The sequence below is a fragment of the Podarcis raffonei genome, chromosome 8 (genome assembly GCF_027172205.1).
Source record: "Podarcis raffonei isolate rPodRaf1 chromosome 8, rPodRaf1.pri, whole genome shotgun sequence".
Lineage (NCBI taxonomy): Eukaryota > Metazoa > Chordata > Lepidosauria > Squamata > Lacertidae > Podarcis > Podarcis raffonei.
Window position 1 is genome coordinate 36011006 of NC_070609.1, and position 57469 is coordinate 36068474.

General features: G+C 46.8%; 2 protein-coding genes across 7 annotated transcripts; one reads left to right on the forward strand and one right to left on the reverse strand.

Annotated features, from left to right (window-relative positions):
* The first annotated feature begins 552 nt into the window (after nt 1–552).
* On the forward strand, nt 553–38236 carry ADGRG1 (adhesion G protein-coupled receptor G1). Of its 6 annotated transcripts, none has more exons than XM_053399228.1 (15): nt 553–1124; nt 13064–13287; nt 20882–21069; nt 22260–22712; nt 24574–24712; nt 26646–26793; nt 27329–27472; nt 29595–29720; nt 30736–30781; nt 31464–31567; nt 31668–31786; nt 32453–32721; nt 34129–34237; nt 35185–35444; nt 37132–38236. In XM_053399228.1, exons 3-15 carry the CDS (start codon nt 21030–21032, stop codon nt 37248–37250), a joined length of 2076 nt encoding a protein of 691 aa, XP_053255203.1. In that variant the 5' UTR covers nt 553–1124; nt 13064–13287; nt 20882–21029; the 3' UTR covers nt 37251–38236. The 6 variants fall into 6 exon arrangements, with proteins under 6 accessions (XP_053255203.1, XP_053255205.1, XP_053255207.1 ...); XM_053399230.1 differs by having other exon boundaries at nt 13179–13287; XM_053399227.1 differs by lacking the exon at nt 553–1124 and adding an exon at nt 1132–1253.
* A 4036-nt stretch (nt 38237–42272) lies between these two features.
* On the reverse strand, nt 42273–53629 carry LOC128419002 (uromodulin-like). The gene is made up of 9 exons (XM_053399233.1): nt 53511–53629; nt 50542–50613; nt 49765–49935; nt 48465–48670; nt 47992–48152; nt 46729–46974; nt 45692–45851; nt 42749–42884; nt 42273–42424 (listed from the first exon to the last, which is right to left on the reverse strand). Exons 2-9 carry the CDS (start codon nt 50609–50611, stop codon nt 42333–42335), a joined length of 1242 nt encoding a protein of 413 aa, XP_053255208.1. The 5' UTR covers nt 50612–50613; nt 53511–53629; the 3' UTR covers nt 42273–42332.
* Nucleotides 53630–57469: the final 3840 nt, after the last annotated feature.

A 57469-nucleotide genomic window follows, 5' to 3' on the forward strand; every position in this document is an offset into this window, starting at 1 on the left:
AAACAAGTCATTAGTTGTTGTTTTTTAAAAAATTCCCTCACACAATTCATTAAATATGTGTGTTCTCTGAAAGTGGGTCATTCCCCTGCTTTGCTTAACCCCTTCTCCCTCTGTCTTTTCTTCACTGTAGAAATTAAAATTGTAAACTCTTTGGGACAGGGACCTGCCAGTTTGGGGTGAGGTTGTTTATGAAACTTTGCAAAGTGCTTTGTTCACTGATTGAGCAAGGAATGCATTAAACGTACCAGCCAGCCAAGGCTGTTCTCTTGGGCAGATCTTGCAGAAAGAAACCCCTTGACTGAACCTCATCCCTGTTGTGCGACGGGGAGGGAAATGCACTCTGCACATGCTTTGGGAGCATGGATCTATTCTCATTTAATGCACAGGGCCGTTGTCAGTCTGCACTGAACATGCCTTGCGTTGGCTGAGCATCGACCATGAATTTATTCCCACTAGATGCGTCGGAGGGCGGAGAACGCAGCGCACCCTGCACTGGTTCCAAAGCAATTCACATTTATTCTTACATTTAAGGAGTCGGGGGGCTGACAGAGCCAGCATCCGGGGGTCATTTTAGATCCTGTAATCTTACGGGGAAAGGGAGTGGGGGCTCTTCCCTTCCTCCGGCACTTGAGGGCCTCCTCTCTCAATCTCCTTTCGCGAAGCTCCCAAACCCTGCTGGCCCCACTGCACTCTGCACATGCTCGGCATTCGGCGCTCTCCTTTCGCAAGTCTGAAAAAGCCCGATCAGTGACGAGCGAACACGTGCGGGGATCGAGTGCCCCAGGAGGGGGAAACAGCCACCCAGACGCCGCCGCTGCCACCTCCGCGGCCGCCGACGAGTCATCCTTTCCCCAGCAGCGAGGGACCTTGTTCCACTCCCTGCAGACGAGAAGAAGCGCGTAAGAGGAAAGTCCAGCCCCGGGACGCGCGGAGCAGGAGCAGCAGCAGCCCTAGCGCAAGGAGACGCGCCAGAGCAGGTGGGCCGCGGCTGCTGGAGACGCCTCTTTCTCTCTCCGAAGGGGCGGGCAGGCGGGCGGCTTCCCCACGCCGAAGAGCGCCGCGCCCAGAGTCTCCTCCGCCTCCTCCGTGCACCCTTTGCGAGGCGCGTCGCAGGCGGGCAGCAGGTGAGCCGGGTGAAGGAGGCGCGCGCTTGACGTCGGGGATTGGCTGTGTGCGCGCTTACTCGCTGGGGTTCTGCGCTCGCCTTCTGTCAGGCTTAGGATCGGGCTGCCCGGTGCGTCTGTTTCAGTGGGGTAAGTGCGCGCGAGCCCCTGTTTACAGGACGCTAATTGCGTGCAGTTAATTATTCTCAAACTCCCCCCCTCTTTAAATGGAAATGGCAATGGCGGAGCAAACCGAGCAGGGGAGGGGGGGGGTTGGCGTGCTTGGTTCGCCCCCACCCCCCACGCCGCCGCTGTGCTTTGCAGCCGAAGAGAAGCCTTCAAATCCCGGTGGAAACGGAGAAAGGGGGGTGGGTGGCATGTTGAATTTCTCTCCAGGTCACACCCACCTTGCCCTTGCCTGTGCTTGCATAAGAAAAGCCGTTCAGTTTAATTGCACGCAGCCGTGTAATGATTAAGCCGTGCCCAAGTCTGTTTTGATCTCAGAGCACCTTTCGCCACGCGAAACCTGGGGAATTGTTCTCTAGGAGGCTGCGCTATGCTTATTGTCTTGGGTTCCGTCGGGTTTGTTCCCCAAATCAGCGTGGATTAGGATTGCAGCCTCATCACTGCGACCGTAAAGTCTCTGGGATTTGGGTTGATTTTAATTTCTGGTTTACCTTCGGTTAAGGGTGGCAGGCATCTTGGAATGTCGTGGGCAGGATCCAACCAAAGTAGGGCTTTGAAAGCCTCTTTTGGGAATTGAAGAGGTGTGGGTGTTTTAAACGTTGAAGTCCTAGGCATGCTTTAGTTCATAGAATTATATAGAGTTGGAAAGGGACCCCCAAAGGACATCTAGTCCAACCCGCTGCAATGCAGGAATCACAGCTCAAGAAGCCCTGACAGATGGCCAGCCAACCTTGGAAAATGTCCAGTGAAGGAGAGTTCACCTTTTGAGGGAGTCTGTTTTGCTGTCAAACAGCTCTTACCACCAGACAGTTCTTCCCATTGTTGGGAGTCTGCCACACTGAATACTCTGGGGATTATTGCAGAGTGAAAATGCATAGGATTATGGTGCATTTCTCGCCCTTCAAAAAGAAATGTTGTTTCAAAATGTTTAAATACTTGGGGTGGACCATGTACTTATCAGTATTCACAAGCCAGACAACGAATGCAAACTGGTTTCCATAGCTACACTAGGGAAGGACCAATCACCTTGTGATGTGGTGGTCAGAACAGGAACTCATTCATGCCTCAGCCTAAAGACTGTAAGTAGCCTCATGGCCAATTTCATTGTGAAATCTGTAGTCTATTTTTATATTTTAGTGGGTATGTTAGGGACTTTATTTTCTTCGTTTTATACAGTTGCGGCATCTCCTGTTTTGTACCGTTCTAATCCTTTGTAAACTGCTTTGGGTCTTTTTGACGACAGCAGCAGCAAATTAATCGGGATTCAAACAAATAGTAGTAACTTAAGACAGCCCTCAAGGTGGAGCAGGGTGAAATTCTAAATTGATAAGTAAAATAAATGGGGACGGGAACCTGAATAGGATTATTCAGTCCTATGGAGGTAGTTGCTTCAATTTCAGCTCAGAACTGCTCTTTGTTTGGGTGTGTGAGAAGCCAGTCATGGCATTATGAAGCAGGGAGACGAAAGGACCCCCTCGGACCCCCCCTCAATGTGCACACTTTCTCTCCTCAGTTAATTAATGCAAAATTCATGTGTGTGTCCCCCCCCCAACTCCAATTTTCAATTCTTAATCACTAGCACAGCATACAATCCCCACTGGGCTCATAACCTGCATTGTGCAGCTGAGGTTCGGGCGTTCTCCGCCAAAGCGTCGGCAATTGTTCATACGGTGCCGGGAAATGAGCTAAAGAGAGATATTTGACTGTTTTACTTTTGCGCTGGGGAAAGTGACTGATGATATGCGTAATAAAGGGAGACTAAATGGGATGGGGAGTGCAGTGGGGGGGGGAGGTAGGAAGACCCTGAAGCCAGATCAGAGACCCTGGGCAACCATTTGCTAAAGTTACAGGTAGGTAGCCGTGTTGGTCTGCCATAGTTGAAACAAAATAAAAAAAATCCTTCCAGTAGCACCTTAGAGACCAATTAAGTTTGTTATTGGCATGAGCTTTCGTGTGCATGCACATGGAAGCTCATACCAATAGCAAACTTGGTTGGTCTCTAAGGCGCTACTGGAAGGAATTGCTACAGTATATGCCTCCCAAAGGACACCCCCCCAATCTGGTGGTCTATCCAACATGTAACATTTGCCATGTTGGGCTGTGTTTGCTCCTTACATTCAAAATATGTACCGTATTTTTCGCTCTATACGACACACTTTTTCCCTCCTAAAAAGTAAGAGGAAATGTGTGTGTGTCTTATGGAGCGAATGCAGGCTGCGCAGCTATCACAGAAGCCAGAACAGCAAGAGGGATCGCTGCGCAGCGATCCCACTTGTTTTAGCTTCTGGCTTAGCCGTGCAAAGCCTCTTCAGGGCAGGGGGTGTCTTCATCCCACTGCCCTGAAGAGGCTTCACGCGGCTATCCCAGAAGCCAGAACAGTGAGAGGGATCAATTCCTCTTGCTGTTCTGGCTTCTGGGATTCAGAATATTTTTTTTCTTGTTTTCCTCCTCCAAAAAGTAGGTGCGTCTTATGGTCTGCTGCTTCTTATAGAGTGAAAAATACGGTATCTTGGGAACTGTAGTTTACCCTTCACACAGTTGCAGTTCCCAGTGCCCTTAGCAAACTGCAGCTCCCAAGATTCTTTGGGGGAAATCACGTGCTTTAAATGTATGTTGTGCGTGCAGCCTTAGATATATAGTACAGTAATTTGCAAAATCAGAATTGCAGAGTTGGGAGGGATCCCAAACTTCATCTAGTCCAACCCTCTGCAGTGCTAGAATCATAGGTAAGGAATCTCTGACAGATGGCCACCCAGCGTCTGTATAAAAACCTCCAATTCCAACCAGCTGTCTTGGCAAGAGGGCCACATCTCAAGTCCAGAGTCTGAGACCATGCTATTCTGGTTAGCTGGTGCAGTGTAGTGTACTGGTTAGAGTCTTTGACTGCTGCATCCACACACTTAGGGCTGCGTACACACCATACATTTTAAACCCATTACTTCCCGCAAACAATCCTGGGAACTGTAGTTCACCTCTCACAGAGCTACACTTCCTAGCACCCATAGCAAACTACATTTCCCAGGATTCTTTGGGGGGAATTAAATGTGCTTTAAGTGTTTGCACGCAGCCTTAGATACAGGTTATGCTCCATGATCAGAGTGTGGTGAATGCTGACATTTATGTCTTGTGAATGCTGGCAGTCCTAGATGAACTCTAGAAGTTCTGCAGATAGAGGGGTGGTTCCTTGCTGCTCGATCATAACAGTGATTTTAAGCTGACAATATTTAGGTCACCTGAGTATTTATGAGTTTTCAAACATTTACAAAGACTGTTTTGTGGCTGTTGGCTTTCACCACCATGTGTGAGAGAGACAAGCACACAGGCACTAATTGTGGTGCATTCTAAGGACTGGATTAGATGTGATGAGAGCAGACCCCTGAGTCAGAATTTGGTCAATGCTGATTCTTTTTGAAGGGGGTGGGGTGGGTGAGGGCTTGCAAAGCACAGCTTGGTTGAATGCAGGGGCAGCTGAACTCCTTGCCTGCATCACCCCCCCCCAAAAAAAAAATCTGGTTTCCGCCTGGTTGAGCTCCATAATTGAAAATAATGTTTAGGTGGAGAAAAGTTATTTCAGCTCAGCTCGACTCTTCCCTCCCCCTTTCATCCACTGGTGCTGTCTTAAAGTCCCTCTTTCCCTTCTACTTTTATAGGTATTTGCCATAACCGAGCTGGGTCATGCTCCCAGCCCCTCTAGTTATGCCCTCTTTCATACATTACATTGGGCAAACTATGTTTCCCCAAATGGGTACCTGCCGCTTGATACTTGAGCTCATTTGGCATCCTCCGTTATGTCTATTGCATGTGTGATGTGGCCCTCAGTTATGGCACTGTTAAAATGCGCAATTCTGTGTACCAACTAGGGGCTGTGCCCCTGCTCCCTTCCCTCATCAACTCCTCTACCCCCACTTGCCAGCCCCCCCTAACCTTTGCTCCCCCTTCCCTCTCCCTTCCACTGTAACCCATTGACCTTCCTCATCTCACCTCATGCTGCTGCTGCCACCACTACCACCATGGATTTCAAGGCAGCTGCCTGATGCAGGAGTGAGAAAGCCACCAAATCAGGTGCCTCTGAGCATTAACAGAGTGCAGGAAGGAACGGCTTGAAAGGCACGAAGGATAGGTAGAAGCCTTCTTCCTCTTAGACCTTCTGCGATGTGGTGGCAGGAAGTCCAGGTGAGCTGCAGAGAAGCCCCCTCCCCACTCCTTTTAGATCTTTTCCTGTGAGAAGGAGGAAAGTGGGACAGCCCAGGTGAGCTGTGCAGAGCCCCACCCCTTTAAACCTTCTCCCGTGAGGAAGATGCAAGCGGCCCAGGTGAGCTGCGGAGGAAGAGGTAGGGTCAGCTCCTCAGTAGCCACCCTGATCATATAAAGGTAAAGGACCCCTGACAGTTAAGTCCAGTTGTGAACGACTCTGGGGTTGCGGGGCTCATCTCGCTCTATAGGCTGAGGGAGCCGGCGTTTGTCCGCAGACAGTTTTTCTGGGTTATGTGGCCAGCATGACTAAGCCACTTCTGGTGAAACCAGAGCAGCGCACGGAAACACCATTTACCTTCCCACCGGAGTGGTGCCTATTTATCTACTTGCACTTTGTCATGCTTTCGAACTGCTAGGTAGGCAGGAGCTGGGACCGAGCAATGGGAGCTCACCCCATTGCAGGGATTCGAACCGCCGTCCTTCTGATCGGCAAGCCCTAGGCTCAGTGGTTTAGACCACAGTGCTACCCACATCCTTATCCTGATCATAGGAGAGGGCTAAAATGATGGTGTCAGTGATCTGGCCACTGCCCTCCAACAATGGCCCAGCAACTCTTTGAAGGTTGTCATCATGCTGCAATTCACAGTGCCACCTATCTGTGGCCAAGCAAACTGCAGCATGATGACACTCTTACATTTTTTATTATATAGTAAGAGAAGATAGTCAACTGCCAAGCTTTATAGGAAGGAGAGAAGCTTTTAGCCTTTCTGAGTTGGTCAAGCTGGGCCTGGATTGTACCATTTCAGGCTGCAGGTGGGGCAGGTACATGATGACGTGCACCTCGGTACAAAAAGCATTCACTTCATGTAGAAAATTGGCACCTTCTCTCTGCCATCTTATTCCCTTTTGTGCAGGGAGGCAGGAGGGAGGGAGGAGGAACATTCCTAGAGTTGGCCATCTCACTGAGAACTGGAACATAGCTTGACTGCATCACTGAGAGCTATAATTTATGAAACGTGGGCCAGTGTGTCCCTCTTGTTGCAGAGGGATGAGATCCTCCAGCGGGAGACCTGACTGTTTGATGTTGGGCCTTTCCTGTTCCTGTCATGAGGAGTTTCAGTACCTTCCCTAACTTTTGTGCCCTCTAGATGGCACTGGGTCATGCTGGCTGGGGCTTCTAGGAGTTGTAGTCCAAAACAACTGGGAAATACAGCTGGCAACTGGCAGCTCATGAACTCAGTCTGGCCCCTTGAGAGATGTTTCATTGATGTGCATCTTCAAACACAGCGGGTGGAGGAAGAGGTGGACAGGAGTGGACAAGAAGAGGGACTTTTTGCCCCATCTTCCTTATCCCAAGTTTGTTTCCTTGCTGACTTGTGCACTGCAAGGTTTCCCTTCATCACTGCGACCAGTGGGTTGAGTGGCTGACCTTTGCCTTTTCCAAGCAGCAGACGTTGACCATAGTGGGTGCCAGCCACATTGTCTGTGTCACACAAGGCATGATGTCAGCCTCATCCTCCCACACAATGTTATGTTCCGCTCCTCAGGAATGTCTCTCAAAGTTCTGGTTTGACTAGTCCAGCACTGCACTTGGCTCAGGAGAAGCTCCTACACAAGTGTGCCCTGAAGTGGCTGACATGGAGTGGGAAATGGAGCAGGGTCCATCAGCCTCCCCTTTCATTGCCTTTAGATAGGATGAGAAATGTGGTCTGTGTTCCTTTGGAAGAAGAATAGTCCCATTCGCTCCCAGAAATTGGACATTGAAGTTGGTCTCCTGTTGGTTGGTTCTTGTTGGTTCTTGTATCTCTCCCCTGCAGTTCTAACCCTCTGTTTGTAGTTATTGCCTCTGCTTTTGGCGAGAGCCTGCTTTACTTTTTTTGTTCATTTTGCTATTCTCAGACAGCGTGCTAGCAAGATCATTCTTCACACAGCTGAGATGTGGCTTCCTTCTAATGCAAGATGGTTCAATGCACTTTGTTTCCGACTCCTAGATGCTTTCACGAGAGTGACGTGTTGGGCTTGGTGACACGGCATTTCTGTGATGTTTTTCTGTGACGCTAACAGAAAGTGTCACTTTGTTTCCTAGCAGAGCAATTTGTCACCCCAAACAAGGAGTCCATTCACCTCATCCCTGGGATAATGATTCATTGGCAAGGCAAAAGGTTGCCAAAATATTAAAGGATTAGCATAATAATTTCCCAGCAGCGTGTTGGACAAGATTTGATAGTGCATTGTGAGAACCAAATTTAATTAATAGATCATATCCAACCAAATTCCCCATGCCCAGAAGAGGCTGCCAACTGCACCCCTGTATGGTTTGTTGTTCTGGCTTTGCCTCCTCCCATTCAGCACTCACCAGGTGCCAAATATGACTTGGAGCATTCAGTAACAGCCACAAAGAGGCAACAGAATTAGTCCTAGGAGGCTACCTCCCGTATCTCTGAGAATTGCTGTTCCGATCTTACTCCAGTTGAAGGAGATACTTCTTTTGAGTTGCAAATAAACACAGGTCCTTGGCTCCTCCGAAAGCAGACAGCCATTATATTTTAAAAGTTAGAACTTTTGGGGTGTCTGAGTGGAGCCTGTCTGCAACTACAATTAAATAGCAGAAGTGTACTCTCTGCTATTTAAAAGTTTGGCAAAGACTAGGTCACGGCTTGATCAGCCTGGGATGGGAGCCAGTACCATGTCTGAGATGTGCGGTATCCATTGTGTGGTATTACTGATCTAAGTGGCTTCTTTCAGCATGGACCAGCCCTCCCCCAGCTGTTACCTTCCAGATGTTTTGGACTACAACTCCCATGCTGGGGCCTGATGGGAGTTGTAGTCCAAAACATTTGGAAGGTATCCGCTTGGAGAAGTCTGCTGCTACTGGTAGAAATAATTTCAGCAAGAATTAGCACTTATTAGTATCTAATGAGGGACGCGGGTGGCGCTGTGGGTAAAACCACAGTGCCTAGGACTTGCCGATCGTATGGTCAGCGGTTCGAATCCCCGCGGCAGGGTGAGCTCCCGTCGTTCGGTCCCAGCTCCTGCCCACCTAGCAGTTCGAAAGCACCCTTAAAAAGTGCAAGTAGATAAATAGGTACCGCTTTATAGTGGGAAGGTAAACGGCGTTTCCGTGTGCTGCGCTGGTGCAGGCTCGCCAGAGCAGCGGTGTCACACTGGCCACGTGACCCGGAAGTGTCTGCGGACGGCGCTGGCTCCCGGCCTCTTGAGCGAGATGAGTGCGCAACCCTAGAGTCTGTCAAGACTGGCCCGTACGGGCAGGGGTACCTTTACCTTTTACCTTAGTATCTAATGAATTGTTTTGCCCTTCTGTGAGCCTTCATTGTGGGCTGAATATTATAATTATGTCAGTTGTCTGTAGCAAATAAATAAACAACCATAATCAGATATAATCAGATGCAGCAGAAAGGCCCTGCTGGATAAGGGCAAAGGGACCCCATGTTCTCACAGTGCGGACAACCAGACACACCAAAGGAGAAGCCTGTGAGCAGGACTTGAGGGCAACAGCTTGTGAAGCACAGCCACTGGCATTCATAAGCAAGCTTCCTCTGACAGTGGAGGGAGATCATTGCCATGGCAGCCAGTAGCTACTGGTTGCCTTATCCTCCATGAAGTGAGCTGGCACCCTAGAATTCCTGCATTGCAGGGGGTTGGACTAGATGACCCTTTGGGTCCCTTCCAACTCTACAATTCTATGATTACATGCTGTGCAAGTAACCCCACTTCTTTCTTGGTGCCTGGCAGGAAGAAAAGGGCAGTGCTCAGTTGGAGATTACACCAATAAGTTCCTTTCTCCCAGCTGCAGTGGAGCCCTTCTGTCTGTCGTGTCTGCAGTTTCACTCTTCCTTTCTCTTCTTTGTAAGAAAAGGGGGGGTGCTTGCAGAGAGAGGAGCTAAGGAGCGGACCACAGTGACAGGCCTCCTGTTCATTTGCAGTTACTCTGAAGAGGGGATTTCCCTCTGGGCGTTCAGTCGAGGTGAGGGAAGCAGTTCCTGCTGGGATTCCCTTTCCTGCTCCCCCCCCCCACTGCCGCCACCGCCACTTTTCCTTTGTATTTGGTCTCCCAAGAGGGCATCCTGCCTGAAGCACTTGAGCACTTCCTTGCTGCTGCTTCCCTTCCGAAGGCTGTCAGAGAGGGCAAGTTGACAGGAGCCCAAGAGCTGCACATGCAGCCTTTCTCACCTCGCAGCTGCTGGGCAGCCACCCGTGCAGCGTGGTTTGGAGTGGGACTGGGAGCAGTGACTGCTAGTCGAGGCAGCTGGGGAATAGGGGAGGCTGTGTGGTTGTTTTCTAAAATAGCTCTCCATCTAGAACCCAAACATTGAAAAACCACTTGATCTAAAAACAAACACAGCTGCAACTTTGACACGAGAGGAAGGCACAGTCTCATATCTGTTTAGCACAGGGCTGAATGTGGCCCTCCAGGAATCTCTGTCTGGCCCTTGGGATTCCCTGTAGGCCAGACTTTGCTTTTCACCCTCCTTGAGTGCTTTTGCAGCCATAAAGGTGTCCCTTTGGGTTTTGTTCAGGTAGTCTCCTCACATCTCTCTCCCTGCCTCCCCCCAACTCCCAATTTATTCTCCCCCCTATCACTTGCATGCACACACTAGCACAGGCAGGCCCCACAGCTCTTGCACAGAATAGGCTGTGGCTGCAAAATGTTACATATTTGGTTGTGATCCAGGTTTTCAGCGAGTGCTTTGAAGGGAGAGGAGGGGGCGGGGTGGTCGGGATGCAGCAAGACTGCAAACAGCCATAGGGTGGGAGGGTCGCAAGAAGCCTCTCCTCCACACAGTCCTGCTAAACCGTGTGGGGATTCAAACCCAGGTCTCCCAGGTCCTAGTCCAACACTCTAACCACTACACCACCACTGGCCTACTGTTCCGTTTCAATTTTCTGCGAATCTCAGGGATGGGGGATCCCATGCCCTCCCACATGCCCGGGAGGTAAACCTGGATGCACGTCTTTTGGGGCTGCATTCTTGGGCAAGTCATGTGACTTGCACGAGAGCATGGCGCCCTAAAACACATGTCTTTCAGGGCCATGCTCTTGTGGGAGCCAAAACGGGACATCCCAGGAGCCAACTGGAAGCCAGGGTGTCTTCTGTAATTTCTAGGATGTTTCCTTTAAAATGGGCCAGTTGAGGGGTATGGGATCCTCAGGTCCAAATGCCACCTTCCAGGCCTCTCTGTCAGAATTCCACCCAGAATTCTACACACCTCACCAGCCCTACTTCACTGCCTCCCACCTAGTCTTTGCCTGGCTGGAATATGTTCCTGAATTCTGACGATGCTTCTTGCTTGGCCTGGAAGGAAGCGAGGAAGAGCTCTCTCTGTGTGTAGGTGTGTGTAGAAACTAACTACTACACAAGGGTAGAATTAAAAATAATTGGTCTACCCGCCTCTGGCATGTGGCCCTCAGAATGTTGCCCAGAAGGGAGTGTGGCTCTCTGGCTGAGAAATGATTCCCAATCCTTGGCTTTATCTCTCGCACTCTCTCCTAAAAGGGTGCCTGGAGCATTCCCCAGGTGGGTTTTTCCACAGGGAATGGCCACGCAGGATGCAGTTGCCAGCTTCCCAGCTGCCCCTCAGAACAGCTGTCATGTGGCAAGAGCCTATGACTGTGGTCACCCAGCAAGATGAGCAACATTTGGCAGGGAGGGTGGCCCAAGTCCTGCTTGCCTTGTGGGCAAACCAGTTGTGGCCACTCCTTGGTGCAAATTGTGCACAGGTGTTTTCAAAAGTTCACAGTCTTCTATTATAACGCTGTGCGTACGAATCCGTTTATCCTGAAGGAGGAGTGAAGGCCGAAACAGGCGGAAAATCAAGTGAATGGCAGAAGGTAGGGACTCCCCCCCCCCCCCGCCTTTTCTTCAGAAGCAGAATTTCACACTGAATATGGTATGGATTGCAAAGCATGCTGTGGGGTCCTGAGACCCGTGGCTTTCATTTACAGCAGAAGAACGGCTGGAGAAGTTAGGAAGAACAGGCAGAGCATTCATGCCAAATTCCCTTAATTCTGTGTGCTTTTGTGACCGCTCTGCAGCTGAAGCAGAAGAACGATGGAGATCCAAAAGTATGGTGGGCAGCCTCACTTTTTATCTTTCAACACAGAATCTCCCATTTAAATTGAACCTCTGAATTTTTCGTTAGGAGGGAACCTGCCCTGCCCTCGTTCTTCTTACAGCAGGATTTTGTCAGTACGGAAAGTTATTTGGCTACGGAGAGGAGTTAAGTTGTCTTCAAGCTGGGTATGGGTGTGCGGGAGGTTCCTTGACATACGTTTTCTTTTATAAAGAGAGTTTCAAGGTGGGTAAGAAAGAAAATGCAGTTGGAAACGGGATGGTGGGAGTTGCAGACCAGAATATCTGGCGGGCAGCAGGTTGGGGAAATCTGCATTCATGGGCTCCTCCTTCAGCGATGGGCACTTCACTTTATTTCATTTGTTGGATTTATCTTCTGCTGTTCAACCTCAAGGCAGTATATAATATAAAGGCACAAAATAGTACCAAAAAAATTCCACAAAGCCAGCAATCTCAAACAAATACCAGAAAGCAAAATACTGAATTATCAAATTGCTCTCTGTTAGGTGAAGGAGAGCAAGGGGAATCTGACAGGGACAGGCTTGTCATGCTTCAGCACTAAGATATGAGGAGAAGCTGCATTTGCCTCAAATTCCTGAGGGTTCTGGGTACTGGCATGTCTGCGGAAGCTGATCCCCTCTGGTTTTGTAACAGAGGATTGCTGGGTTGATCCTCTTGTAATGGATGTCATTGATCCTACAGATTTGCCCCTTCCTGGTGCATGTCCAGCTCCTCTGTGTAACTCTGCCTGGGATCACACAACAGAGAGCAATTTGATAGTTTGATGCCCTATGCAAGCAGACAGTTCCTCTGACCACCTCTCCGCTGGGACAGTTCAATTTTCTCTGGAAATTGCAGCACTTATAGCCCCAAACCCTAGAAGCGAATCAAAACAGAATTATGGAGAGGAATGAGTGGGGGACCAGGGATGGGCAAACTTGTCCATTTTGGTTCTCTCTGTTTCCTAATATTAAGCCCAGTTCTCCACATTTCTGCAGCAGTTTGCTTGTTTTTTAAATCATGAAAATTCACCACCCTTTTCGTGCTAATTTATCCTAATAAACACATATTTGTAGCAGTCTTTCCCTAATATAATGCATTTTTGTATGCTATTTTCACTGATAATGTGTGTTTTCATGCACATCTCCCCTAACACTTGCATTGCAATATTAGTAGACATTTGAATTTCCAAGGATAGTTGCATTTCTGTTCAAATTAGGTGGTTCCTAGTTTAAATGCAAACATAGTCGGATTCCTCCTCCCACCCTCATGGGCATCCTGGCCGGCCCCTGGGGCTTCCTGGGGCTTTACCTGCTGTTTCCAGAGTATTACATCATGGGAGGACAGCTCATAGGGACAGGAAGGTGGGGGGGCAGGGTGCCCTTTGCAGCGGCATTCCCCTTGCTTATCTAATCCCCTTGGGGAGCACTCAGTTCTCTCTCTGACGAAGCAGAGACTTCTTTTTATAATGTCCTATTGTTCTCTTCAGCACAGCCCCTTGAAGTAAGGGGCTGGCTGGTGTGCCTTCTAAATATACCCCAAGGCCTGCTTGGAACAGCCTGCTTAGGAGGGAGATAAGGCTGTTTGTTCTGCGTCCGTTCCAGGATGTGTGGCTGCAGAAAATAAAGAAATGGCCAAGGAGGAAGCCATGCCTGACCTTCTGAGATAAGACTGCTCCCGCCACAAGTGTGTGCCTGCGCTTCTGCTGCCAGGGTGAGTTTTGACGCATATTGGTCTGGATGCTGTTTGGTTTCTAAGAACAGGAAAGCTTCTAGAAACCACAGCGAACTGGCTGGCACAAGATATGATGTCCTCCTATGACAGCTGCCAATGGTCTAGCTTGTGTGGTATGTCCCCAGAGGAGAGTGGCACTGGAGCAAATCTGCTGGCTGCCAGAAGGAGCCTGTTCCAAGAGCTTGGGTACACACGATTTTCATATACAGTGGTACCTCTGGTTATGTACTTGATTCGTTCTGGAGGTCTGCTCTTAACCTGAAACTGTTCTTAACCTGAAGCACCACTTTAGCTAATGGGACTCCTGCTGCTGCCGCTGCGCCACTGGAGCACGATTTCTGTTCTCATCCTGAAGCAAAGTTCTTAACCCGAGGTACTATTTCTGGGTTAGCGGAGTCTGTAACCTGAAGTGTACATGCAGAACACTTGGAACCGAACCCCTGTGTAAGATGTGGCCATATTATGCTTCCTCCTGCCTGCTGTGCTACCAGGAGCAGCGAGCATGTTTTGACTCACTTTCTGTGGCTTTGTCCCATTGATGCAGGAGGTTAACCCCTTCCCTGCCTTGGTGACTCACAAGGATGGAGCCTTCCTCTCCCTGCCCATCTCAGGCCAGAGTTCTCTTCCACACACACAACCTGCCCCTTTGGGCTGCTTCTTGTGGTTCTCCCCCATTGCGCCTTGCCCACAGGCTCCCTCCTGAGCATGGTTGGCCCAGGACACTTGGCTACCTGAAGGGGAGCCGCGAGAAAGACCACCCACTCAGCTCAGGCTGGTGCTTTGAATGGCCTTACTTGGTTCCTCCCCTTGTTTTCTTCTGCATCTCAGGACCAGCTGTCTTGGAGCCCTGGCTTGGTTTTTGCACCCATCATGGATACACATTGCCTCCCACAGCCTTCCCCAACTTGATGCCATTCAGATACTGTTGGACTATGGATCCAATCAGTGCTGGCTGTGGCTGGTGGGAGTTGCAGTCCACAACTTCTGGAGGGCATCAGGTTTGGGAAGGCAAGCATACTTCAGCAGGGCAAGTATAAAAGAAAGAAAAAGGTTGTTACAGGAATGATAGACCCTGCATGAAATTATTACACTTGAAAAGAGTCTAATTGAGTTTGGCTGGCAGGCAGTGCCCTGATTGCAGAGATCGACTCAAGTCCTATTTTATCCTGACTAAACTGCAAGGACTAGTTTGTGCAGAAAAGTCCTCTTATCTGCCGAACTCTTGCCTCTTCTCCCCACCCACCTCTTTTCTCTCTTCATTTGACATTTCTGTCTCCGAATTTATGCTTTTCTTCTGGGTGAGGAGGAGCTGTTTGCTCCAGTTTCAACAGGAGTTGCTGGCTTGGGCCTTATTTGGAAGGCCAGGGATGCAGAAGGGATTAACACTGAGTCTTTGCACCATGAGCTCAGCTAGGTAGGTGCAAGCAGAGTGAATGCAAGGCTGGTTGGAGATAGGCAGAGGCAGAGGGTGGGGGAGAAGAGAAGCTTGTTCAAGGCCTTAGCCAGAACTTCGCTTACCTGCACTAATGTGCGTCATCCACCCCAACCTGCTTCTCTTTTTCACCATGTTGAAGGAGAAGTAAAACTGGGTACTCTGTACTCCACCTGAACTCCTGTAGGATGCACAGCCCAAGAGATTATTTTCCAGCTCTTCTGGGGCTTGAGCTTTCGGGTGTCTCCCCAGATTCTTAACCATTTTCTCTCATTGCTCATACATTCCACCTTCCATTGAAGTAGACCCTCAGTTGTTCTTCTGGAGAGGACTATCCCGACTTCTGACACATATCATGGGATGAGCAACCGGTGGCCTTCCTGGTGTTGCTGGACTCCCAGCAGCCTGCATGACCAGTGATCAGGGATGACAGGAGTTGGTAGGTCTTCTGGGGAGCCTGAGGGTCCTCATCTCTCCTGAACTTAGTGCAAAGCCAGCATCACTACTGCCGGTGTTGTGGTTATGTGGCTTGCTCTCAGCCACCGATTTTACCTTGCTGGGGTGTAAATAGGAGCAGAAGAAGCTGCTTGCTCCAGAGTTGTACAGAGCATTGGCCTGTCTGCAAGAGAGAGGTGCTTTGTTCCACAGAGCTGTGGCTTTCTTCTTCTGAAAGCTGAGTAATGCAGTCCTGCATGCAGACTCCTATAGAGAGTCACCGCTACATTGGCAGAAGCACTCAAGCTGCTGATGCCATTTCTTGCATGAAGCTCTTCCTTCCCATGGAGATTCACTAGAGTTCAGGGGTGCCAACTTGAATGGAATATTGCGGGGGCCCAGGTAAGCCCCGCCCTGCATAGTTGATCACATGATACAGGGCACAGACCATTTGAATGGGAATGCCCATCAACTTTGTGGGGCCGAGCCCCCTCAGATATTTTATTGCGGGGGCCAAAGTCCCCATGGCCCCTGGTGGTTGATTCCTATGCTAGAGTTCAAACCTTTTTCTCTTCAGGAAGCTCTGAGAGAAGACCTTCTATTTAGTCCTAGCTAGGAATAGTTGACCCACTTGAATGTAAGAAATCTGATTTATGCTTAGTCAGTCTTTTGGTCCATCTGACTCAATGTTGTCTACACCAGGGGTGGGAAACCTGTGGTTCTCCAAGCATTCTGGGGCTCCCAACTCCCACCTGCCCCAGCCGGCATGGCCAATGGTTAGCGATGATGGAGGTTGTGGTCCAGGAGCATCAGGAAGACCATAGGTTTCCCATCCCTGGTCCAGAAGAACATTGTTTTTTGGCCTGTTTCTTCAGCCGTGCTCCCTTGGTTTCTATCTCAGGTCACTTACAGAAAAAAGGCCTGAGATAGCTGTCAAGGGGTACATGCCAAAATTCTGTGTCCAACTTTACATATCTCTAGGTGAGCTTGCCTAAACCAAAATAGTTTTTAGTAGGGGTGAAAGCTGCACAGCCTTTTCCACCCCATTTGTCGCCTGCAAAAGTCTCATTTGTTTGCCCCCACTTTAGTACTGATGGGGAAAACCCAGCTTCTTTTTGATGTGGTTTTCACATGTTGAAATCTGTCTCTTGAGATCATTACATTGCTGGAAAGCCCTGAGAAGTGACTCCTGTTCTTCCTTAGCACCCTTCTTCCTTCCAGCCTTTGGGTTTTGTGATCCATCATGGGGCATTTAGCATGTGCCCCAAATTCAAATGGCAAGTGAGCCCATGTGATTTAGACAGCCGTGGGAAAGAAGTGGGGGAAATGGGGAAACCAGCCTCGTGACTGAAGCGTTATCGCCTGCAACCCGGTTGTGGGCACCTTTTTGACAGGGCAGCGCTTGCAAGTGAGAAGAAGGATTTCCAAACAACAGCATGAAGAGAGGGCATGTGAGTTCTGACAGTTAAGAGAGGGGTTTCCAAACAGCAGCAAGAAGTGAGGGCGCCTGACTTCTTGCTTGTGGAATCCTATGAACTTGAATGGATCCCCACTTGTTAAAATAAGTTGTTCCTGTTGGCTAATCTTTCCATATATAATTTTGTCAACGTATGCTCAGTATCTTTATTTCTTATTTATGGCACAGTGTTTCTAGAGTGAAACATAATTGAAAGGGCAGGGTCTCTGCCGCGCAGCTGCTACTGTCTGAATTTTTGAGTGAGGAACAGGCTATGGAAGGGAGGTCAACAGACTCTGAGGTTATCAGTGGAAGAACACAGTTGCATAAGTGGATAGAAATCAAAGATGAACCCAAAAACCTCTAAAGAGGGGCGAAGGGAAGCAGACAGTTGGGTCCAAGCTGGTGATCCACACAAGTTTGCTATTTATGGCTCTGTGAGGAATTGAGGGGCCTGTGCTTACAAACTGATGCTTAAGCAGACACCAGGATAGACAGGATGCAGTACCGAGGGAGGCAGGGATGAGACTGTGAAATCCCGCTACAGTCAAACCTTGGTTGTCAAACATAATCCATTCCGGAAGCCTGTTTGGCTTCCAAAATGTTCGACAACCGAGGTTCGGCTTCCAATTGGTTGCAGGAGCTTCCTGCACTCAAGCAGAAGCTGCATCGTACATTCGGTTTCCAAAAAATGTTCAAAAATCAGAGCATTTACTTCTGGGTTATCAGTGTTTGGGAGCCGAAACGTTCCAAAACGGAGGTGTATTTGGGGTTGTTGGGTTCTTAATGTCTTAAGTAGAGAAGAAAGTGCTGTTGACTTTTTAGAAAGCCACGTGCACACCTAATAACTGGCAAGTTGAGGAAACTTCTATTTTAGTCTTGATCAGAGAAAGTGAAGAGCCCAACCAAGAAACTGGCAAGTGATATGGGTTTGCATTAACCATGGTTTCCATTGGTGCACGTGTGACATGAGATTAATCTTGCAAAGGGAGCTGGGTTCACTTCGGGGACAGGACGGGGGAGGGAGGGAGCGCACATCTCCACGACTGACTCCCAGTTTGCTGATGCGCTTGGCAAGGTGCCAGCATTGCACCTCCACTGGTCCCACAAATGAACTACATCTGGGTGGGAACAGTGCTCCAGGATGATTAGAAGATATACAATGAGCTTCTGATATGTTGCATGAGTAAACAGTTAAAAGACCAAGTTTTGCTTAGCAAAAAAGTAATGGTGCATTCTGAGTCACTAATGTCTAAAGTTTCACTGACATGCTTTCATATCAAATGATTTGCATTCATTGATGGCAGTAGAGGCTTGGGAAATTCCTGTTGCCAACATTGCAGCAGCAAGAAAATTTCCCACACCCACAAATACTCTATTTTTATGTGCCAATCAAAGTGAGAATGTCTTCTGAAATTTATGAAAAATGTGAAGTTTCATTCTGATACTGGGGTAGGGAAAGCAAGCAATAGGCTGCATTCATTACTAACATCTTGCCAATTTCTATACAGGCTCTATCACCTTGTGAAACAATGTTATTTATGATCTGCTTTTAGTTTTGCCCACAAACACCATTTTGAAGGTAGCTGTATTGAACAGTGCCCCTGTTTCTCATCAAGTCAGTATTGCAAGGAGTTTATTATTCTGACGAAGTTATCTTGGCCTTAATGAATGAGAAAGCAATCCAGCCAGATTGCTTTATGATGTGCAGGGGGTTGGACTTAATGGCCCTTGGGGGATGTTTTCAACTCCATAATTCTATGATTCCCTACCAGGGATCTCAAGAAACCAAAGCTGTTGCAGTCCAGCAGACACAGATAATACAGAGAGGGATTCTTGTGGCTTCATCCTCCATCTCTAAAGCATCCTTCTTCTGAATATCTGTCAAGAAATTATGAAAGCTTTTCTCCCGGTTGTTGACAATTACATGCAGAATAATCCTTATGGAATGGTTTCATCAACTCCTTAGTAAGCATATTTGCACATGACGTACTTCTTGATGCATGGACACAGTGTGAGATGGTCACACATCCAAGATATGTGGTGAATAAATAGAAAGAATCGAGTGGATCCAAACTCTTGCACCAATTTAAATTACCATGCTAGCACCAGGGGGGCCAAAGACTGGGTGAAATGGAAGGTTAGAGAACAGAGGACATCACACACCTCATGCAAACATTTGTCCGCACTGTTCCAAACCTGTGCTGGAAGTCTAGTATTGACCAAGTCTAGTACTACTGAATGCAGTTGTTTGTTTATATCAGGGAATGTGTGTTTTCCCTGAGTGTCAAATTGAAACATCACGTTTCCCATCAAACTGGGTACACATTTTTGCTTTAGTTATCTTCTGTGACATAATCTGTAAACCTTGGGATGGCTCAATCGTTGGTTACATAACATTTCCCAGACCTGCACATCCCCTTTGGTTGATTCCCACAGGAAACTGGAAGCTTGCCAGCAAGGAGCTGAATCTTAATCTCAGATGGGGGTGGATTTGGTTTGGATTTGCATTTTAATGTGAATCTACCTAATTTGCACTTCCTGAAACAATTCAGAAACCAAAACACTGCAATGTTTCATATTTGCACTTCTTTGATTTTTGTGGCGCAGGCCTCCAGCCAAAAGTGTGTATGAGAATGCATGTATTGATGCATTATATTAGGCAAAACTGTATATAAAAATCAATTTTAGGAGAAATGTGATGTAAGATGCTGACAAACTTTTGTGAAGACTTATTTTTTATAACAACAACAACAACAGCATATTTATTCCCCACCCATCTGGCTGGGTTTCCCCAGCCACTCTGGGCGGCTCCCAATAGAATATTAAAAACACGATAAATACATCAAACATTAAAAACTTCCCTAAACAGAGCTGCCTTCAGATGTTTTCTAAAAGTCAGGTAGTTGTTTATTTCATTGACATCTGTTGGGAGGGCGTTCCACAGGGCGGGTGCCACTACCGAGAAGGCCCTCTGCCTGGTTTCCTGTAACCTCACTTTTTGCAGAAGGCCCTCGGCGCTGGACCTCAGTGTCCGGGCTGAACGATGTGGGTGGTGACACTTCTTCAGGTATACCGGGCCAAGACTGTTTAGGGCTTTAAAAAGCACAAACTGCTGCAGAAATGTAGAGAGCTGAATTTGAGGTTGGAAACATAAGCAACTGCACAAAAGCTGGTTTGACAGATCTGTCCACCTTAACTCTCAGCATGTTAACCACTGCTGTATATTTGCACCCCAGGAAGCCATAGAGTCTTTGATCACACCTGTCTGCATTGCAAACGGGGTCAGGGTGGAGATTGTGGGGCCAGAATGGGAGGGGGAGGCAGCCCCAAGGAACAGTGTACAAATCTCGTTCCCATTGCACTGATGTTGTCATTCCATGCACAGTCTGTATGGTTGACTCAGACTGGAACCAGACAGATTTCTATTTATTTGTAAAAGCTGCCTACAGCTTCCATAAACTTACTGCTGGTGTCTGGTGGGGCTAATGGAAGGATGTCCTTTGACAGTGGGTGGGGAGTTGAAACGTGGGCTCCTGGTTCCAAGTTATTCCAAGACTGGGCATGGTTGACATGTTATGAAAGATGCTGAAGTGTGTTTTTGGAAGGGGAAAACTCACCTCTTGGATGCATCCCTCAGTCTGAGGTTCTCAGCATGAGAAGGACTGCGCAGATGGAGCAGAGTTGAGGAGCCTCCAGCCCTATGAACTGAAGGGAGCCCCTGGGACTGTATGGGACTGTGCCAGAATTTCCAACCTGGTGATTTCCAGATGTTTTGAACTACAGCTCCCAGTAACCCCCACCCAGCACAGCTGTGCTAGCTGAGGCTGATGGGAGTTGTAGTCCAAAACATCTGGAGGGAACTGGGTTGGGGAAGGCTAAACTATACTGACAGCGTAATTCTTTATATGCCTCCTCAGAAGCAAAGTTGTGTTGAAGTTCAGTGAGAGGAAAGTTGGTGTACTTGAGGAAAAGCCCTGTGGAACTCAGTGGATCCCATTTCTGTGGTGACATGTTTAGGATTTCAGGGTCAATTCATAAAATTAACCCTCTGCATGCATTAAACACACATCTAGATTATAGTGCCACACACCCCTGCTTCCATGGAAAGGTTAAGCACCCAATGTCAGTGGGGATTGAAAGCACTTAACTGCATATTGTGCCAATGAAGCTACCAAGAGCATCATTTTAAAAGAGTGTAGGTAATTCCAGAACCCAGCACTCTTTACAATGTTCCCTTCCCTTTGCAGACTCGGGGCAATGAGTTTTTAACTTCCACGATTGCTGGCACTTCCAGCTGGGCTGAGGAAGACAAGAGTGTTCATGGAGAAGCTTGAGGGGAACCCTCTGTCGTTGTAAGACCTTGACTGTGAAATAATCTCTTCAAAATCGCTCAGAATGCTGTTCATCTTGTTGCCTCTCCTCTTCCAGTCCCAAGGTAATATACACGTCTTGTTACCACTATTCATGGAACAATCAGGCCTCACCCCCTGTCTTCACAGTAAAATGGTTCCCTACATTTACCACCTTGTGTCAGGTTCCTCCTGGGATTCTGAGGCTTCTTCCAAGGCTGCTATTTTGGAGGTGGGGGGTTCAATCGCATCCCAGGAAATTCAGGTTGTGTCAGTTAAAAATAGATATGGGACTCTGGTGCAACAAACTTGCTCCCTCCACCAAATCAGGTGTGGTTTTTTGTGATCAGGAAATGCACTGGAAAGTGCTTAATGCAACATCATACAACCTCTGCTTTAATAAAAAATCAGAAGGAATGCTGGAAAAAAAAATCTGACATTTTCTAACCTCCCCACAAACTTGGTGCAAAGAAATCAGGATGAAGGCTCGATAAACAGGTCATCCAGAAGTATCCTAAATTGCTAATGCAGAAAGTCCTCTCCAGAGTGCTGCTGGTTGATGTAACTGTGTAGCTGAGGGCTCATCCAGACTTCTTTTTCCTGCTGTGTTTCTAGGCACAGTTCTGTGCTTTAAAGTGCCATGTCCAAGTGTCCCCCACCCCACCCCTGCCGCTTTCCCCATAAAAACCCACTCTTTACTGATGAATCTGAGCAAACAGCATTCCACAGAACCCGAAGTGCCGTTTGTTCCAATTCAGCGTCAAAGAGTGGCTTTTGTGGAGCAACAACAAAACACTTGGACTTGGGGCTTTAAATCATGGACCTATACCTAGAAAGTGCTGGGGAGAAGCTAAGTGTGGATGAGCCCTAAGAATCCCTTGTAGGGCTGGTCAATATCTGGCTTTCAGCATCGTCATATGTCACTGGCTAAACATCACAATATACCGATATATCATGATGTCTGGAATAAGGATGTAGACGCATTGACTGGCCTCACAGTCTTTCCCACATTGTAATTTTTGCATAGCATACACACACACACATCATGATTCATAATAAGCTACCAGGTCAAAAATTATGAAACTGATATCATGATACGGACTTCAAACTGGTTTTGGATGATATATCGATATATTGTCCAGTCCTAATCCCTTCCACATTCCTATATAACCTAAGACTTCTGTTTTAATAATACAGTCAGTGCAAATACTTCTGGGTGTTTCTCTCATGTCCTGATACAATGCCTTGTGTTGTTTTGGGGGTGTCTGTGATGCAGGTATTTGTGGGATCAGCAGCGATGAAGGAGACTTCCAGTTTTGTGCAACCAGGAATCAAACAAAGAAAAGCAATATCAGCTATGAAATCCAGAGCGACGGCATCAGCATTATAAACAGTGCAGAGAAACTGATCCTAAGGGCACCTTTCACTCCAGAAATTCAGTGTGGACGTATTACAGGATCCAAGGAGTGTCCTCTGCCACAACAATTGGGGCCTTATCGCATCTGTTTGCACTGGTTTCGGCATGACAGTCTTTTGACGATCACCTATGGGAAGTCCCAAACGAATTTCAGCCTGACTAGCCAGGCATATACCCTGTACTGTCCCATTACAACTGAAAATTCTTCTCAATATGGCCCCAATGTGCTTTATAGGGTCTCCTATGCCTTTAATAGGGGTGTCCACAACACATCCCTTCCGGACATGTCTGCATATCATTTCTACTTCACAGGTAAGCTTGCTTCTTTTTAGAAGATGTAATTGTGGAACCCAAAGGTCCAGCAGGCCCAGGCCCATTATTGCATGGCAGCACCCCCTCCCCAGAAAACCAGCTTTGCAGCCCAGAGCACAGTGGGCCACAAGCTGGTGTGCAGTTGAAAATTTCTTGGTGTCTCCAGACTGTCAATATTTTCTGGGAGGTATTCCAAGTATTGGAACTTCGGGTTTGCACAATTAAAGTGGATTATCCCTAGTGTAACAAGCCACTTAAAAAACAACAACAATTTTGTTGTTGTTTGGAAAGTAATTCATTGAAAAGTGAGGAATGAAGGGGTAATAAACTGGGAAACTTCTAAACAGCCTTACAAGCAAATTGGGATGAATTCAGGATGAATGCTCATTGTCGTATAACTGCATCATGAACAAATAATAATAATAATAATAATAATAATAATTTATTTGTACCCCGCCCATCTGGCTGGGTTTCCCCAACCACTCTGGGCAGCTTCCACAAAGACCAAAAATACACTAATATGTCATACATTAAAAACTTCCCTGAACAGGGCTGCCTTAAGATGTCTTCTGAAGGTCAGGTAGTTGTTTATCTCTTTGACATCTGATGGGAGGGAGAATGCTCAGTGAAGACCAGATATAGTCTCACTGTCACATAAGCTTTGTATAATCAAATTGGGGTGAATGCTGAATAAACCAGCCATCTAGAGGAACCCACCAATAAGCAATCTGGGTTATATAGCCATATTTCATAGAAGAGTTTGGATTTGATATTCCGCCTTTCACTCCCCGTCAGGAGTCTCAAAGCGGCTAACATTCTCTTTTCCCTTCCTCCCCCACAACAAACACTCTGTGAGGTGAGTGGGGCTGAGAGACTTCAAAGAAGTGTGACTGGCCCAAGGTCACCCAGCAGCTGCATGTGGAGGAGTGGAGACGCGAACCCGGTTCCCCAGATTACAAGACTACCGCTCTTAACCACTACACCACACTGGCTCTCCGCCACCTGTTCACCAATTCCTCGCTTTGCCAAAGCCTTGGCTATAAGCTAGCCCATCCATGTCTGGAGAGCAGGAGGGCATGGAGACCTGAAAGATCTTGTATGGGGAATCATAGGTGGAAGTATTTCCCCTAATTCAAATTCCTCCCCCCCCCACTCCCTCTATCATCTCATGGTCCAGCGGCTTCTTCTCTGGGTATACCAGGCCTGTGCGTGGAACGAACGCTGAGAGCAGGTGGTGGGCTGTTGTATGCACCTAGAGGGGGGAGAGAGGAGGAAAGAGGTGGGGGTGCATGTGCAGGGACATGCATCGAGCAGTCCTATGGCAGGAAGTGGAAGGGGAAGAAGGCAAACCAAATACAACAAAATGATGAGTTTGTTAACCAAGGAGAAGTGGCGGCGGAGGTTTGTCATAAGACACACAATGATCAAAGCTGTCTAATGAGCTACTATAACCAGGGCTATATGCACTGCAAAAAGAAAATCAGCATGCCCTTTCCCCAAAGAAAATAACCATTCCCAATTATCCAGAGAAATCCAGCTAAAGTATGGATAATTTATTCTGTGGACAGAGAGCTGTGCAGGACATTGAGGCCCTGCCTCCCTTGACCACTGGAAACCTTCCTGGACCCCTTTGCCAGCTCCTGAGAGTTTGTGAGGCTCAGGTTATGTTTCTGGACATATGTTTACATATGAAAGCTGGGACCTTATTTTTAAAAAACTAAACCTGAGTTTATCTGGATGCAGAATCTGTGCCTTTTCTGCTGCTTTCACAGTGTGAGTAAGGAGTCCTGTAGCCTGGAATGTAGTCCCTAATGAGGCTGTTCCTTTTTTGCTTCCTTTTTTGTGTTTGATTATGGGAAAGGTGATCAAGGAAAGACGCCTGTTCGAGTATCCGATATGGAAGGAAAAGTTAGGAGCGTAGAAGAAAAGCTGAAGACTCTGGAAAAAGGCGGGAAGCTTGGCAAGAGTGGCAGGAACGGCCTTCGGCCAAACCCATTTGAGTAAGTACTCATGAGCCAGTCAACACTCTCTGCTGATGAACTATTTATTTAAGAAATCTGTATGCCATCCTTTGTCAAAAAGCTCCAGGGCAGTTTACAGTGTCACAGCATAATAAACAACGTAACATACATACACCACACAATAGCCATAAAATACAAAATAATATAAAACAACAGTGTCAGATTATTCGCAATGTCAACCCAGCAATAAACTTCACAGCTCAGTCCCTGGGAAATGCAACAGTCTAGAAAGCTGTTATCATCTACTCCTGTCAGGTGCAACTATAAAAAAATTCTGTGTGACTCTGTGAATCCCCGCTACGGCTTCTCTGTGGCAAAGTGGGGTTGGTGGGGGAACAATGTGTACAAGCCACAGGAAGTGTACGTGTGTGTCTGTGTCACTCTTCCCACACTTGAGGAGGCTTTGTATTGTCTGCATTTTTAAGCAAGCAGACCCTGATTCACACAGAGCAAAATCCCATTCTCCTTAGCTTTTGCACATCTCCAAATGTTGTGATACCAATGCTCATTTCTGAAAATTCACAAAACGTGTATTTTTAGGTTAAAATGCCTACACAAATACACATGTAGAAAAATGCAGTTCCAATACTTTCAAAAAATAATGTATTTTTTCAAAAAATAATAAATATTGGATTAATGCACAAATGGGGACTAACACACCAAACTCTGAACTAAGGCAACCAAAACAGACCTGGACAGGAAATAACCCATCTGTCACTCCTGTTGCTCACTGTGGCTCCCTCCCCATGCCCGACATAGAAGATGTACACCTGGGAATTCCAGGTGCAGGGAAAGGCTAAGCAATCTCCACCTGCTGCTCCTCTTCAGGAATGGTCCCTCTTCTCCTTATGCCCAGCTGCTTTGCAGGGAGAATTGGTGAAGACTGGATTCCAATTTGTGTGTTTGCCACCGAATGCAGAGATCCACTTTGAGTGAATCCCATTCCCCAGCTCAGCACACTTTCCCAGCAGGTCACTGTAGCTGTGTCCCACCCTCCCCATGATCTTCATCAGATGCCCCTCACCCGCTGTTTACACTGGAAGCACAGCTTTACCTTGGAGCTTTTCATCTGATACGCATAGCAAGTGCAAGGCCCCAGAATGTGATTTGTGCAGTATGGAAAAGGGTTACTGCCCCCTACTCCCTGGCAGGGTCTGATCTGGCATGGGCTCCCTGCACCTGCAGGCTCAGTGAGCAACAGGTGTGATGTAGCAATATTACACCCAGACCTCAAAGTAGCACCTGCAAATATTGGAAATGTGCCAGCATTGCATAGGCAGTCTGCTCTCTACTGCTGCGTCATCTTGTTCAATATTGCTTATGTTTATGTTCACCTTCACTAATCTGGCGCTGTCCAAATGTTTGGGACTACAGCCCTCATCATCCCCGACCAGCTTGGTGATGGCTGGGTTTCCTGTATGGGTTTTTCACCTATCTAAAGGAGCCAAAGACTGAACCTGGGGACCTTCTGCATACGCAGATCCTGACTATGTCCAGATACTCTGAATATTGTGGCTTGCCAACTATGAAACATATCAGTGACTCAATACAGTTCCATGCCGCCAATCGGGTACAGTCAATTCTGAAACAGTGTCGCATGCCACTATGCAAATATCGAAACCATACCTTAACAGCTTTCATTCACTGACACCAAATATTAGCTGAATATTAATCAAAATGCAAACATTCAGAAAAATAGCCTGTGATTATTTGACAGCAGCCTTTGACAAGGTTTCTGGGAGCAAATTTGTTTTCAACTCTAAAAGCAAAAGTCCACAATACCAAACAGACTTGAAGGCTAATAAATGACCAAGTTGTATCAGCTATTTTCCTTGGCACATATAGTTACCCAGGAAGTAGCTGTGTGGACCCTGGTATCTCCAGCCATACTCAGTTAACCTTTTCCCGACAGGTTGCTCCAGCGTTTGGAGTCAGAGTTGGGAGAAGTAGAATTCCAAGGGAAGAACAAGACTTTTGGGAAGGGAGCACTGCTACATGCAAGCGTCTGGAATTTCCAGTCCTTGAGTCATCAGAATATAACTTTTGGACCCAAGCTAGAGGTGAGTAAAGGGAGAAAGGGCCATTTTAAATTACCTGCCGTACAAATTATTGCTCCATCCTTACCTCCCCATTGCAAGAAGTTTCCTTCTCTGTAGGGGAGAAATTCAGTTCAGTTTGCAGTTAACACCAAACTTACCTCGTTCACATTTTCTGACGCAGCATGAAAACCGAAATGCAGCCATCCTTCACAGCCCACACTTTTCTAATTTTTGCCAAGTAATGTGTACAAAAGTGCATATACCAGGGCAAAGTGTTCATAAAAATGTCTATCTTGGTGAAAATAGCACACACCAACATATTGCGGAAATTGCTTTGCAATAAGTTCACATTAAGCAAAAATGCATACAAACGTGTACATCGGGATAAATTAGCACTAAAATTCTGATTAGTTTTCATTATCATTTTTTAAAATTGCAAATTGGAAGGTGGAGAACAGAACTTAAAGCTGGGAAAATGAGAAGCTGAGAGAAACCCAAATGGAACTGGACCACCCCCTTTTCCTCTTCTACAAAGCATTTTATTTTCTTTTTGCAGGAGGACAAAGAGGCTCATGGCTTTGAAGTGATGCTGCCTAAAGCGGCCCTGGACAAAGTCGTCCTTGCAAAACCCAAACTCGGGCGCAGGCCGGCTACACCGAGGGCAGTGCTGCTGGTGGTTTCAAGCTCCACCCTCTTTCAGGTAAGGATGTGCAGAGAGGCTGCGGGTACGTTCTCCAAGGAAACTCACCTATCAGGCACAGAGATGTGAAGCTCCTTCAGGGATGAGTTTCTGCAGCAAGAGCACCAGATGCTTCAGCACCATTTGGCAAAACAATCCCTGCCCAACTTATTGAGGTCTTTCGTGAACTAGATGGTGGCATCTTTAAACTATAGGGTTTCTTTTTAGGGTGGGGGGAATCAGTCTGTGTGATGCCCTGAATGCTTTCCAATTCTTTGGTTTCTGTGAGGGTAGACAGTATGGAAACAAGCCTGCCAAACCAGCCCCTTTCTCTAGGCAACTGTAAGACCATGGCCGTAGCTGACTGCTTAAGCACCATAATTAGCATAACCAATGAAGTCGCCTTGTGCCAAAGGGCAAATGGGTGGGCCTTTCCCCTCAGCTTCCTGGTACTTAGAAACCAGGATAGTTGTGTGAGAGCTGAGCAGCAAGAAAGCAGGCTGAGGAGATGGACACAGACCCGTGCTTGATTTGTGCTTGAATCCAAGGCAGTAATGAAGGGAGAAGCAAATTCTGTTAGGGTGTAAATACCCTTCCATCTTAGGCTCAGGTTGTATATATGTGTAAATAAACCATATATCCAGTGCTTTTTTCCAGAGGGTACTCAAGGGTACACAGTACCTGCACCTCTCTTTTTGTTGTTAAAAAGTGTGGCACTTACTGTAAGAACTTCATGGCGAGTACCGGCACCTATTTTTCTAGGGAAAAAGCACTTCATATATCCTAAAGGCACCACAAATCTCAACCAACCCTCATTCAAAGGAAACCAAACTCCAGGAGTTTCTCACTGCTCAGAGATGGGGGTGGCATGGAACACGATGAAATTTCATCCCCTTCTTGTTCTGTTATATCTCATCCTGGTCCTCCAGATTACTTTTGCAAATTATCTGCTGGTGCGACAAGGAAAGCAGTTGCTGCTTTGAGATTCTGCATGGTGCCCATGCTTATCTATGTGGGCTTTCATTCTGCTTGGTTGGTTGTAAGTCGCTTTGGGTTGTCTTGGGCTTGATAAAATTACTAACAAATTTAATAAAAAATAACAAATAATAATATGTTGAGAGGGAGCATATGCTGGAGTACTTTTAAGTGGCTGTTTATGTACTTGTGGCCAGGGAGAGGCAGAGAGTGATTTTTTTCACCAGGTATTATAGTATTCACTGTATAATTCCCCTAGGGATAAGGTGGTGTGTGTGTGTGTGTGTGTGTGTGTGTGTGTGTGTACACACACACACACACACACACACACACACAGTATACACATATATACACGCACACACATTCTCCAGACAATTTCTCTTTTTTGAACAGTAGGCTGAAAATCTGTTGCCTAATGGCTGATAGGGCTAAATATGTTGCATATAAGGTTTCTGTGACCTGATTTGCGTAACATAGTAAGCCAGTCTATGGCTTAGCAAGACCACACAAACCTGTGAACAAACAAGTTCACAGCTACTTTGTTGCTTTCTAGTCTTTTTTTACTGTTGCACTGCACTGAACTAATAGCATGTTGTCCAATTTGGGATTCTCCTCACTAGCCAGGAACTGTAGCCAGAAACATGTCCTGCTTGCCTTGAAGTCTCTGGGCCCCATCCCTGGCTGATTTCCCTTGGGTCCAATTTGTATGCTCCTGGATGAAATATGGAGCACAGGAAGCTCCAGACTACAAGGGAACAGACTGGTCCTGCCAATAAAGCATCACTTAACTGAAAACTGAGCAAATTAGCTTCCTCCTTTAGGGCATCAACTGAAACGTCTTCCAAGCCAGGGATAAATTCCACACTTGCTGAAACATCAGCTGCATTCCGACAAGCTCAGGTCGTGGCATGAAGTTCTTGGGTTCTGCTGCTGTTGGGAGAAAGAGACTCAAATTCTGTATGTGATGGTGGTGACTGTGTACAGGCAGGATCAGGTCCACATGGAGGGAAGGTTGGGCAGAACGAGGTTTCATGAAGCAATACTGCCCCAAGAGGACAGACATGCAGGTGGACTTTGGAATATCTTGGTATGCACAGACTACACAAATGGGCTGTAAAAATGAGGTGACTTGGGTGGTCTCAAATGCTCTGATCTTTATTTCCTGCAGGACCAAAGTTCTTCTGACCAGATCCTGGGTGGGAAAGTGATTGGCCTCTCCATCTGGAACACATCAGTCCATGGCCTGCTCAGAGAGGAGCGGGTGGCACTCACTTTCTGGCACAACAGTCTTCCGGTAGGCCCTGAAAACCTTCATTCCCCTCAGAAGATCACGGCATCTGCTGGTGTCCCTTCTGATGTGGCTAAATTCTCCCTAAAGCTGGGCTGTTTTCCAGTATGAATTTACAACTCAAGTTTTAGCATTGCATGTGGAACCTTCTGAAAATCTTGGCCTGGTCACTTTTTCAAAGAGAGAAACACCACCAAGTGACAACTCCCTGTGCTGAAATTATTCTATGAATGCTTGTTCTTGGAACCGAACCCCTATTTCCAATCTCCTCTCTACAGTCAGGATTCTGTGCCCACTAAGCATCCCGAGTCCTCACAGAGCTATTTTTACTCCTCACCCTAAATATTTCTTGCACTCTTGCAAAAAACTGTGCTTCCTGCAATGTAGGGAGTTGGACTAGATTGGTCCCTTCCAACTCTTTGATTCTGTAAAAACCTTCTGCACTTCTGTAACCTGCCAATTCCTCCCTCCTGTGCAGATTTTGCCATGTGCTTCCATAAGGTTGCACACGGAACTGAGGCTGCTATCACTAGGAACATAGGGGGCTGCCTTATACTGAGTTAGATCATTGATCTATTTAGCTCAGTGTTTCCTACACTGACTGGCAGCAGCTATGTTTTCAGGCAGGAGTCTCTCCCAACCCTACCTGGAGATGATGATGATAATGATGATGATGATATTATATTATTTCTACCCTGCCCATCTGGCTGGGTTTCCCCAGCCGCTCTGGGCAGCTCCCAACAATAAAAACACGATAAAATATCAAACATTAAAAACTTCCCATGGGGGACTGAAACTAAGACTTTCTGCACGCAAAGCAGATGCTCTTACTGCCTGTTTCCCCCACGTATATTGCTCCTGTCTTTCTATCTCTGTTTCACTGGATGGAAGTATATTTAAGAGAATGTGTAGTTGTGAGGAAGCTGTAGGGGCATCTCACTGAACAGCCATGCTTTCCTGTTTTTGGCTTTTAAATTAAATCACCTGTGTTAAATTCACCCTCTGGTATTTGTTCTTTCAGTCGAACGTGACTCCCCAGTGTGTGTTCTGGGACACTGGCTCTGAAGGTAAGTTCCTACAGTAGCTGGGGTGGGTGAGATGTTTGGAAGGAATTCCCCTGAGCCCTCCTTCCACATTCCCTGTATTTGGTTGCTCCTTGAGAGCATGCGAAACCAGATGTGCAAAACACACTCCCCCTGCAGTAGCCCACGTTAAGAATGGACTATTTGCACCAGAGTTTCCCAAATTTCTGAGAGCTGAAGCAGACTTTTCTCTTGTTAAAATTGGAGGGGCCCTTTTTCCACCTGAAATGATGTACCTTGGCAGCATGTATGAATTATCACTGTCTGGAGTTTCTGCATGAGTCACAGTTCTGGACATACCTCTTGGTTGGAAACAGGTTGGGACAAAAGCAGTTCAAGTTTCAGAGGCCTGCCTGAATAAAAAAACTTCTTGGGAAACATCTAGGAGCAGGCAGGGACGAGTTCCACAGGATAGGGGTCCTGCCCACAAAACCCTCAGTCCCTAGTAAAGGCTGACTGAATCTTACAGGTGCAGAGAACTTTCTGTCTGGATTAGTAGAACCCAACAGACCTCTCCCACACTGTGTATGTTGTAGAACCATAGAACTGTAGAGTTGTCAATGACCCAAAGGGTCCTCTAGCTCAACCCCTTGCAATGTATGGCCTTGCTCACTTCCTTTACATGGGGACACCCACCTGCAGTGAGGCTTCTCCTTTTCACCCCTAGCTGGCCACCCAGGCAAGTGGAATTCATCTGGCTGTGAAGCAGAACGAGGAGCGGACCGAACCATCTGCCGCTGTGATCATCTCACCTTTTTTGCTGTGCTAATGGTGAGTACTGGTGGCTCCCATGCCAGGTAGACCTGTGCAAAGATTTTCATACCCCACCCCCATTCTCTGCCCCTTTTAAGCCATCTCCTTCCACCTTCAGGTGTCCTCCCCAGAAATTGACCGCAGCCACCAGGTCTACCTGACCTTGATCACTTACATTGGGTGTATTGTTTCGGCCGTGGCATCGTTCTTCACCATCTTCTTCTTCCTCTGCACAAAGTAAGGCAGATAAAATTTTTTGCTCCAAATAGGGCAGAAGTCCTGGGGGATTGGGGAGACAGCCCAGGAGGAAGACCTGCTGGATCCTAGAAGGAAATCCAAAAGGGAATCATGGACTGAGGGGGGGGGCAAGAATAATAACAGAGGATGAAGGAGAGATGGAGTGAAGGTGAAAAGTCAGAACAGGCTTCCACAACATGGTGCCCTCCAGATGTTTTGCGCTGCAACTCCCAACAGCCCCATAGTTCAAGGAACCATGGCTTTGTGTTATGTGCGAGCCAGGCCATTGTCTCACTAGTGAGCTCGGTTGTGTTTTTTACTACATTGATCTCAAGCCACCAAAATAGAAGCATGGAAGAGGTGTATCCCAGGAAAAGGCAAGTAGGTCTTTCCTTGGGAATACCTAGCTTATGGCAGTCTTATTCTGGCCACCAGCTGTTGCATCTGTGGAGGGGAACACCATGGAGAAAAGCCTATGGACTGCTGGAGCCAGGTGTGCATATGACAGACATGTGTGGCTTGTATTGAAAAAGAGTAAGGCATTGATTATCAAAACATTGATTGAAGCCATATCCTGGGAGACTTAGTGTATGGTTTGACTGAAGCTTGGGGTGGGGATCCCACACACAATTGGGAAAGAAATATCACACTCTCTTTTGTCCCCAGGAGAAAGCAAGGGGACAACATTGTCTACGTTCACATGAACCTCCTCTGGGCCATCTTCCTCCTCGACATGAGCTTCCTCATCGCAGTGCCTCTGGCCCCTACCGGTGGTGACGTAGCTTGCAAATCTGGCGCCATGTTTCTGCATTTTGGGCTGCTGGCCTGCCTGACCTGGATGGGTATCGAGGGCTACAGCCTGTACCTCCTTGTGATCAGAGTCTTCAATTCCAACATCAAGCATATGCTCCTTAAGCTTTGCCTGGTGGGCTGGGGTGAGTGGCCAGGGGTTGCTGGGAGTGGTGCATAGCCAAAGAAGTTTGTGACTAGGTCCATTAGGAAGCTGGGCTGCAAGAGAAGACCGATAAGCAGAAAGAAAGCATCTGATGCAGTAGAGTGGCTCAGAGTGTGGCCAGATTGCTGGGAAGCCCCCAGTTCAAATCTGGCCTCTATCACAAAAGGAAGCTACTTTATGCCAAGTCAAACAGCTGGTCCATTTGGCTCAGCATTGTCTCTGCTGACTGGGTGTGGGTCTCCAGGGGCTGGTATTCAGCTGAGTCCTACTCAGAGTAAACCCACTGAAATTAATGAGCTGAAGGTAATGCTGGCCATTAACTTCAGTGGGTCTATTCTGAGCAGGATTAATGTTAAATGCCACTCAGGGTCTTCCCTATCTCTACCTGGGGATGCCTTTCGGTATTGAACCTGGGACCTGATCCAGCCATTGGCCTAATCCAGCAGGACTCTTCTTAGGTCAATTGGCAGGAAGTAGCTCTTTTTTTTTTTACATAGGGGAATATTCAGAAGTGGTATCCTCTCCCTCTGCTTTGAACTGGAAACTTTTATCTATGGTAAAAAATAAATAAATTCAGGTATAGTGCCTGAAGTTGGGGTGGGAGTGACCTCATAGAGCAGGGATGGGGAGCCATTTTCAACCCCAGGGAACCCTTCCAGGGAACCTCCCAGGGAACCCATGTCAGTGGCAGATGGGGCTGGGAGCAAAAGTGGGCAGAGCCAGAAATGTGCATTTTGCCTTTCTGCAATCTGCTGGCTTCCACGCACAGCCCTCCCTTTCCTCCATTCAGTCTAGCAGAGTTGAAGGACACATCCCTGCCAGGCCAAGCCACTGTGGAAGGGTGTGGCTTGGGGAGAGTCCTGAGGGCCAGTTAAGAGAGGCTTCAAGGGCAACATTTGGCCCCTGAGAAGACTGAGGCTTCCCATACCTCTTCTCAAGCTTGGGGAGCAGCTGCTGCCCCTTTTCCTTGCTCCACCCCAAGATACATTTCTGAGTTGTGGGACATGGGAGGGCATTCTGTCTTTCCAACTCTGTTCCTGTTGACCACTCACAAAAAGAACATTTGGCCCCCTTCAGAACCCCTTGGGTCCAACAGAAGGGCAGAATCCATCCTCATTTTGGATCCACTCATTTTCCTGTCTGCTGTTCAGAGTGATTTCATTCTGCTGCTTGTGGTTGTGTTCCTTTTTTTGCTTTTTTACTGGCTTGAAATTTTTATCTAGCATAGTTCACTTTTGCCTGCTTTGGAGATTTTTGTACATGACTTGCAAATACTTAGAAGTAAATGCATGTGTGCATGGGGAGGCAGGGGGGTGGGTGCAGGTGCCAAGGACCATCCAGGGAAGTGGGGTATAAACATTAATGCATATTGTCCTCTGCCTTGCAGGTCTTCCCCTATTCATTGTTCTGCTGATCTACGTGATCAACCAGTCGCATTATGGACATTTCCCCATTAAAGTGTATGAATCCTCTGGGGAATATACCAATACAACAATGTAAGTGGCTTTTTTGTGGGGGGTGCAAGTCCTCTCACAGCCAAGTTGATTCAGGTAGCTGCATTCACAGTTTAGCCATAACATAGAAGTATAGAAGCCTTTTCCTGGTAGTGGGCAGGGCAGAGACAGGAGTGGGTTCTCTCTCTCTCTCTCTCTCTCTCTCTCTCTCTCTCTCTCTCTCTCTCTGCCACCCTATTTCTCCACATTTCCAACCCCTGCGTGCTCTGCTCCTGATGGTTCCTCTGCAGACATGATGTGCATTCAGCCCATTTAAATTTAGTGCCGCTTGGGCCCGGGGTGGGATCCACCTATCAGATGTGGCCTGTGGAGGGTTGGCCACCATTTGATCTGGCCCCAGGTGGTTTTCCTACTCCTGCCGTCCATCTTCCTGCTCCATACAGGTTTCACACCAGCAAGGTTCCAGCAAGCACCAGGCAGCTTTTTCCCTAAGGGGTGTCAGGTAGTTGGGCTGCCTGCAGCTCTCTTCCCGGTGGCAGCACTGGGTGGGTGGGCGGGCGGAGAGGGTGTAAAATGGGCTTTCTTCTGCCTTGAGATGTTCAATTAACTTTGAAAGTCCCACAATGGATTGACAAAAGGATATCCTTTTGTTGTGTCCCTCACCCAAACGGATGTGCTACAGTCTGTCCCCAAAATTTTCTGACAAACACACCTCACTCAAATTTTTGATTAGCCACCTTCCAAAATGCAAGCATGGGTGCCCCTATTTCAGTCATTTCTGATCTCAGAAGAAGGGGAAAAGAACATTCTAAAGTTCCTAAGCTTGTTTCTCTGGACTTGATTCTTCTGGTCGGCCACTGTGAGGTCAGGATGCTGGAGTACATGGGCCATTGGCCTGATCCAACAGGGATCTTTATATGTCCTTATGAACATGCTTTGGGACACTGTGCCACATCCCTCATGCCTGCTCCCTCCCTCTTCTTTTCCAGCTGCTGGATCACCAAAAAAGAGATCAACAACTTCCTGAATCTGGGCTTTCTAAGCCTGGTGCTCTTCTTCAACACCATCATGCTGGGCGCGATGGTGCAAGCGATCCTCAAGCTGCGATGTCAGTGGGGATATGCCGTGATGCTCCTGGGGCTCAGCTGTGTGCTGGGCATCCCTTGGGGGCTGGCCTTCTTCTCCTTCGCCTCTGGGACCTTCAAGCTGGTGTCTGTGTACCTTTTCACCATCATCAACTCACTCCAAGGTCAGTGGGTGGCAGCTGTTTCCTCCCTTCACTTATTTGGGTTGTCATTTTGTCACTGTTTCTTCTCTCCACTGGAATTTGGTCTATTAGGGTGAACAGGCCAGTGCCCCACCAACCTTAGTCTCTACCTGGCTGCCGCCTTCATTTCAACCAGTCCAAGGGGTGGCTCTCCTTGTTGTTGGCTCTAGCGCCACCTACTGTTGACCCCCTCGCCTATTGCCCTATACCAGTCCAAAGGGGAACCAGCCACCATCAGTGCCGGATTTATATAAAAGCTAAACAAGTTATAGCTTAGGGCCCCACTCTCTTGGCCCCCCCCCAAAATTTTTCACAATATACTACTTCTTAATTGTATTTCAGTTCAACAATTACTTTGATAAAATACATATTTTGTTATCTGCAAATGGCTTCAGATACCTATGAGGTCCATAAATTACCATATGGCGTACATTCACCAGGAAAAACAGCGACAATTTGTTGTTGACAAAGGACAGCTGGACATATAAAGGGCCCCATTACCTTCAGTAGCTTAGGGCCTCATCAAACCTAAATCCGGCCCTGGCTGCCATTGAAATCACCTTCTTCGGCTTGCAGTTTATTTATTACCAGGGCAGCATCTTCAGAATCAGCCCAAGGGCCAAACTACATGTGACATTAGTCAATAGGGTTGTAGGTTTTGTTTTGGTTTTTTGACATGGGGCAGGGAGACAGATCCTAATATGGAGGCTTAGGGTTTTTAGCCCTTTTCCTCCCTTGCTACAGTACTGATGCAGATTGGGGCCTTCACGCTTGCAGTTTGCACTGCAAAAAAGAAAAAAAGTCCCCCTCATTTCAGTGGGATCTTGTTTGACCACAAAATTGCAGGGTGTGGGTGGGTGGGTGGGTGGGTGGGTGTGTACAATCCAAAGCAACTCCACCAAAAGAAGCAGAGGGCTTCTTAAAGTCCCCTCTACCCTCCATGTTAGGGTTCACATTAGTAGGAGCAGAGGAAGCTGCCTCATTCTGAGCCCTAGAGCATTGCTGCAACCATCACAGCATCATCAGCACTGACTGGCAGAGGCTGCCCAGGTTTTCAGGCAGGGACTTATTCTCAGCCCTACCTGAAGATGCCATCAGCGATTGAACCTGGGACATTTTGCATGCAAAGCGGTCCTTTAGCCCACCTCTGCTCCACACTGACTGGCAGTGGCTCTTGGGGGCTCTCCAACACAGAGTCTTTCTCAGCCCTACCTGGACCTTGCACCTGGGACCTTTTGCCCTCTGGTGGCTGGTCCATTGTGGTGCATGGGGCTCCCTTGGAAGGTGGTGGACGATCCTTCCTTTGAGGTTTTTAAGCAGAGGTTGGGTGTTGTGAAGTTGTGATTCCTGCATTGCAGGGGGTTGGGCTAGATGACCCTTGGGGTCCCTCCGAACTTTATCATTCTATGTTTCTAACCTTAGTGTTCCCCTAACTTGTCTGCACTCTTGTAACCAGTTGTCTCCACCCCTTGCTGGCCTCCCTGCCTCTCACGCAGCAGTCTCTAGGAACATCACCCACTGCTGCTTTTGCATGCAGAGTGTGGGCTCTGTTGCTGAGCTGTGTTCTTCCCTGACACTGCCACAGGGGAGGTGCACACAGGAGGACAAGTCTTGCCACGCTCTCCAACTCCTCTTTTCACGTTTCCCTCTCCTCCTCCTCTCCCCACAGGGTTCCTCATCTTCCTTTGGTACTTGGCAAAAACCCTCCAGTCCCGCAGGTCTTCCTCCTACTTCTACAGCACAAATTCCAGCAGCATCAAGCTACAGCCAAGCAGCACCAGCATATGATCCAGTGAGGGGTCACATTCTGCTTGGATGTCCTGCCTTGCCTCCTGTGGAACCGAAGGCCTCTTCCCTACCTGCTTCGGAAATCCAGACTTTCGGGAATCACTTTGTCCTTGCACTGCTCATAGCTGAGTGGTTGGCGTACAGGCTATTTTAAAACTTGGAGCCCTCCATGCCTGTCTCTCCCCTATTTATCAGGGGTATCCTCACCTCTAAACTCCGTCTCCGTGGAAAGCGCTCATTCCTGTTGAGCACATACGAGGGAACTGTTGCAAAGAGGAAACCACGTCCACAAATGGTTTAAATGCAGTATTTCTTTCTGTATATATTTATGTAATTTTTTTAAAGGGGAACTCTTTTTGTGACTCCTTTTCCTAACAAAAAAGGACCGCTCTCCTGCTCTGCCATCGGTTATGAGGCATGTCGGGGTATGTGATGGCAAAAAAAAATTGGATAGATATTGAGAGCATGGATAAAAAAAACACCCTGCAGAAATACAATGGAAACAAGTTAGAAATTATACTGTTGCACGCCACCCCAATCTCCGAGCAGTGCTAGGTTCCAGGCACTTAACCCAGGATTTGTGTTTCCTTTACAATGGGCAACAGCGGAGACTGTGGTGTCTTTGTGATATACGGTTTATTTACACACATCTATACAATCTGAGCCCATGATGGAAGTGCTCACAGCATTAACACCCCAAAAGGATCTTGGATTCAAAAAGACATCAAACATTGCTCTCTGCCCCTCTTCTAGTTTACATCACAGCCCCCAAACTCTACTCCAGATTCTGGCATTTGTCCGTCTCACTATCTGCAAGTTGAAGAAGGAGCCCTGCCTGTTTGTTGTTTCGCACAGAGCTTCAGTCTCTTAATCTGGAAGCCTAATCTAGAAACTAGCCTGGCATATATTTTAACACATGCTGGATCCAGGCGTTAGAGGGGTCTGGTACCTCCGAACTCATAACAATACTATAATTTGCAGGAAAAGCGTTGTTTCAAAGGATTTTATTTTTAACTCTCACTAACAAAGCAGAAGTGGCCAAGCTCACTGCCAGACTTGCAAATAGGATCAAAGGACCTAGCAGGAGGCGTGGAAAACTGGAAGGAGTGAAAACCACCACTTTGGAAAAACAAATGCAAGAAGGCCACAGGACTCCTGAGTGGGCTGACTCTCTTTGGATTTTCCTGAGCATAGAGAAAGTCTAGAGTTATGGAGGAGAAAGTGTGGGACAAAAGGAGCTGAAGGAGAATGTTGCATGGACAAGGTGGAATTAAATGGATCAGAAGGGGTGCAAAATCCACATTCTGCCAAGGTGTGGACAGACCCCGAACAGTCCTTTCTATGTGTATAAGAACAACAGCCCTGTGGTGTATCCAACCATACAGGCATTTTCATCCTGAAACAATAGCTGCAATAGCTCTTTCTCTTTTTTTAAACTATAGTGTGGAAAGCTGATAAAGCTCTTTTTGTAATTCAAAATGCATTTGTTAGAAATCCTTTGCGGCAGATGCTTTGCTTGACTTCACCTGGATCAAGTAACTCTTTCAAGGGTGGGGTCCCTCCGATGCATTCCTCCCTGGGGGCTGCTCTTTGAAAACGCCAGCTGCCGCAGAACTAGCCCAGCAACACACACACACACCCCCGCCGTTCCCTTGCTGGCTGTGCCCCACCCAGAGCAAGTCCCAGCAGCACTCTCTCACCAGCTTGCAGGCTTCCTGTTCCCTTCTGGGCACAATTCAGAGAACAATAAAGCCATTTTCTTCAGGATCAGAAAGTACTGACCAAAAATAATCGTCGTTCCGTGCCATTTGGCAGGATAAAGGAGGAGAGGTGGGGAAAGCAGGCATCAACTTACGTCACAGGACTCCAGAATGATCACACTTGTTTTTAGTACCAAGATCACACAATATATTGGGGGGGCACCCTTCATTTTTGCTTTCTCCCAGCCTTCCCTAACCAGATTCCCTCCAGTTGTTTTGAACTACAACTCCCATCAGCCCCAACGAGGGGCTGATGGGAGTTGTAGTCCAGAACAGCTGGAAGACACCTGATTGGAGAAGGCTGCTTTTATCAGAATATAATGTGGTAACCCAGCAGGCTTTTCTATAAAAGTAGGCCATACATTTTGACATCTTCAATGGGAGAGAACAGCTTCTCAACTAAGTCCCAGTACGTTTCTGAGCACAATTCAAAGTGTTGGTTGTGACCTTTAAAGCCCTAAATGGTCTCGGCCCAGTATACCTGAAGAAATGTCTCCATCCCCATCATTCTGAGGTCTTCCTCCGAGGGTCTTCTGCTGGCTCCCTCTCTGCAAGAAGTGAGGTTACAGAGAACCAGGCAGAGGGCCTTCTCGGCAGATGTCAAGGAAATAAACTACTATCTGACTTTTAGAAAACATCTGAAAGCAGCCCTGTTTAGGGAGGTTTTTAGTGTTTGATCTTTTATCGTGTTTTTGATATTCTGTTGGGAGCCGCCCAGAGTGGCTGGGGAAACCCAGTCAGATGGTGGGGGGGGTATAAATAATAAATTATTATTATTATTACTAAGAAAATAGAATTGAATGTATTGGTAAGGGAGACTCCAGCATGAAACAGTTGACCATTATTTATATACTGTTGGAAAATTAGACTTGTAGTGGCAAAGCAGTCTCTACAACCAAATTTATGCCACAAAAATGTAAGCACATAGCAAACCCAATAGGCGTCTTAGGGCAAGACTCATACAGCTGCCCTGCTGGACAGTTTTGTTTTGTTTTTTAACATACAAAAATTATATTTATTGACCCATTTATAACTAGGGGCTGTGCCCCAGCTCGCACCACTTGCCAGCCCCCAGCCATTTCCCCCGCAGATTGACCCACTAGATCTTCCCACCCCATTTCTGGAGCTACTTTTCTATTCTGCACCCCCATGCACTAGCCTCACCCCCCCTTTTGTGAAACTGCACCTTGCACACAAACTACCCCATGGTAAGTTGTATCTCCCTCCCCCCTTAGAATAATAGAATTGTAAGTTGGAAGGGAATCAGAGGGTCATCTAGTCCAACTCCCTGCAATGCACAAATCCTGCCCAGAGCTGTCCCTGGGTGGGCTCCAACCATCAACCTTCTGGTTAACAGTGACCCATTGCACCAGCAACCAAGCATCCTTTTCACCTTCTGCCCAGTTTTGAAGGCACCACCTCTCCTGTTCTTTTGTCCATGCTTTCATCTTCAACCCATTTCCATGCCTCCTACTTTCTTTTTAGCCCTCTTCGAGCCCTCAATCCCCCCCCATTACTTTTCTCAACTCTTCCTTGCACACAGACCCTCCCCCTCATTCCCATGCTTCTTTTTCTCCAATTCCACAGCCCCTTTTTTCACGCTCACCAATTCCCCCATGCTGATACATGCTACTGTATCTTTAAGACAAATAGACTCTTAAGAGCAAGCTTGTTAGTGTGTTCAATTACAGAAGGTTAAGTTCAGTTAGATGACTGGTGTACACCTATGGATGCTTGGTTGTTAAAAAAAGAAAAGTATTAACTGTTTTGATTGTTTATGGATTTTTTTTTCCACACAAAAAACTAACAAGTTGGTAAGGCACTGAGTATCTGAAAGGGGCCATTAGGGCCAGCAAACCATACAGGTCCATACAGTTTCATAAGGGGTATTCAAAGTGTGTACAATGAACGACTCCTAAATAAGCAGGACCAGCCTGTTGTACGACAGTGCAGAAGGCGAGAGGAGCTATTGCCCCTGTTAGCACCTTGTATGAGAGGCTGCCGAGACTCAATAAAGCTATCCACCTGGACGATTCCTTGACAAAAGTCTATTTTGTTGTGTCAGTTTTTCTGAAAGAACCAAAGACCATGATCACTAACCACCTAGTGTGAAAAGCGAGTTGTGTTTCCCATGGTGTAAAAGAAAGAGTAGAAGTGATATGTGGGTTAATTGTGGCAGGTCTTATGGGAAAATAGATATTGTAGCTAATTGAGGAGAACGTGGAAAATCCTGGTCCAAAATGATGGTACAACTGGACATAGCCATCAGCACATACTGTATGATAGACAGCCCCAAGCAAACAGCACACCCAGCAGCAGTCTTTGGATTGGGAAGGCTCCCTGTGTCCTAGTTTAAGAAGCTTCTAGTGCCACCCTTGGCCCTCTTTCAGCACAGATTCCAGCAGGGGATGAGCTCAAGCTCAATTCTCAGGCTGCCATGTTGCTCCAGGAGTCACATCTGTGCTCTAACCTTGCGTTGCTGCAGCACTGCACATGCATAGCAAATGATGGGGAGAAACTGGGCAACCTGATGGCTCCCCACACCACCTGTATTTGCCCCGCTCCCCTTTCAGACATTAATGGAGCAACGTGCCAGGATCAAAGGACAGGCTCCCATGCTTCTGTTACAGCGCATAAACCAGGCTGCAACGTCCAAAGGTTGGGTGTGTTTGTGAGATCTGCTTTCACTTGCATTACAATACTGCAGGGCCTATGCAGCCCTTACTTGTTGGATTACAACACCCAGCAGCCCCAGCCAGCATCACCGATGGTCAGGAAGGCTGAGAGTCATGGTCCCAACAACATATGGGGATGCAGGTTGATGCTAATTGGATGGAGGGTAGCATATACATGGATCTAATAAATACAATGGTAAAATCACAAAATACCTGGTAGTGGCTTATCTACATAATGAACTGGTCAAAAGATGATGCTGATTGATTTAAACCATGCTGTCTCATTTAACCTTAAGCTAGGAATGTCTCATTACCTTTCACCGCAAGCCTGTTGGAGCAACCTCTCTTGCTATGTTAGCTAGAAGACATCTGGGTCCCTGGAGCCCCCTTCTTGGCCCTGCAGCCTCCTGCCACCCAGGAGATAGTCACACAGTAGCATCTCAACCCAAAGAAGTTCCTTCACTGCTTGCTTTGTGTGTGAAATGGGACTGCAGAGCTGAGAACAAAACAGTTCCATCATACATCGTATCTCTCACTTCTAAATTGACTCCCAGAGTAAAGCAAGCTAGTGAGTGAGACACCACATCTATCTGCAATTGTATTTATTTGGAATTCTGCTGCAGCCGCCATTTGTTTTTACAACTTGCTCATTTCTTCATGGCTTTTGCAACAGCAATCAAAATGATGACGACAGCAATACTTGCTGAAACCACTGCACCAGGGATCCACAGCTGCATTTCTGAGGGGAGGAAAAAGAGAGTCAGGCAGGTTAGTGCAACTGAGGATGGGGGTTGTGGCAAGAGAGAATGACCAAGACTGGCTGGGGATGATGGGAGATGGAGTCCAGCAGGGGCCTAAGGCTGAACACCAGTGGCCCAGATCAACCTTCCCCAAACTGGTGGTGCCTTCCAGATGTTTCAGACTACAACTCCCATCACCCCTGACCATTGACTGTGCCAGCTAGGACTGAGTGGAACTGTGGTCCAAAGTATCTGGAGGGCACCAGGTTGAGAAAGGCTGGTCTGGGCCGTTCATGACCTGATCCAGGAAAATAGGTACATACTCCAGATGAGCTGTTGGTCCTCAGCATCCTGCACTTCCAAGTGTGGTGAGGCCAGGAAACGAATGGGACCATAGGAGATGATCTTCTGGTAGTCATCAGCCAGCTCCCTCTTGCTTCTTTGCTTGCTGGGACATTGCTGCAGTCAAGATCAAGAGGGAAAAGGCGTGAGTCTTACTCCACTGCTGAATGTGTACAAAGATGCATCTTATATAACACAGAATTATAGCTACATAATGAGCCATTTCTGCAAGCCCATCAACCTGTTGTTTTCAATTTAAATAAATTAAAATGGATCTCCTCTTCCCTCCCAAGAGCCACAAGGAAGGATACAATACATAAGCATCTTATTTGATCTTTTGCTACAAGTTTTGGGAAAGGGAAGAATAAAAAAAAATGTTGTCCTGGATCAGCACATGGGTTACTGTAGTCCAACATTTCGGTTTCCAACAGTAGACAGTTCAGCCAAGCCCTGCTCTGTGTCACTTTCACATGTTCAATCATTAGTCTGTTCTGCCCTCTTTATGCATTAATCTGTATTACAAATGACTGTGCAGATTTTTTTTAAAAAAAAGGTTGAAAGAAAAACTGTGTTCACATCACACATTTAAAGCACAAGTCTTCCCTGCTGCAAGAATCCTGGGAGCTCTAGTTTGCCAAGGATGCTAAGAATTGTAGCTGTATAAGGGGGTAAATTACAGTTTCCAGGAATCTTGGGAGGAGTGGGTGCTTTAAATATATGGCATACCTGCAGCCAAAGTACATTTAAATGTTTATTAAATTGTTACATTTTTATTTTGGTTTAATTGCCATTTTTCAGATCATTAGTCTCACAAAGCAGTTTACAAGCATGAACATATATAAAAAATATCATTAAAATCCCCCCCTAGAAACAGTTGTTTGTTGTGCTATATCTTAAAAATTAATTATTTTATTACTTAACTCGTGCATAAAACATAAGAAGAGCCTGATGGATCCGGCTAGTGGCCCAACTAGTTCCCTTTTCACAGTAGCTGACCAGATGCCCATTATGGGAAACCCGCAAGTGGAAGCTGAGCACAACATCACCCCCCACCCTTGCAGCTTCCAGCAACTGGGATTCAGAAGTATTACTGCCTCTGACCATTGTAGTTAACAGCCATTGATAGCTTTCTCCTCTATGAATTTGCCTAGGCCTCTTTTAAAGCCATCTAAGTTGGTGGCTATTACTGCCTCATGCACGAGAGAGTTCCACATACTTTAACTTTGCAGTGTGTGAAGTCCTTTATTTTATCTGTCCGGAATCTTCCAACGTTCAGCTTCACTGGATGTCATCATCCCACTCCACCCCCACCCCCACCCCACCCTGCAACCTTGACCTTAGTATTTAGCTTTGCATGTGCACCCATGCTCCTAAATCCAGTCCTTCTCAATCCAGGAGTTTAACTTCGCAGTCTTTTCTTTTCTCATCCTTCCTACCCTTCTACAAAATTGTTTGTTGTTCTTTAATAGTTAAGTAAAAGGTAAAAAAAAAAAGTAAAGGACTTCTGGATGGTTTCGTCCAGTCAAAGGTGACTATGGGGTTGCGGCGCTCATCTTGCTTTCAGGCCGAAGGAGCCGGCTTTCCGGGTCATGTGACCAGCAGGGCTAAACCGCTTCTGGTGCAATGGAACACCGTGACTCCGTTTACCTTCCCACCGCAGCGGTACCGATTTATCTACTTGCACTGGTGTGCTTTCGAACTGCTAGGTTGGCAGAAGCTGGGACAGAGCAATGGGAGCTCACTCCATCATGCGGATTTGAACCGCCGACCTTCTGATCGGCAAGCCCAAGGGGCTCAGTGGTTTAGATCACAGTGCCACCCGTGTCCCTATTAGTTAAGTACAATACCCTTGTCCCCACCCATCAAGGGGCATTAGCTGTCTTCTTTTTTCTGAAGCAGTGGCTGAGTTTTATACCGTCACCTCTCCATCCTTTCACAATATTTTGCTAAATTATATTAATTTTTTTTAAATCTACTTTAGCATACACCTCTGCTGCATCAGTGGCACATCCTTGTAGCTGTTTGGTCACTACTGTACTGGGCATCAACAGCAGCTTCATAGCTTACAGATTTATTTTAAATTTCCAGGCACTGGTAAGCAAATCTCTCACCTCTAGCAGCCTCACCCTTGCCAGTGGGTTTGCTTCTGCCCACTAAGCAAGCAGCAGCCTCATGGCTAAGTGCATTTCAGAATTTCCAACCACTCTATCTCACCTTTGCACCAGCAACCCCACCCTGACAATGGTTTGCTATACTTGTATATACAGCTGCAGCAGCAACCACCAGCTAGTATATATTTTTTACAATACCTCATCTTTAAGAGTTGCACCCTTATATGCATATATTTTTTGCTATACTTCTGGGCATTAGCTGCAGCCTAGTGGACAAATGTTTGTTTTTAATTCCCCAACAACTAGATCTCTCAAATTTAGTATGCCACCAGTAATTATTCCTTTATTATCAAAATTGTGGAGTCAGACCACAACCCCTGAAATGCAGGATTATTACTCGCTTGCTATACTTTTATATACCGGGCATAGCAGCAGCCTAGCAGATTACATAGTTCTACTTTTAAATTACAGTGTCTCAAGTTTAGTACACCAGTAGCAATACCCTTATTCCAGTTTGCAATCCTTTGTTTTGCTCTTCTACATTTCTTTGGTGTGATTGTACACACACAAACACACATACACATCATTATAAAAGAGAGGCACTCATTATAGAAGAATTTCACTGGTGGCGGGGGCGGGGAGCCTTCCATTGACTAAGGAATATATTTTTCAGCACAAGGATGAGGAAGGTCAATGGGATCCTGCTAGCATCTGAGGATACATGCGAGCCCAGGAGCACCACAGTGGCGACCTACACCCTACAGAGATGCAGAAGAGTGCCCAATATCCTAAAGACACAGAGAGAGAGGTTACCTTGGCGCAGGGCTCTTTGTTCTCCGGTACACAAAGGCGCACTTGGCAGTGCAGGAACACCTCCTGGAAGTTTTTGAACTGGAACATCTGAAAGCTAAACTTTGCCACAGTGCTGTTACCAACGGCATTGAGGAAAGTCAGCGTCTTGTCGTGCGGGCACCTGGAAGAGACCAAGCACAAGCTTAAATGTCCAGGCTCCCAACTTAACCCAGGCTGTAAGCATTCAGTCCTGGAACACAATTTTTTTTAAAAAAAGTGCATTTGATAATGTGCAAGTGCCTTTCACCCCACTGGTAACCACAGGCAGCTTTAGGAGCATCGTTGGTCATACCCTGCATTGGCAAGGCTCATTTGACAACGGTGAGAAACCGAGCCTCCAGTGTCATCGGCTCAGTCCAGTGGAACTCTCTGCCAAGGGAGATTCAATAGGCGCTTTCTGTGCCAGCTTTTATTTTTATTTTTTATAAATGATTTTTATTGGTTTTACATATAATCACATTACATAACATCGTATCCTCTTGTTTTATCTCTTTGGATCGACTGAGCCTAACGACTTCCCTCCCTCCCATCTGATGGTTTACAAAATTAAACTTTACATCTTTACATTTCGCTTCAATTCCTATCCTTGTTGTATCATTACCTAAAATATTATATTACTCATCCTGAATAGGTAGCAATTTCACCTTACAAATCCTCAGATAATTCTGTGCCAGCTTTTAAATGGCTGCCGGAAACATTCCCCACCCCCACCAGGCCTATGCAGGCAGTTAAGAATACATCTTTCCCCAATAGTTAACTGATGCCTGCTTTTAATTTTTTTTATTGTATGGTTTTATGTTTTCATTGCTGTAAACCATTTTGATATTCTTGTTTATGATATAGTGGTATGAAAATATATTTTTTATGAATAAATAATGGGGGGGGGGAGTTTACTTGTAAAGCCCGCAACTCACTTGCAGAGGCTTTGCAACCCACAGGTTGGGGAAAGCGGATATACAGGATCAAACCCCTCAACAAATGCCATGCCAGACTCTCACCCCTTCATGATCAGGAAGTGCTTTGTGCTGTCCAGTGGGTCACCTGTCGGAGTGCCCCAGCAGTCCTCCATGCCGAGGAAGAAGTACTTCGCCTGATCCTGCCCTTCTATTTTCACGAGGACGTAGAGCATGTCTGTTATGAGGAACGTCAGTTGTGACTTGGCATAGGCACGCACATAGCTGGCGTTTTCATACAGCTGCATGTTGACTCTGAAGTCCCCTTCCTTGGCCGTAAACTGGACAATCCTAGGAAAAGAGGCAGCCACACACAAACCCCGTCAGAGTCAGTCAGGGATTCACATGGACAAACCTAACCCACCTGCCCATGTTTATCCGCTCTCCCACAATCACCACCTTTCCCCACCCAATTCTGGAGTCCCAGGACAAGATACAAGGAAGTTAAATAAGTATATCTAATAGCAAACTCAGGTGATGAATGCCGGAAGAAGCGAAGACAAAATGAGAAGAGGGAGATTCCAGCATGCCTAGGGAGAACCCATTTTCAGAAGTACCAAATCAGACTATTGGTCCATCTAACTGGCCCACTTCCAGACCGGATTGTCACAATAATCTCCATGTGGGACTGCCCTTGAAGACTGCTTGGAAACTTCAACTAGTCCAAAATTCAGAGGCCAGATTACAACTGGGGTTCCATTTAGATCTCATATAATCTGGTATACTGGCTTGCAGGCCAAATTCAACATCAGTTTAAAGCCCTAAACAACTCATGTCCCAAATACCTGAAAGACTCCCTCCTTCCCTATAGACCCCCTCAGGCATTAAGATCCAATTCAGTTCCAGCAGGATTTAAAATACCCTCATGAAAATTCAAAGCATTTTAGTACGATTTTCTAATATACACATATGGAATTGTGTCTCATATACACATTGTTTTCGAAAACATTTTATCATTATGTATTTTTGTTTCATATTTTCACTTTCCATTGCTACGCGCACTTTACCCTAGTGCATGCATTTTTGTACACATTACTCAGCTGGAGAACTGCATTGCAAAATTCGGAGAAGTGTGAATTTTGGGGGACGGCTGTGCTTTGGTTTGCGTCTTGCTTCAGGAAGTGAAAATTAGATGGGTTTGCCTTTAAACTGAACCAAAGTTCTCCCCCACCCCCCTCGGCCAGCCCTGCAGCACATGCCACAATGGAGCAAGGATGGGGGAACAGGCCAAAGGCTGTGGCCATCAGAGGAAAGCCCCTGGCCAGAGTCATCACAACAACAACTACAACAACTACAACAACCACCTACTTGTCCACAGGCCTGAGTCCGTAGCTCAGGCCAACCACCTGCTTGGAGGCATAGATGCAGGAGAAGTGCAAGCGGATCTGGATGCTCCTGGTGATGATACTCTGGTCGTTGTCACTGCCGGACTCAATCACATTGGCGTAGGACACATGAGTCTCATTGATCTGAAAATGGACCAGAAACTGGATTAGGGGGTTCAAAACCACATGTGGATAAAGAGGGCAACAATATAAAATCTGGCCACAGTACTTCATGCATTGGTTACTTCAAGATTGAATTTCTGTAATGTAATGGATGGGAGGAGGAAGAGGGATAAGAACACGAAGAAGAAAAGAAGGAGGAGGAAGGCTATCAATGGCAGTGAGCATGTCTATATATTTTTTGTGAAATTGCTCCAGATTTGTATATGAAATAAAAATAAGTAGTTGCACACTTGTGTGGATCTTCTTCTTTACGAACTGCTCCAGAGCACTTACATTAGTGGTGGAGCCACAGGTGGTGTGGTTCTCCCCAGTCAGCTTTGCACCAAAGTAACTGACTCCGTCTTGCCATTGCTCGGAGACCAGGCAGGTACGGCTACTCAGGTGGAGAGAGGCCAGGGGGATCCTCAGCATTTCAAATGCTTCCTTCCTCACCAGCATCCTCATGAATTCTTCCATGCATTCCAGTTTCACCACCATTTCTGGGGGAGAAAATCCATCAATTAGAGCACGTGGGGAACCTCCCTACCTCTGAGCAGTGCATGCAGTGGTGGGTGGGTGCTTGTGGGTGCATGCCAGTGGGCGTGACCCGTGCTGGCAATAGGAGGGGCCATTAAGACCCCATCTACACTATACATTTAAACCAGTATAATACTACTTTAATCCTAAAGGCTTACCCCAGAGAACCATGGGAACTGTAGTTGTTCGGAGCTAAAATTCTCAGAGTGGTTTAACGGTAAATCCCTTTTTGCAGGGAACTATGGGAATTGTACCTCTCTGAGGGGAATAGGGGCCTCCTAACAACTCTCAGCACCCTAAACAAACAACAATTCCCAGAATTCTTTGGGTGAAAGTGGTTCAAAGTGATATGAAACCATGGTGTGCTTTAATTTTATAGTGCAGATGGGGCCTAAAACACACACACACACACACACACACACACACACACATTCTGTTTTATCAGGTTGCTAGGGTGGGAGGTTAAGCACTCCATTCCTTCACAGACAATTCCAATGCAGCCCAAATTGCTATCCTGTTGCTGCAGGAAACTATCTAGAGTAGCAGGGCTCTATATGTGCACATCTGTGGGCTGAAAATGTTTGGGTGTGTGAAAGAGTGTGGACAAAGCCCTGTCCTATTGCAGCTCTGGCCCCGCCCACTACTGGCATGTGGCCCCACAGAAGTCTGGTCTTAAGCGACCGTGGCCCTCAGGCTGAAAAAGGTTCACCACCTCTGCTTCAGAAATACCCCAGAATCCTTCGTAATGTAAAATATGATTTGGCAGATCCTTCAGGGGTTTTTTTGGCAAAGTGGTGTGAAAGGAAGGAACTTTGAAAGCCTGCCTCAGAAGGCAGTGGACTCTCCTTCACTGGAAGCTTTTAAACAGAGGTTGGGTGGCCATCTGTCAGGGATTCTCTAGTTGCAATTCCTGCGTTGCAGGGGGTTGGACTAGATGGCCCTTGGGACCCCTTCCAACTCTACCATTCTATAATTAGGACCAACCACACCCAGGGATGCAAGGGAGACGGGGAGAGAAAGACATACACTTCCCCACAGCACAGCAGACCTGTGTTACCTTTACAGCGCAAGCCAGTGAACCCTGGCTTACAAGAGCAGTTGGCATTGTTCCCAACTGCGGTGCAGTCTCCCTGGTTCCAGCATGGGTTTGGGAAGCAAGGCTCTCCCAGATTCCTCCGAGGACGTGAGGCAGCTTCTCCTCTTGCACTGGGAACCTCCATCAGATGACCTACAGCAGAGGAAAGCCGTCATTCTGTTGGCCAGTGGAGGGGTGGGAGGTCAGGTACCCTACTTTACGGAGAACAGTCCTCAATTGGATGGGCTGCCCAGTCCCAAGTCTGGTCCTGAATGGGGTAACTGTGCCCCTGAAGGAGCAGGTGCACAGCTTGGGAGTAATTTTGGACTCATAGCTGTCCGTGGAGGTGCAGGTCAATTCTGTGTTCTGGTACACAGGCTGACAGGGCCATCTTAAGCATATTCGGTGCCGTGGTTCAAAGATCCCTCTGGTGCCCCCCCTTTCCCAGAGTTGTCGACCTTTCCCCAAGCCTCTGTGGGGATCACTCTCCTCCCACGGAGGCTTGGGAAGGAAGCTGCATGCCTGCCAGCCATATAGTTGGTGGGGCGCAGCTTCCATCCTAAACCTCTACGGGGATCGCTCACCTCCAGCGGAGGCTTGGGAGGCAAGCTGCATGCCCACCAGCCATATGGTTGATGGGGCACAGTTGGCAAACTGTAAACTCAGTTTTCAATGACGCTTCTATGGCCATCTTATCTATTGCCCTGATGACGTTCCATCAGCCTCTTTGTTTTCCAGGAAGGCCATCAGGAAACTTACTGTGATAAGTTGTCTCTGTAGCAGGCAGGAGGAGTACCAGAACTAGGAGCAACAAGCACTTCATGGCCATTTCTGGGGGGCAGAGAGAGAGAGAGAGAGAGAGAGAGAGAGAGAGAGAGAGAGAGAGACCTTGGAGTCATAGACGATATTGCGAATATGTCAACCCAATGTGCAGTGACCATGGGGGAAAAAAAGCAAATTCCATACTAGAAATCATTAGAAAATGAATTGAAAATAAAACTGCCAGTATTATACTGCCATTATGCAAATATATGGTGCGACTGCATTTGGAATATTTTGTGCGGTTCTGGACATCTCACCTCAAAATGGATATTGTGTAGTTGTGAAAGGTTTAGAAGGCAGCCCTGTTTAGGGAAGTTTTTAATGTTTGAAGTTTTATTCTGTTTTTAGTGTTCTGTTGGGAGCCGTCCAGAGTCAGGGGCATAGCAAGGGGGGTGCGGTAAAGTGTCCCACTGAGGGGAGTGACAAAATGGTGGGCAGCACTCACTGCGGGGCCTGCAGCACGCCCAAGCCACATGTCTCTCCGAGGAGTGACATGGTGGCATGGGCACCCGCAGGCTCCACACTGCCCCAAATGGTCAACCCGCCACCTCACCCTCAGTGGTAGGGCGGCTGAGTGGGAAGAGGCAAGCAGACTCCTTGGAGGCCCCTCTGTGCCCCCATGGGCGGCTGGCCCAGTCCCTGGGTGCAGGGCAGGCGCGCCATCCCAGGCGCCTGATCGGCTTGCTCCGCCACTGCCCAGAGTGGCTAGGGAAACCTAGCCAGATGGGCGGGCTTTAAATAATAAAATGATGATGATGATGATGATGATGATGATGAAAAGGGCAAACCAAATGGAGCAACTCCCCTAGGAAAAAAGCCTGCAATATATGGGACTTTTTAGTTTAAAGGTGAGGAAGAGGCAACATTATAGAAGGGTATAAAATTATGCATGGCATTGAGAAAGTGGACAGAGAAACATTTCTCTCCCTCTCTTATAGCACTAGAACTCAGGTACATCGACGAAGCTGAATGTTGGAAGATTCAGGACAGATAAAAGAAAGGACTTGTTCATGCAGTGCAGAGTTAAACCCTGGAATGCTACACCTTGATGGGGCTTGTTGCATTTTTAAGGTTGGTTGTAATCATGCTGAACAGCTGTGAGCAGAAGGATTTAAAAAACCATTGGTTAATTTTAAAGCCAGCCAGTGACCAGAGATGATGATTGCAGTCCAACAAGGTCTGGGGAACTGAAGTTGAAGATGGAAGGGCTGTTCAGTGTGGTAGAAAGTCTGGTTTAAAAATAAGGAATTCTAAGGAGGAAAGTATGGATGGAGGGTGTGTGTGTCTTGAAATAGCCAACCAGCTGTGAGCAACAGGACCCGAGCAGGTACTCAGGTCAAGAGTCTTCCCCTCTATGGTTAGATATATGCATTTCTATTTAAAATATAGTAAATATTTCTAAATTCGAAAACATTATGGAATTCTATGTCCCCTTTTGTCCCCATTTCTGATGACACCTCTCCTGGTTTGGCAATGTGTACATGCCCCCCCCAAGAAATCTACCCACCAGCAAACTGCAGCAGCCTGTTGTAGCAATTGTGATGTGCAGTGCTAGGTGCTGCATGATTTCAGTGGCACTTTATCAATGCTTCTATTTCTCATACATTGCATTTTATTGCATTCAGTATAATTTATAACACAATATATAAGGAATAAAGGAGACACATTGAAACACTATTAAAAAATGAATATGCTATGGATGTGCCATCTTCCATCTTCAACCACAAATCCAAAGACACCATGCAGATAACCTGAATGAAGCTAGGGGAAGACTGTTTGGGAACCCCTGGGAAATATTAAGAGGTGGGGAGTGGGAAGCAAAGGAGGAGCTCTCCAATAATGAGGGGCTGTAGAGTTGGAGAAAGTGCCACATAGGTACCAGAATATTTCTTTTTTAGATCAGAAAACCAAAATGGCATTGAGGGATGGATGTGAGGATGTCTTAATGGTAGCAAGAAAGAATTGTAGTAAATAATACAATAGGGTTATCCACAGAACTGGTTCTACAATTATTATTTTTAAAAATAAATGATTAACCAAGCAGTTAAACTTCCACAGTCTCCTTCATATTATAAAGGGGGAAACAGACTGTTTTGCCTAGCAGTGAATAGAACCTTTACCCAACTGTTTGCAAAATTAGCAACTTCAGAGAACTTGAGGTTATGGCTTGGATAGGATTGCCAGCTTTTTTTTGCAGATCAGATACCTATGCCTTTAAGAGCTGCATCTCACAGGCCGATGTTGGGTGGATCTAACTTTCTCAACTAAAATGTGTTTCAGGCACCTGTTAAGACATAGGATCCCTGACTGGAAAAAAAAATTGCAAACAGACATGGGAACAATTATATTCTACATTTAGAATGTCAGTTTCCAAAATTGTATCACCCCAGCATACTTTGGGGGGAAAGCAAAACAAATAGCTATCAGTATCACCATTTAAACACCAGCATCTCAAAGACATTTACCAAGCCTTTTGACTGCTCATTGCTTGGGAATACATATTAGGGTTGTCATATGTCCATAATTTCCCAGACATAGCTGGAATAAGGCAGTCAGAAGTAGTGTCCAGGTGGAAACCACTGAGACGTCTGGGAAAATCTGGACGTATGGCAACCCATGTCAGAAGTCAACAACTTTGTCCCCCACAAAAAAAAACTCAACAAACTCACGTTTTGAAATACAGCAACTCTCATATATATTTATATAACATTGCCTTCTAACATAGCAGCTTGAGAGAAAAGAAAAGAGAATTGGGACTTTTTTCCAAAGGGAGCACTTGAACACAGAGATAGGATACTGCCAAAACTAGTTAGAGCTCTGTGCATTCAGCCTAAAATGACAAAACAATGATAATACAACACATCCCTTTCCAAAGCTTTTAAGGGTACAAGCCATTGCACACTTACTTGGAAGTAGGCCCCTTTGGCTAGAGATGGATAAAGGAGACCAGGCTGCATCCACAACTTCGCTGCTCAGGCTCTTACTCGCTTCAGCCAGCTTCTTGCAACCTCGCAGCTCCTCCTCAGCTGCCACACAGACCTCCCTTCCACCCACCCAGCTCCTTATATTATCTCTCAGCAGCTGACCCTCTTCCTATCCCACCAAGGCTTCCCTAGGGATTGTTTTTGTGCCATTTCGAGGTCTTCTCATTGCAGCTGTCAACAGAAAGTTTCATCTTCCTGCTTTTAATTTCAGGTCTCCATCAACCGTCACCCAAGGTCCAAAACAACTGTCCGGTTTTGCTCTTTGTTGTTTTATTATTTTCTGCTAGTCATTTTGAGAATTATTGGTATCCTTCATCTCCTCAACTGTGCTTTGAAAAAAGTGCTTTCTTTGTGGGGGAGGGTGTTCCAGATGTTCCTCATAACGATCATTGAATGGAAACGTTGCAGGTGTTTAACTACATCTCTGCTTTTATATCTAAAGGGCAGAAGCAGACCCAGATAAGATTTCTGCATGAGTTTTCCTCCCCAAAGCAGTCAGAGAAATCTCAAGCTTGTACTGAACTGGGGGAAGAGGCAAGAGAAAGGTCCCTCATGAAACTGACTCCAGGAGCAGCAGTTGCCCATTATCTTTATTAAGACCAACTGGAAATCTCAAAAGAGTTAGTTACCTTTCATTCTGCACACCTGTGGTCCCCAGTAAATGGTATTCGGTAGCAGATGAGGCTGATGGAAGTTCCACAGGGCTGTGGTTCAGTAGTAGAGCACATGGCCACTGGGAGGAGTGCAGAAAGAAGATTTGTGTAGGAAAGGGGCATAGGAAGGGGGCGGACAGCCCCAGGTGTCATCCCAGAGGGGGTGACAAAATGCCCCCTAGGCAGATCCCTGCTGTGCCAATCGCCCCCCTGGTGGATCACCACCACGCCGATAGGCCCCCTGGGCGGATCGCTGCAGTGCCCCCATGCCCAGATCGCCCCGCCCCTGCTGCTCCGGGTGCCGGAACAGCAAGCTACACCCCTGTGTGTATCTGTAGCCTTCATCTGCCCCAGCTGCAGCAAAACATCTCTCTCCTGCAACTGTCCAACTGCTTGACCTCACCCGCAAAGGCACACTCCTCCATTGTCTCCCAGGACAGATAGATGCCAACCATTCCATGTTTTGCATGTAGCAAGACCCAGGTTCAACCCCTGATTCCCTGGCACCTCCAGACAGACATGGGAACATCTCCTGCCTGGTATCCTGGTATTCAGTGCTAGTCCTACTACTCAGAGTAGTTCCATTGAGATCAATGGACATGACTAATTTGGGTTCATTAATTTCAGTGGGTCTACTTTGCGTAGGACTTAGTTGAATACCAGCTACACTCTTCAGCTTCATTGTGGCTTCCGTTTTCTAATTGGATGGAAGCTGGTTTGAGGGGAAGCAAATAAAACAGGAGTGTTTCTCAAGAAGCTGGAGGATACCAGTGGACTGTGGCTAACGTCACTGGTGCTCGGCTTCAAACACCAGAGGTGGGAGCTAGGGATGGGGAAGAAGTTCGGCTCACATTTAAAGCCTAATTTATCAAATTCACACTTTCCAAAATAATGAGAAACCGAAACACAGTAAAATTCACACTTATCTAAATTTTGTTATGTTCTCCAACCAAATAGTATTTACAAAAATGCATAAGATATACATAAAATGAATATATTAATGAAAACACAAAAATGCACATTATTAGGAGGAATTGCTTGCCAACCAAATATGTTTAATAGGAAAAATTTGCACTAAAATGCTGAAGAGGTTTCACAAGAAAGCTAGAATAAGTAGTAATGTGTGCACAGTCCAGCTTGCAACAGTACTGCAACTGGCTTCTGCATGTGCCTTGGGAGAAGGTGCCATCTTGTCTTGCACCTCAGGCAGCAAAATATATTGAGCTGGCCCTGCTCCATCTTGACTCTTAATGATAATTACGGTAACACCACTTGAAATAATGGCTGCAGCCTTCCATTGAAAAGCACCCAGGTACAGATTATGTGACAGGCAGAAATTCAACTTATAAGGTATCAGGAACAAGAGTGTTACAGTTTTGTAGGAGCAAGGAGTGTTTAGAGTTGCTGGCTTGAATTGATCATGTTTGTATCTGTGAAATGAACTTGTAACTTTTCTTCAGGAAACAATAAAAGTTATTAACCAGGAAAAAAATGAAAATCAAACCAATATCACTTCTCCCCATGAGTGCATCTCCCTGTTTTGGGCATGCTGTATTTAGTCATTTATTTAACAAAGTTTGCTTGATGGAAAGAAAACCTCAAAGCTGTTTACAGAAATATGAAAGAAAACATTATCTTTTTAAATATATATATATAGAGAGAGAGAGAGAGTTTTACAAAACATATTTAAATTCAAACAAAACAGCCACCTCATCATTTAGGATTCCCTGAATCCTTTGACTCCCCTCCATCCTGCCATGGTTACCATTATCAATCTCCCTCCCCCCAACTGCTTCCCTTATTTTCTCTTTTTTAAAAAAAGAAAAATAATCCATTTTTACCATAGTTTTTCATACATTACAAGCATCACTCAAATCCTGCCAAAGTTTTTAGTTGTTTACAGTGTTCTCTTAAATACATTATAAATTTTCCCCATTCCTTCTTAAAATTCTTCTCTTCCTGATTTCTGATTTTCCCAGTCAATTTCGTCATTTCGGCATAGTCCATCATCTTCATCAGCCATTTGTCTCTGGTCGGAACTTTGTCTTCTTTCCATTTCTGGGCCAGTAGTATCCATGCTGCTGTTGTCGCGTACATTATCAATAAAAACAGGTATTTAAAATAGTGGTGCCCCGCAAGACGAATGCCTCGCAAGACGGAAAACTCGCAAGAAGAAAGAGTTTTCCATTTTTCGAGGTGCTTCGCCAGACGAATTTCCCTATGGGCTTGCTTCGCAAGAAGAAAGCCCATAGGGAAATCTCCGGGGACCTCTTTTAAATGCTGGTGGTGGGGAGCAAAGCCTTTCGCCCACCGCCGGCCTTCAGAAGAGGTCCTGGACCTCTTCTGAAGGCCGGCGGGGGGCAAAAGGCTTTGCTCCCCCCCCGCCTGCCTTCCCAGGATAGCGGAGAAGCGCAGCGCGTTTCTCCGCTATCCCGGACGGCTTTTGAAGGCAGGCGGGGGGGAGCAAAGACTTTCGCCCACCGCCTGCCTTCAGAAGACCTCCGCTGTCCCGGGGGCTTTTAAAATGCTGGGGGTCGGCAGCGAAGGCTTTGCTGCCGCCCGCCAGCATTTTAAAATCGCCCCGGGACAGCGGAGAAGTCTCCACTGTCCCGGGGGCTTTTAAAATGCTGGCGGTCAGCAGCAAAGCCCTCCTGTCCCCGGAGCTTGTGGGGCGGGAGGTGGGGAGAAGGGCTTTTCTTCCCACCGCCAGCCTTCAGAACAGCCTTCTGAAGGCTGGCGGTGGAAAGAAAAGCCCTTGTCCCCCCCCCCCGCCTTCAGAAGAGGTCGGGGGACAGACTGTCCCCGGACCTGGTCTGAAGGCGGTTTCCATAGGAACGCATTGATTGATTTTCAATGCATTCCTATGGGAAACCGTGCTTCGCAAGACAAAAAACTCGCAAGAAGAAAAAACCCGCGGAACAAATTAATTTCGTCTTGCGAGGTACCACTGTATGGGAAAATTGATGAAAAACAACAGTAGCTAAAAAGAGATTAAACACATGTTATATTCTGTATGTCTGGATAGGCTGGCCTAAAGAAAAATGTTTTAAGTAGGTGCTGAAAGGGATAAGCTGAAAATGCCTGCCTGCAGGGAGTTCCTATAGCTGGCCGGGGGAGGGGGGCTTCAATGTAACCAAAAAGCCCCACTACCTGACTTTTCCCAGTTGTAGCTTAATCTTAAAAATAAAAACTTAACAAAGGGAACCATCAGAAAAGCCATCAGGCCCC

What these genes read in the sequence shown, in the direction of transcription:
- ADGRG1 (XM_053399228.1), top strand. Translation starts at nt 21,030, where the DNA reads ATGCTGTTCATCTTGTTGCCTCTCCTCTTCCAGTCCCAAG. An exon ending in CCTTTTTTGCTGTGCTAATG is followed by an intron (nt 31,568 to 31,667) that starts GTGAGTACTGGT and finishes TTCCACCTTCAG; the next exon opens with GTGTCCTCCCCAGAAATTGA. An exon ending in GAATATACCAATACAACAAT is followed by an intron (nt 34,238 to 35,184) that starts GTAAGTGGCTTT and finishes CTTCTTTTCCAG; the next exon opens with CTGCTGGATCACCAAAAAAG.
- LOC128419002 (XM_053399233.1), bottom strand. Translation starts at nt 50,611, where the DNA reads ATGGCCATGAAGTGCTTGTTGCTCCTAGTTCTGGTACTCCTCCTGCCT. An exon ending in CACTGGCTTGCGCTGTAAAG is followed by an intron (nt 48,671 to 49,764) that starts GTAACACAGGTC and finishes TTTCTCCCCCAG; the next exon opens with AAATGGTGGTGAAACTGGAA. An exon ending in GGACTCAGGCCTGTGGACAA is followed by an intron (nt 46,975 to 47,991) that starts GTAGGTGGTTGT and finishes CTCTTTTCCTAG; the next exon opens with GATTGTCCAGTTTACGGCCA.